Below are 72089 nucleotides of genomic sequence, written 5' to 3' on the forward strand. Positions count from 1 at the left end.
TAAAAATCAAATGACTGTAAGTTATAAATAGACCTAAAATTCCAAAGGATTCGATTATCAAAACGATATTCACCTTATAAATAGTTAACGAACAAATTAAAATAAGCTGAAAGGAAATCATGTGCTTGGATTGAAATTAAACTAAATGTCTACAAATTGAGAAATAAAATTGAAAAGGAAAAACTGAAACTGAGAATTCTAAATTGCCGAAGTCTAGAAATAATTTGCTAGAGTTTTGCTTTGGTGTGTTGAATTGTGTCATTTCCATCGTGAGTTATGCCTTTTATAGATGTTGAACTTCATATTGTTTCCATCATCCACGTTCTCCACCATATCAAATAACTGCTCCACTTTAACTTCCACGATCGCTTTCTATTTTTTCTGCTTTTTAATTGGCTCACAAAACACACGTTAAAAATCATAATGACCTTCTGATTCCCCTTTGACTTAACTTAGGTCTCCCTTGAGATTCACCCTAGAAAGTAGCTTTCCCCTAACAACTTTTGGAAAGTCTATTTAAACGTAATTTAAGCCAATTAATTAATGCATTTAAAAATTATATAAATTCAAAAAATTAATTACGGTACAAACAATATATAATTTATAATTTATTTATTATAATTTATATATATTTCATAATTTAGTATTGTTTATATATAATTCATCATTATTTATTATAATTATAATTATTTAGATATAATTTATTATTATTTATATATAATTTATAATTTAATATAATTTATATATAATTCATCATTATTTATTATAATTATAATTACTTATAATGTATAATTTATTATATATATATATATAATTTATCATTTTTATTAAATTTATAATTATTTATATATCATATATAATTTATCATAATTATAATTATTTATATATAAACTTTATCATTATATATAAAATTTATTATAATTATTTGGTACAGTTTAGTTAAGTTAAGTTCGGTTAAATTAAGTTAAGTTCAGTTCAGTAACATTCAGTTCAGTTTAGTTAATTTGATTTCAGTTAATTTAATTTAATTTCAGTTAAAAAGAACGTGATCTTAATCTTCGAGTTGTGGTACTACTTAGTGCTCTCCTTTTTGCACATCATGCCCCATTGCCTGCTCTTTCCTCCATCTCCAGGCAGTTACATCGTATTTTGCCCTGTTGTTATTGTATTGCACAACAACTGGTTCCTTCCATGGATATGAACCCTCAATGTAGGGCTCTATCAACAGGTCATATATATGCCACAGTAGCTAACAAATGAATATATAAATTATATGGAAACATGGAATTTAGATGGATCAAAGAAATAATCGTGACAGTTGGAAAGAAAGGGCGCATAACAAGTTGGGGAAGAGAGACTAGCCATTGGGGACTAACATTAGGATGATAAATCATAGTCTTGAAACCAATATTACTGAAAAAAATTATATTTATATTTAACAGATGTAATGAAATAACTTACAAAATATCACAATGAAAAAAATAACGATAAAAAATATGTAAGGATCCATTCAAATTCTCTTTATTTAATTTTAATAAATAGCATTAAAACCAATGTAACTGATTTTTTTTATAATGCATTGACAAAAAAAAATATGTAAGATCCATTCAAATTCCATTCATTTAATTTTAATAAATAGCATTAAAATCAACATAATTGAAAAAAATTATATTTATATTTAATAGATATAATAAAAATAACTTACAAAATATCCCTATGAAAACAAATTATATAACGATAAAAAATATGTAAGGATCCATTCAAATTCCATTCATTTAACTTTAACAAATAACATTAAAACCAACATAACTAAAAAAAAATTTATAACACATTTCGTTGTAATAATTAACACAATATTTAAACATCTAAACTACTATATAAACCAAATAAATTTTTTAAAAAAGACATGCTTATTTCAAATTCATGGATTTATCAAAGATTTTTGAAAACACGAGAAAAAGAATTTCGAGGAGAGCTAGAGTTTGATTGAAAAAACATCGCCACAAAGTGTAGTAAATATTTTAAAATTGCAATATTATATAGAATAAGTATTATACAAGAACGGAAAAGAATGACCCTTGAAAACATGTCAACATGGCCAATAGATTATGACTTCAACAACTTCTAAAACCTATTATCAAGCAATTATAAAGATATGTATGTTAATTTATTTACAATTTGTAAATTTAAATTATTTTAAAACAAGCAGATAAAAAAAATATTTTAAAACAAAAAATTAATATCACTACATATAAATGATATAAATTTAAAAAATATTAAAATATTGTATAAAAAAATTATCCATCCGCGCAACGCGCGAGCACAATACTAGTATATATTACTTCAGAGGAATTATGAAAAAAGGTAAAAAATTACGAAAAACACAAAACATGAAAACGCAAAAAGAAAATAAGAAACCGAAATAAAAGGGAAAACAGTGAGAACGCGAAAGACATATAAACGGGTTACACAAAAAAAACATGCAAAACATGAACAAGAAAAAAACAAAAATATGTGTAAAACGGTAAAATGCAAAAAACTGTACAGACGTGAAAAACTATAAAAACACGAAAATAGTAAAAACTTGATAAACGTGAAAAACTATAAAACGCAAAAATAGAAAAAAGTAGGAAAAATCTATGAAAACACGAAAATACAAAAAATACGAAAAAATGCGAAAACATAAAAAAACGTGAAAAAGATATGGAAAACACAAAAGCGTAAAAAAGTTAAAAACTGAAAAATGTGGAAAATAAGAAAACTTGAAAAAAATCAAAACAAAAAAAACGCTAAAAACACGAAAATGTAAAAAATGCGAAAACACGAAAACGTAAAATTTATGGAAAACACGAAAACCATGAAAACTTGAAAAACGTTAAAAATGTTAAAACCACGAACACATGTTTTTGCCGTTTTCACATATTCACGTTTTTTTTGTATTTTCGCATTTTGCCATGTTTTTGTGTTTTTTTTTGCATTTTTACGTTTTCGCGGTTTTCACATTTTGTGTTTTTCATATTTTTTCGTTTTCACGTTTTTGTATTTTTGCATTTTATCATTTTGTGTTATTCACGTTTTTTCGGTTTTTTTTTTGAAAATGAAAGATGATATTGATTAGAAATAGCTATTTCTAGGTTTAATCAAAGAATCCCTATTCCTTAGTTTATAAAATACACATGAAAAAAAGTTGAATTAAATGTTGGATTAAGAATTTGTAAGGAATAACTATTTTATTCCCTCCATATTTCATGAACCAAACAATCCTTTAATGATTTAGAAAGTTACTAAAACATTAAAACTCTGTTTTTTATTACTTAATTTCAATATCAATCAGTAGTTCAGCAGCATTTATCAGTTAATACTTATTACCATTATAATTATTTTTTATAATTAATTTTAACTCTTATCTCCTTCCACTTATCTCCTAAATAATAATAATAAAAAAAAAGTGTCCCCACGTTTGTGTTTAGCCAATGAGAGGAAAGGAGAGAGCTGACTGGACAGTGGACACAGCCACCTCTGCCCTTTTGCTCTACTCTTGTTTTGCTACCTGTTATCTACAATACACCCACCTCTGTGATGTATAACTATAACACCGTAGCCCTCCCTCTATTTCCTTTTTAATTTTCTCCTCCTTAATCTTAATCTTAATTCCTTTTTTGATGTTTAGTATTAATATTTTTATTTATTTTATTCGAGAGAGGAGAGGAGGAACAGCCTGAGCCTTTCTCTTTATTTTTTTTAAATATCTTTCTTCTCAGGCCGTGTCTTCTCATATAAATAAAAAATAATTTCATTTTATAAAAAAAGACAAATTAGTAATTAATTGAAATTAAATTAAATCATAAATAACATCAAAAATACAATTTTTTCTGTTTTTGGGCTCTGCCTTCGGTCCCTTCCTCGTTTTCTTTCTTTTGCTGCTCCTTGGACCTCTTTCTCTCTCGTCTCTTTCTCTCTCTAGAATCTCAGAGCTTCGCCATAACCCATTTAACAAAGCTCAGGTTTGTCTCTCCATTCGATCTGTACGTCGGCGTTTTTGATTCTCCTTCTCCTAATTCCTTCTTGTCTTGTTTTCTTCTTTGGATTCTTTAGGGTTTCGTTTTGATCGGGGGTTTTTCACTTGTTTTATTTGTCAATTCGATCTTAAGTTTTTGGTCTCAGATTGTCCGAGTTTTGGCTAAGCGTGCATCTAATGCGGTTCGGTATATGAGATGGTTTTGGTTTTCTCGGGTTTTAATATCTCTTATAGGTCTGTAATCTATCTGATTTTTTGAGCTCCAGTTTTATTGAAAAATTAGGGTTTATTGCTATTTAGGTTTTGGATGACCGGTTTTTGAATTCGAGGATTGTGTATGTTGGGTGCGCTTGATTGCCGGGAAATCTGAGAGTCGATAATTATGGAGCTGAGATGAATAAGAGCAGTGTTATTTAGCGTTTGGGAATTGAAAATTTCAAGAAAGGTGGTTGGTTAATTTTTTGATAACTGGAGGTTTTGGTTTGAATGATTTGCCAATTGATGGACTATCTGTTTATTTGTTTTCTTTCTTGTTCATATATTTCTCTGCAGCCAAACAGATGTTTATCTATAGTCCAGTGGGTTTTATATCGACACTCTTGATGCAATATTTTTTGATTTTATTAGGCTTTAATTTTTCCCCAAGCACAAGTGAACTTGAATGCTTCTGTGATGTTTTATATATCTCTTTTTTCCCTTCGGAGTCAGATTCAAAGTGCTTATTTTATCTTGTTATGGTTGTAAAATGCATAAAAGCCACTGAGGCACCAGGGTTAAATATGTTTATTATTTTTCTAGGTCTTTTTGTTTTACAGTGAGTGGAGTTGAAGGATTTTGGGGAAAGGAGTTTTGGAGTGGGAAATGGCTGGGGTTGCGAGTGAGGAAGCTGGAGTTGGAAGGTCTACAGAGGGCATTTCGAGTGGGCAGCGCTGTCAATCAGGTGAAGCATTAGCGGAATGGCGGTCTTCTGAACAGGTGGAAAATGGAACCCCATCAACTTCACCACCTTACTGGGATACTGATGATGATGATGATGGAGGTATGCGATTTTAGTTACTAGCATCTCTTATGTCTTGTACTGTGATGAAGACTTTTTCTTCATAATCAGCTGTCACTGTGGGGCTCTTTTGAGTATAATTTTTTTATTCTTTTTTTTTTTTTTTTAAATTTGAAAGGTAAGAGTAGAAGAAAAATATTGGAGATTAGTTGGTTCTGCTGACCTTTCTGGTTGAACACTTTAATTTGCTATTGAGACACCAGGTTGATAATAATAAACCATCTAAAACCTGCAGTGCAGACACCAGGGTGATAAAAATATATCCCCATTTTTATTAAGTTTTCTATGGAGTTCATATATATATATATATTTATTTAATAATAGCACCATCCAAAACCCTAACATAATAATTTTCTCTCTTGCATTGCAAACCGGGGGAGGTTTCATCTATGCCAGATTTGTTGAAATTGGCTGCAGACAATGTTTTCCCTTTCTGCTGGTTTTTGTGTGGAATTTTGGTTGGAAATGGGTAGTATTTTCATTTGTTAGTAAATGGTTGCACATGGATGTTGGAATATGAGTGTGGTTGGAGAGTTCCTCTGTCGAAGTCAGTGTTCAGGTTAATGGTTAGTTTTATTAAACTTAGTATTTTGGAGTATAAATTTAAATGTCTTGCTTTCTATTACTAAAGAGGCACATAACTGATATGGAACATCCGAACATGTGTTCTATTGGTTATTAGACTTAGAGTCTGTTATTATGATATACTCCTTTGTTACATTTCCTTGCTTCGTTATTGAGAATCCAAAGCAGATTTTGCTGGAAGTTGAATTTTTTTTTGTTTCTCTTTTATATTGGAAAAGAGATGGAAACAAATTGGCAGAACAAAGGATCTTACAATTATTGTGAATTTGGTGCTTTGCTCTTAGGATATCATTACCAGGCATATGCGGACTCTTAACAATTTATGATGCTTATGCTTCTGGATTTAGAATAAGTTCAGCTTGAATGTTTTCAGATAATTTAGTGAAGGGTCTTTTGTAAATACAAAGTGGAACCAATGTCAGAGTGATCGTTTTTTCAGTTTACAATTTGTTTTATTTGTATGAATCACTTCATTCAAAATTAGGATCGGGTCGTAATTGAGTTGTACAGACCTACAGGATCACATCTGAAGTTCGCTTTCCTCAGATACAGTAGCACTGAAATCTGTGCTCTTCTGTTTTTTTGCTTTTATCTGCGTAATACGTGGTTGAATTTGTCATCTAATTATGTGATTGCTTCTTCTGTTGCCTAGTTATACAAGCTCATATGTGATTAATTTTCTGAATGTTTCATTGTTTGTAGGGCCAAAACCTTCTGAGTTGTTTGGAAAATATACATGGAAGATAGAGAAATTTTCACAGATTAGCAAACGAGAACTTCGTAGCAATGCTTTTGAAGTTGGTGGCTATAAATGGTATGGACTTTGCATTTGATTGTCCTTTTCATGCTTACTGTCATATTTTGTCTACAGTTGCTCTTATTGTTCTCAAATACAACCCTTTGTCTCTTAAAGTTTATGATTGTTGTATGCGCACAGATGTGCCTGTTCACTTTGACTGACACATAGTGGAATTTACATGCTTATAGTATATGGAACAAATTTTAGTTTTAGCTTATATGAACATATGCCTTTGGCAACGCCTCTTGTTTTGCTTGCATACCCACATTATCAGCAAACTATTTTGAAAGTAAGTATCTTGATCTTCTCAAATTGTTTATTTAAAAAAAAGTATTTGACAGTCATATGGTAGCCAAGAGAATAGAACTAAAATATGCAATTACTTTATTATCGCATGCCAATCGATGGGATAACATTCTGTGTAGCTTCATGGAGAATGGAGTGGATGTATCAGTTTGCCTCTATATAGAGTACTATAAGTTATTCCTTATGTGTGTTTTCTGGTATTTTGTGGAAGTTAACATCACACATTGTATGCTTGTGGCTGCTGAATCAAATGTGAAGTTCCTCTGTTAGTTTGATCTGATCCTTTTCGCTTTGGGTGACAGGTACATATTAATCTATCCACAAGGCTGTGATGTTTGCAATCATCTTTCTTTGTTTCTTTGTGTTGCCAACCATGACAAGCTTCTACCAGGTTTGATATTAATAATGTTTTTGGAAATTTATTTTTCTTTCATGATCACCGTTCTTTATTCTTTTTGGTTATGCATAAATCTTTTATGTTTTGCAATAGGTTGGAGTCATTTTGCACAATTTACAATAGCTGTGGTGAATAAAGATCCAAAAAAATCAAAGTACTCGGGTTAGTTGGTTAGATAATGGCATTCTTTCATAATGGGTACAACAGAGGTCTTGATCTTGTTAGACTAATTGCAAATTGTACAGATACATTGCACCGTTTCTGGAAGAAAGAGCATGACTGGGGTTGGAAAAAATTTATGGAGTTATCAAAAGTGTCAGATGGATTTTTAGACCCTGCCGATACACTAATAATAAAGGCCCAAGTGCAGGTCATCAGGTAATCTTGATGACTGGTATTTCATTTTCTCATGTCTTTTGTGCCATATTTTGCAAGTTTCCAGCTGCTGGATTCTATGTTGTTAGTGTCTATTGCTGCTTAATCCTTCTAATAATTTATTATTCTTAGGAGATTCTTGCATTTGTATTGTCATTTGATTACTACTTTTCTTGGGAATATAAAATGTATAGCTACACCATTCAGAACTCAGTAATCAAGTAACTAGGATTTTAATTATCCAACCAAATCTGTGCATGAGATTAATCTAATTATGCCATAGATTTAAATGAAGTTGTCAACAGAGTTGAAATGTTGAGTCATTTGGAATTCTGTTATTTGAGAGTTTTGATTCTTGGACAATGTGATTTATCATATCTGGTGTTCTAGCATTTTAACATGCTGCCAATGTTTATGTTTTTGGCACATTTTTTTGAAATTTTATTTTTCTTTAGGGAGAAAGCAGATCGACCTTTTCGTTGCCTTGATTGTCAGTATAGGAGGGAACTTGTTAGGGTTTATTTGACAAATGTGGAACAGATTTGTCGCCGTTTTGTGGAAGAGAGGCGAAGCAAGCTTGGGAGATTATTAGAAGACAAAAATAGATGGAAAAGGTTTGTGTATTTGAATTTCTGATTTTGTTCATCGCTGAAAACATTATTATTTCCAATTATAAAAAATGGAGTTTTGAATATTTTGACAATAGCTATACTGAATCAGTAATTATAGTATGATATTATCTTATTTTTTGTGACTGGTTCGGAAACTTGCGTGTAGTTAGGAGCACATTGGATTTTGAACATTGTTTCGGCACATTTGTAATGAATTTGTAGCTTGATAAACAGTTTTCTTCTTTTTTCAGTTCCTTTTGATGCTATAATATGTAAATTCCACTATTCTGTTTTCTTGTTAGTATTTATGATTAGCTAGTGACACAATAAATATGACAGTGGATAGGATGGAGTGGAGGGAGAGAATTTTTGTCGCTGACACGACTTGATTTCACGGTTCCGTATGTTGGTGCATGTTGACCCCGAATCATTTCGGGACTAAGGCTTTTTTGTTGTTGTTGTTGTTGTTGTAGTGACACAATAAATGTGACTTTGCAGCTTTAATGATTTCTGGAAAGGCATGGATCAAAATTCCCGGCGGCGCATGTCTAGGGAGAAAACAGATGTGATTCTGAAAGTAGTAGTTAAACATTTCTTTATAGAGAAGGAAGTCACATCTACTTTGGTAATGGATTCCTTGTATAGTGGATTAAAGGCACTTGAAGGTCAAAATATAAGCATCAAGGAAAGGATGAAATTGTCAGATACTGAACAAATACCAGATCCAATTGTTTGCATAGAGAAAGATGCATTTGTATTGGTGGATGATGTGCTAAAACTACTTGAAAGGGCTGCCTTGGAACCATTGCCTCCAAAAGATGAAAAGGGTCCACAGAATCGTACAAAGGTGGGTAGATATTCTCAAAATTGCTTTACTGTGCTGAACTTTCGTGATATAATTCAGGCTAAAAATTCAGTTTTTTGAATTTGTTAATGATGAATGCAAGTGTCCTGAGTTTTCAACTCTTTTTATATTTTCACTAGAAAGGAGACTTCAAGACTAGCATCACATTCATTAAAACTTTTCACGTGCAAGTAGGGTGGTTCACATGTATTCTTTTAAGTTCAAAATTTTAATAAAGAAAATTTCACTATTTTCTCCTCTCATTAAAGAATGAAAAGCTGTTGTGGATGAAGAGAGAAAAAAGTGGCGAAATCATCATATTGAAATTAATGAATTGTTTTGTCTCCATTTACAGATCGGAATATATCAGATTATGAGGGATATTGTAATGTCATGTTTTTATGAAAATTAAAATATTGCTATTTGTTAGAGACAGATTGAAGTATTATTTTATTGTTGAAGTTGTCGGATGCAGTTCAATCTTTATCACATAATAACTCCATGTATTTGCTTTGCTTGTAACTTTGATTATAGAATGACTCTTGGCTATTTCACAACTTATGTGGGTTGGCATCCCTCTTATAATAAATCATAGTTTTCTCCTGTGTTTGGACAGTAATTTTATTACACGGGACCAAAAATGCATGAATAGAAATGTCAAAGTCTGCTCTGCTCTTGTTTCCAGAACTTAGAGGGTTGCTAAAATGAAAATAAATATTATTTGGAATTGACATCATGCTGATATAGATCTCTCTCTCTCTATATCTATCAATCTATATATAAACACTATTTCTATTTTATTGTCTGGGTATGTGTTTTTATGGATGTTATCATGTTAGTATTACACTGGAGATATGTCTTGTCCGGGTATGTGTTTTTTATGGATGTTACACTGGAGATTTGTCTAAAAATGCATGCCCTTTGCCATGACTTTCTCCTATATTCTATTAGCCGCTGTTTTTGTGAATGTTGCATCTGAAATATCAAGAACTATTGATGAGTGTGTGCAGGATGGAAATTCTGGTGAGGACTTTAACAAGGATTCAATTGAGCGTGATGAAAGGCGTCTTACAGAATTGGGTCGTAGGACTGTGGAAATATTTGTGCTTGCTCATATTTTCAAGTAATACGTCTGATGTATTGTATTTTCCGATGTTCATTATTTTCCCATACTTTTGGAATAAACTGTTACCACCTTCAAATTCTTTTGGTCCTTGTACTCAGATTTACCTAATTGATGCCCTTTGCAGTTTTTCTCCTTTCTTTTGAAATAGGACTAACCTTAGGGAGTGGAGCTCATAAGTTCTAATTGTCTGCTATTTTTGTGATATTTTGCAGTTTTTATCCTTTGTAATCCCGTAATCATCCTGAATTACTAAGAATCTAACATGCAATATGTAAGGGAATGGGATCGAAAGACTGCAAGTACAACTTTGGTTCTTGTGAAAAACTTCCCTAAAGACAAGGCCATCTACAATTTTGATTTTGATATTTATTTTGATTTTTTCATAGTGATAAGCTTTTGGCAAGTTTTTTTCTAAGACATGGATTCTACTTCCGTAGCCAGTATTTGCCCTTTCCTGACAACATAGTTATTAAAGGCGCGCCTCGGCTAAGGCTCCAGCCTTAGCGCCTCTGGAGCCCAAAGGCGGGCGCGGTCAGTCAGGCGCGCGCCTTAGTGCGCCTTGGTGCGCCTTAAGCCAGGCACAAGGCGCGCGCCTTGGCGCGCCTCAGCTACCTTAGGGTATTTTAGGGTTTAGGGTATTTAGGGTTTTGAGGGTATTTTAGGATTAGGGTATTTTAGGGTTTTTTAAGTTCAGAAAATAAAAGAAAAGCATGGATAGACAAAGATCGACAGTTTTTACTCCACATATCGCAACAGTTAACTCATGCCTTAGTAGTTAACTAGAACTTAACTCATGCATTTTATGGTTTTATTATTATTATTTGACTATTTGTGATTATTTGTGACTAGTATTATGAATTTATGATATTTTTTTTTGTGTGCGCCTTGAGTCGCTCGGGCGCGCGCCTTAAGTTGTGCCTTGCGCCAAGGCTCCAGGACCCCCCTTGCGCCTTAGTGCGCCTTGCGCCTTTAATAACTATGTCTGACAATTAAGCTATTAAATCAGTTTCTAACTTCTAAAAATTAGTATTCTTTCCTGTTAGTAAGTTTGAGTATATTTTTTTGATATTGATTATCTGCTCATAATATAACTAGTTAAGTGTACCAATATATTTATTATTTGAATTTGAATGTGCCATTATCATGTGACCGTGGAGAAGCATATGTTTTATGCATTGTTGCTTGATAATTAATCGCATGATCATCCACTCATTAATTAATTTTATCTCTTTTATGTGTAGCCACAAGATTGAAGTTGCTTACCAGGAAGCTGTTGCTTTAAAGAGGCAAGAAGAGCTAATTCGTGAAGAAGAGGCACAATGGCTGGCTGAAAGTGAGCAGAAGGCTAGACGAGGAACGACTGAGAAAGAAAAGAAATCCAAGAAAAAACAGGTAAGCGGTGTCCTTTATTTTTAACTAGAATTTAATTTTAAAGCTCTTCTTGACTTCTGGAATCAAATCACTAATTAAGAAAAAATTGGAATGTGAATGTGAATTATTAAAGGTATGACTTCTGAAATTCATATACTTGGGTAATATAATTGCTTCTAATCCTCTCTCGGTTTTCCTCTGGATTTTGCATGTATCTAGACAGTATTTTGGCAGATTATCAATTAAATTACAATAAGTAGTTTGTAACTGGAGCACTGATGGTTCTTATAAATAACAGGCTAAACAAAAGCGAAATAATCGCAAAGGTAAAGAAAAAGGGAGAGATGAAAGGGCAATGCTGGACAAGTACCAAGATGAAGTTCCAAGTAGCGAGAAAAAAGATTCGATAATGGTAGAAGCACGACCTGTTGTGGAGATGCCTGATATTGTGGAAGATGTGTCTGATGTATCTGATTCAGTGGATGGTGTTACTGACATACTCCAGCCTGACTCAGAAGACAGAGATGCAAGTCCTGTCAACTGGGATACTGATACTTCAGAACCTCATCCTCTGACAGAAGCTAGCAGCAGCGGAATTAGTGGGTTGTCATCTATACCGAATGGGATTTCCGAAAAGAGGAGTACATCAGCAATGGATGATAGTTCCTCAACTTGCTCCACGGATTCAGTCCCATCACTTGTGACCAATGGCTCCTACAAGGGGAACTCTCATTCAAACTACCAGTATGTAAAATCACGTAGCAGGTAAAGTGGTAAACTTATTGCTTACTTGTTGCTGCTTACTACTAGGATGGATTATGTAATCAGTGCTTATTGTATGTAGAGGGAAGCACTCACGAGGTAAGGCTAGTGATGCGAGTTGGTCAGCTGAAATGGATAATCAATTTTCCGGGTCTGCAGCAGATGTTGGAGATCTGAATGATGTTTCTGGAGGTAGTAAGGGTATCGACCGTGATACTGAGGATGTTTCAAGTGCCTCACAAGACAGGATTACTTGGTCTGAGCAGCCACTAGTTAAGAAGGTGATGTTTCTCTATCCTTTTGGCTCACAGCATGGGATAGGCTATATATTTTTTAAGCTTTTCCATAGTTTTTGATCAGTATGGTTGCCTCTATGAACATCAGTTATTTACTTGAACAGGAGTTTTCCTCTGATATTCCTTCTACTTTTGGTTTATTTTTCTACTTCATAATCATTGTTAGTTTACACCCTTCTGCTGGCCAAGTTCTTTTCCATGCAAGAACTCGGTTTGTTGCACAGATGTTCTCTGATATTAGTCATGATTGGTTCTGTTATCTAACATCTCATAAGGCCTGTTAACCATGTGATTTTCTGGCTGGACATTTTTTCTTTATACATTTTTTTTTTGCAATATTTGCTCGTGAGCTGTTCTATGACTTCTAATTTTTCTTATTACATGTTATATAAGTATTATCTTGATAAAAATTATTTTTGACGTGATAGGTTGTGGAAGAAGTTTTACCACAGAAAAAACCGAGCACCAAAGTCTTGGTTGATGTGGAAAGTCCGTCTAAAGAAAGGACAACTCTTCCATCCTCTTCTAGAAGCCCTCCTACCAGTCCTCCTAAATATATCCATTCTGCAGTTCAATTGAAGTTAGAGAACAAGAGTTCAGCCACAATTGATCTGGGTCAAAGTAGAAAAGCGTCCTCTAATGGAACACAGCGTGCTGATAAGCCAGGCCCTTCAATGTTATCCCCGCAAAATACAGGTATGCCCAAACCTGAGACCCAGAATGTGTCAACTTTGAAGTTGGCTGAGCGACCAGCTCTACCACAACTGCCTGTGATGTCAAGGCCATCCAGTGCACCTTTAATCCCTGCCCCCAGACCAACTGCCCCAGTTGTTTCTATGGTTCAAACACCAACATCACTTGCTCGTTCAGTTAGTGCAACTGGTCGGCTGGGTCCTGACCCCTCACCAGCAAATCAAAGTTATGCACCTTTGTCCTATCGAAATGCGATCGTGGGTAATCCCATTAGCTCAAATTCAGCTGGTTTCACTCATGCAAACTCTCCTGGTATGGGTGTTAACTTGCCATCTGCACATACACAGCCACCTACTTTGGCATCCGGATCGATGTTTTTACCACCAAGCTCTGACAGGGTAGATTCAAACTCTGCCCAATCTGGATTTGCTTTTGGGATGTTAAATCGGGATAGCTTGCAGAATGGACCCCATCGGATGGAGAACTCTCAAGGAGTGACAGATGAGTTCCCACATATTGATATAATCAATGATTTGCTTGATGATGAACATGGGAAGGCAGATGTGTCAGGTGGAGTCTTCCAGTCTCTCAGCAATGGACAACAACACTTCTTAAACAGGCAATGCTCATTTCCAGGTGATATGGGTGTTTCTGCTGACAACCTAGTTTCAGGAAGCAGCTCCTGCAGATTTGAGCGCACTAGGAGTTATCACGATGTTGGTTTTCAACGGAGTTATAGCTCTTTTGGCACCCATTTTGATGCACCAAGGGAATATATTCCTCAAGCTAGTCCAATGCCGTATGCAAATGGCCATATGGATGGATTGATTTCGAACCAGTGGCAGATGGCAGCATCAGATTTATCGTTAGTGGGGATGAGGAATGCAGAGGCTGAGGGTTCTCCCTATTTCAGTCCAGACTACTCGCATTTGGGGAATGGGTATGCAGTATATAGGCCTTCAAGTGGGCACTGAAGGAAGGAGCTTTGACAGGGGAAATAACCTGCAAATATGTGGGTGATTGTGCATTGTAATAATATATTTGGGGAAATTGTTGGTCTTAGAATTGGAGTGAGGTTGTAATCTTTTCATAAGCTAACTTTTTGTAGAGTGTTTCTTTCTTCTGCCTTACTTTGCTGTGCAGCTTTTTTAGGTTGTGATGACGCTCCAGGGCTTGCCTTGGTTAATGATTTAAGGGGCCAATTTATGATATCAACCTACACTATTCCGCCTTCATATCTAATTCAAAATCCACGATTACAATCTTGGCTTTTTAATATGCATGTGCTTTTGCTTTACTAATGAATTTGAGTTCCTGCTTTTAGAACTGAAAATTTATGAGTTCATGAACGTTTCCCACCTTATAAAAATATTATACTAGAGGGCCAAATTTTAAGTTTTAAGTTTGCTCTTATCGTTTTTTACCCGAACTAATATAAAATTTGAATAGGTAAATATATATATTTTTTTTTTGGTGAATTGTGATTAATGTATAGAGGTAGATCCATTAAAAAAAACTTATTTGATAGATTTAATTGTTTTCATTTTGGCACGTATTAGTAACTGCGTATGGTATTTTAAAATTTTCTGTCTAGGTAGAAGTGTATGATTGGAAATGTGAATGATAAAAGTTTACCGGACTTACCTTAAAAAGGTTGTGCACTTTCACTCGAAACTTTTGGTCTAGTTCAAAATTGCAGAGTTAACAGGAGAAATAAGTCTTTTGTCAGTCTTCATCACCCATATTTTTAGGTTTAATGCATCATTTGTTCTCTAAACTTGTCTAAAAAATTTGATTAATCCTCTGAACTTTTAAAGTATTCTGAAAGCCTCCTGAACTTGTATAAAATGTTGAGTTAGCTCACCGAACTTGCGTAAAATGTAATCAATTAATCATTTGATTGTAAAAAAGTAAGTTATAACTATTCTCCAACGGGTATGATAAATTTTCACTTAATTTCCCAGAGTGAGAGTGGAGATGTGAAAGAAAAATTCCTTGTAGAGGATCTCTCTTCCCCTACAATAGGAATACACACGAATCAATTAATAACGCATACACGAATCAATTAATAACGCATGTATATTTTTTCTTTATACCAAATATTTCTCATGTAATTATATACAAAACTATTCTCGTTCTTTAACAAAGAAATTTTTTCATACAAACGCAACTAAATTGTTGGAATCCACCCCCGCGTAGAACCTGCACCAGTTAAACTTCCTAATTAGGGTATTATTTCTCCCAAACAATATGATTTTAGTTTGAAGAAATTATTTAAATATTGTTAATAAAAGAGAGAGGATTATATATGTTATATTTAGTCTTTTTTATATTTATTGAATATATAAGGAAATAAAAGAAATTCCACACGTAAATAAAACCCAAATCATTTCATCTAACTATATTTGCCTTTAATGCTTTTAACTACAATTGTATACATATATATACATGTCAGCAATGAAACAGCATAGCAAGAAATTTCCTATCACATGATAATCTCATCTCCAGTAAAACCTCCACAGAGAATTAATCAACACTCTTTTATCCTTTGAATATAATATATATATGTACTTGGGATTCAAGTTCAAATTAACTCCTTGATTTCATGTTTCTGACCAATTCAATTTTTTGAATTTTATTTTTAGGTCAACAGTCAAATAATCTTCCCATTCCAACATTAAAAACCCTATAAATTGCCTTTTTCATGTTCAATATTTCACATTAATTCATTTTTCAGTGTAACAACATTTAAGAAAATGATGAAGTTTTTTCAAGTTGTTTTCGCAGCTTTTTTGCTACTTTCTTCTTTACATGTTCAGGGTACTAGAATACTTTACGATATTAACCTTCAGTCTCTTCAGAAAGGAAGCGTCCCCGGCAGTGGATCTTCAGGTTGTACTAATATTCCCGGCACCGGTGGCCCTAGCTGTCCTAGTGTTAATTCTATGAACGTCGCCGGAAATGCTATGGCTCACGGTGGTGGTCGTGGTGGTGTTTATCCACGTCTTGTGGTTGACTTTGGTGTTGCTACTGATCGGAGATCAATCTGATGATTAGATGAAGAGTCATCATCAGATTTAATTAGCTGATCAGAATTCAGAAGAATTCAAGTTTATATATACGGACCAAATTACAGGTCCATCCTTATACAAAACATTAATTCATACAATTCTTATACATTTTTTTTGTAATTTAATTTAATTACTTGGAATTTGTAAATTAATTAATTTGTTTATGTATTACTTGTAAATTTCTTGAAAGATAAATGATCTAATTATCTTTTGAACAAGTTATTGCTTTAAATCAATCTTATGGTGGTGTTTCTTTTAATTAAATTGGCTGCTATTCAAACTTTCATCTAAACATATAATATTTTTAAGAATGATGTTTAATTATATATTTAAGCATTACAGATTGTGTTTTCCGGCCAAACAAAAGCTGTTCAGATTAAATTAATTAATTAAAATTAAAATTGGGATTGAGATTGAAAATTAGAAAGGGAAGGAAGCTTCAAATGCTAGCTATTTCTTTGACTATTGTGAGTCAAAATCAAATAGAATAAAATATTATTATAGAGTCGTCTACTGCATGCAGAAACTTTTCAGTATTTAATTTATCTGATCGTATTATAAAATCAAAAGTAAACTCTCATATTTCAAAGGGAAATAGAATGGTGGTGGGGGCTTGATTAAATTAAGATTACTTGAGCAAATGTAAAATCCCATCTTACACTTATAAATCAATAGAAATATATTCCCAAATATCAAGTGGATTAGGTAATACTGTATTACTATACTTTAAACTAAGATTAATCAGTTAAGTACTTTGATTAATGATGACAGAGTGGAAAATTTCGCCTTTAAAACATATCCGGATGATGTCATTAATGGATCCGGAGGGATATGTTTGACATGATATGTAGGTAAGTACCTGAAACACAAGAAAAGTTTAGTTGGATCCCCAACGAGAGATATTCAACACTCAAATCAATTCTGATATAAAAGGGATGAAGTAATAAAGAACTTAAAAGAGAAACTCTCAGTAGTGGATGGATGTATGTACCTTTTGTGAAGGGAGTTTGACCCTTATAGGAGTGACGACCCTCTGCCTATTTAGGAGAAAACTCACTCTGTGTTGGATTGAGAAACGAATCAAGAAAGTCAACTTTTATCTTTAGATAAGCGTTATATGCAGCCTAAGGGGTCCTATCTAGGGAAGGAATTCCTGTAGGAGGAAAGTTTCTAGAAACACGTCCCAAGATATCTGGTATGAAGGAAAATAGGCAAACGTTTAGCAGCGAAAATATAAAATTTTTAACCTATTTCCATTAACCCAAGATCCGTTAATCGTTATTTCATATAAAGAGGGATAGAAGGAAATACCTTTTGGATTCTATCTACTGTTGCAATCGAAGTGCCCACAACTCTTACTTCGAGTTCCCGAGCACAAGATAAAAACACAATCCAAAATCAAGTTAGATATCAACCGTATAAAATAATCAAGAATAGATTGTCTCTAATAAATCAACACAAGATCAAGAAATAAGAGAAAGAGATGAAAATCAATTGAACGGAAGGAAGCGGTAGATAATCTCGTCCTCAATACTGTGGGTCGAAATTCTCTCTCTCTGGATGGCTAGGGTTGGCTGAATTCTTATGCAAGGGGGTATAAATATTCTCTTGTATCTAAACCCTAGTTAGATAGAATTAGGTTACTAAATAAGAATTTTAATTCAGAATAAAATTCTTATTAGTTATTATCTATAAATATATCTAAACATAAAGATAATAATAATAATAACCTTATAGGATAATAATAGGAGCAATTTAATCTCATTAAAACTCCTAACTTATTTATCCTTTAATTAATTTAATTCACAATTATAATCTAATTAGAATTGTTAAAAATCGAATTAATTATTTATGTATTTTACTACATAAAATCGCCCCCCCTCATTTACTGGGCCTTAGTGGACTCAGTTGGGCTTCCATCAATTAATTAGCATCTGTTTCTCTTTTGGGCTCCAAGTCTTATGTGTGACCCATTAGGTTCTTATTGCTTCTAACCGTATGCAACTATTAAATTAATTTTCTCAGAATTATATTTAATCTTTGCATAACGGAATGAGTACGCGAAATGTGATTAGCAAATCCGAAACATTCTCCCAGAGCTATAAGAAGACAGGTTGATTCTGTCGTTGACCTTTCCGTATTAGTTACAGTATAATTCGATCCTTTATCAACTACATCCTTGAACTGAATCTTATGACTATGGATAATGTCAAGTCACATATAGCGAGACGTTCGTTTTACTTGTACAGGCCGAGTCAACTCCAATTAGATAGGTTAAGTGAAATCTGTATTTCAAGTCTTAAGCTATCACCTTGCAAGGATTTAGAGTCAAGTCTTCCACAAGCGATCCTTGGATGTATCTCCCATTTATCGGGAGTGACAAATGCTCAATCCAATGTATAATTATCCTGCAATTACTTCCTGTGACACCCAACGTCTGCCGTTCACACCCCAGAGTCATCTCTGTTATGGATCGTGTTACAACAGGATCAAAGCATCACATTCCGTAATCCAGAATCACTAATTAACATTCATTTGAGTCTGAGGATTACTTATACCTATTAATACCAATGAGATGAATAAGTGACAAGGATGAATCTACCCATCCTGTTATCTCAAGGCGGGTCCCCAATCCTAATGAACTCCCTTTCATTGGATCCATGCAACTGTCCAGATTATCTGTATATCTGAAGCTTGTGAGATCAGCTCTCTATCTTGACAGAAGACATTGTTACATGCAAGTCTCAACAGTGATATGTCAATCCTAAACATATTACTTGACTTGGAGTGGTTTTAAGTTTATTAGTTTATTATAAAGTTCCGTCTCACTTAATGCTTGTATGAACACTTTACAATCACTTTAAACAAACTTAGAGATTTCCTTTTATTAGACTTATTTAGTTCTTTAAAAGGGGTTGCCTTTATACAGTTATGAAACCATATCTTATTAAAACAAATGACATAAAGAACACTTCATTTATATTTAGTTTATATCCTAGAACAATTGTCTGTAGGACACTAAACCCCAACATGGTAAGCATGTGAATGAGATCTGGGTCTGCTCAATATCACATCTAATATTCACTTATGTTATCAGAAGCCCCCTATAAACCGATTCTAATCTTTTAAGTTTAGAGTGTTTTGTCCTTTACATGTTGTTCACTTCATTCGAGGTCTAGCTTACTAGTTGAAACATGACACGTGCCCTTGTGAGGGTTCAAGAATATGAAATAGAATATGAAATGCTGCCTTCATCCATTATAAAAAAAGCATGGATTAGGTGGATCTCATCTCACCATTCTTTTTAGAAAAAATCTCGAATAATTTTCTACCATCATCATCCTTCTTGTTTTCTCAAGAAACAAGTAAGCCTCTTCATTTTCATTTTCTTTCATATTTTCATGGCTTTTGAAACTAAGGCCTCTATATCGAAGCCCCAAAAGATTATTTCAAAAATAAGAGAAATGAATTCCTTTGTGACCCAAGAATAAATAGAAGAGTGGAAAGAATCATTCCCTTGGCTCAAAAAGTGTGAGTGCAGGGCTCCGAAAGCTACTGAAAAACAGATGGAGGAATCTAAGGCTAGAAACTCGCACCTCCCAAGTCATAAGATAAAGTCTCAACATCATGAGGAGAGAGATATTAAAAGCGATTCAACAAAAATCGACCATTGGTTATGAACCTAGTGAAAAGGAGTAGGAGAAGCTTGTCGACCCCCAAATCCAACATGAGGAGATAATGAAGTACTAGGAGGAATGCCCCTATTGCATCCAACATAAGATTTTATAGAGGGTCTGGAACATTTTCGACATCACTAGGTAATACACCTAAATCCTTACTTATTCACTGACGAGGAGAAGGAGGTATACAATGAAAGGGGTGATTTTGACTACTGAAAGCGTAACTTTGAACTTGAGAGGGATAATGTAGGATATATAGATCAAAACATCCATAACTATGCTAGGAACTGAAGAGACCCTGAAGGAAGAGGAGTCTCTATAGAGGAGGGTATGGTCATGTCAACCAATCGAGACTTATGCAAGACAAAGATGAAAACTTCATTCATAAAGTAGACCTAGCTCTTAGACTAGTTGTCTGAGGTGGAGAGATTCTTTGGGTATGGAGACATACCAAAATGTAGAAAGGTTAAGTTGGTAGGTTATCGACTAAAACGAGGAGCATTCGTTTGGTGGGATCAATGTGTCTAAGATAGGAGAGATGGAAGGGATCGAATTAGATAATGGCAGCGGATGAGAGCCACATTGAAGGAAAGGTTTTTGCCACCATGTTTTGAGCAATACATATTTCAGTCCTATTAACAATGTTTGAGGAAAGCCAGAGCATCCACGACTTCATTGTGAAGTTCTTAATACTATCCGCCAAATCTTAACTCACTAAGTCAGAGATCTAGAGTGTTAGGGATTCTAGCCGGTTAATCAACTGTAGTGCAGTGGAATTGCGGTTAAAAATTTAATTAGAATCTTTAGAATTTGATCTTTATCCGTTAACATTGATTGAATAAAAAGTTTCATTCCACCGAGGGATAAAACTTACCTGTTCTGTCACTTCTAGACATTGCTAAAGAATCCACAAGGCAGTCGATCTCCAGAGTCAGATGCACGAACAACTATAGAACTAAACCGGTGCTAGCCGAAGAACGGTAAGAAAACGAATCAATATGGGATAGAGAAAGCAAGTGGACTATGCCTAGTTGGGACTAATGCAAGTAGGAGATTGTTAGTGTATGTCTAGTTCTTAGATGTTGTAAAACTGATTATTATTAATAAAGGGCAACATAGTTGAAGCTGAAGTAGAAGATTGAGTTGGGGAGGTTGATATTCTTTTGACGATTTAAACCCTAAAAGGCTCTGATATCCTATAACAATAATATATCTGAAATATTCACATGCTATAGATTAACATTAATGAATCATCTCTTTCTATATATACATTAAGTGGTTGAACGCTTAAGGAGACAAATCCTGGTGTAATTCATGAAACCCAAACTAAGATTAATTAGGAAACCAAATTTAACCTGGACTGTTAGTTCAAAACACAATCTTAGTCTAATACAGACTACAGTCCAAACTATAAAAACTCCTAACACAATCCATCGAGCTATTTGACAAAACCTAATCCAATACAGACTGTTAGTCCAAGTCGGACTTTATTCTCTATTAATGAGCTCCTTGCACACATTTATCTAGGACATTAGATATGCTAAAGGAACATATATTGGAACCTAATTAAGGGTAATAAAGAGTTTGAGTTATAATAATAAAGTAAGATTTTTCATTTTAAGAAGAAGGAATATCAATAAAATGAAGAGAAGGTTACATCATCAAACAACATAGAACTAATGAAAGTAGGATTCTAATATGAAATCAAACTGTCTCAACAAAAACTATGAGTAACTTTATGATAAGCAATAAGCATATATATGCAAACGTTGGACATGTATGTATATGTTTAACATGCATGTTGAAATTAACATTTTCTTTTGGCTTAATACATCATTTGCCCCCTGAACTTGTCCAAAATGGTTGATTGGCCCCCTGAACTTGCATAAAATATTTAGTTAGCCCTCTGAACTTGCGTAAAATGTAATCAATTAATCATTCGGTTGTAAAAAAATAAGTCAAATGCGGAAGATATGTTACACGTGCCTTAGAATGTTATTACACACTTCACAAAATAGATTAAAACATATTAAAAAAGAATTTCTTACTTATTCAACTATAAAATATTTTCTTCTCTAATATTATAATCGCATACCCCGATCTTAGTCGTTTTACTTTTTTAAGATGTGTGCAAAATATCTTCCGCATTTAACTTATTTTTTTACAACCGAGTGATTAATTGATTATATTTTACGCAAGTTCAGAGGGCTAATTGAACATTTTATGCAAGTTCAGGGAGCTATCGAGACCCTTTGAAAATTCATGGGGCCAATCAATCATTTTGGACAAGTTCAGGGGGCAAATGATGTATTAAGCCTTTTCTTTTCTATTACTATTTAAAAAGAAGTTGGTTTTATTTAATTTCAGATCTATCATTTTACGTGTTTTTTCAACCAAACATTTGTTAGAAAAATCTTAATATTCTTTTTTTTTTTGGTAGAATAGGAAGGCTCTAGCCGGAAAGCGAAACAATAAAGATAAAAAAAAAATCAACTGGAGTAAAAACTAACTATAGCAACTATTCTCAATCGAGAGCATCCGCAACAATTTGTATGGAGGATATCCCGGAAGTTTACAGGAGGCACACCACACTCGTGATCACCCAAACTAAGAGCGCCTACGAAATTCGTCATCCAAACAACAGTCTGGTTCCTGTCCCGATAAGTATGAGTGAAGCGGACATCCCATAACCTGTCCCGTAGTTCCTGACATTTGATTATAAGCCACGCAAGCGGATGGTAGACTCACACCTTGTTGTTTATAAAAAGCAAAGCCAAGCTAGAATCCATCTCCACTATCACCTTCCGAAACCCCTTTTCCCAAATGAGAGACAGACCAAAATAGAGACCCCATAGTTCAGCTAGGAAAGCGGTGCAAACACCAAGATTTATGCCAAAACCTCCTAACCATACTCTATTTGCATCCTTTAACCCCGAGTTATCTTTACTTGCTGCATCCTGTTAACTTTCATCCACTCATATTCAGGAGGTGATACAGACGAAGCTGCGACTAACAAGGGGATTCGGCGATCCAAGAGGAGCGTGAAACCATCTCGTTATCTGGGGCCTGATTACATTAAATATGAGTTACTAGTTAGGGTTAATTAGTTTTCATTGTTTGTTTAGGATTAATTATGTTTACTTATATGTTTAGGATTAGACTTTTATTATCTATTTAGGATTAGATTTCCAATTTCTTTACCTAGTTAGATTACAATTATTTTTGCCCTATTTAAACATTTGCTTTGTTAAACTTTAGACATCAAATTATCAATCTAATTTGCTATTATCTAAAAGTTGAGAAAAGTTGGTGTTTAGTTTCCTTCCACCCAAAAGGATTCATCCTGATACTCCCTAGGGCATATCAACTGGTGCTTTCATTATGTCTACTCCACGTACTGCCGAATCCGTATTTCATGAACTACGCCTCACCCTTGAACTATCCATCCAAAACACATTACAACAAAGCCTCAAAGATCTCAAAGCCGAAATTCGACATTCAGAGAAACCACTTGGCTCCTCCTCCTTCCAACATTCGCTCACATCTCGTATGAAACCTGAAGCCCCACGGTTCTCCGGTATCGATCCCACCATGTGGATTTTTAAGATTGATGAATAATTCGAATTCTACGAAACTCCCTCCAATAACTGCGTTAAAATCATCGCACTCCACATGGACGGAATCACCCTAGAATGGTTTCGGTGGATGAAAGCCAATTCCCTTTTCACCGGCTGGGCAGATTTATATGACAAAATACGACGCTGATTTGGCCCTTCTCAATTCGAAGACCCCCAAGACGCCTATTCAAACTCATGCAAACCGGCACCTTAGACGACTTTATAACACAATTCGAGAAATTAATGAACAAAGTTACTGGCATTATCGAAGTATAACTGCTTTCGTGTTTTATCCTCGGCTTGAAACCCACACTGAGCAGAGAAGTCCGCATGGCTAGACTTGCCAATTTACTTGAGGACATTGATCTCGCCAAAGAATACGTCGATCGCTTAGAGGAGCTCCATCAAGAACACCTCAGTACTAACCGAACCAACTGGAAGCCTCAGCTTAACAGTAAACCATGGGTCACCAACACTGATCCCCCTTAGTCCAATCTGGGCAACGACAAAGACATCAAGTCAGTCCATACGAACACTCTAAAGTCATCTTTACCCTTTCGAAAGCTGACATGGAAACAACAACAGGAACGTCGCTCCCAAGGACTTTGTTTTAACTGCGACGAACGTTTTTCACCAACCCATAAATGCAAAGGACGATTCCTAATGTTAATTGGTGACGACGATGATGAGGAACCCACCATCGACTCAAACGAAATTCCATACAACTTGGCCGAAGGCACCCAAGACCTGCTTCTTTCGGGGGATATTTCAAGCCTTCATTCATTGACAGGTCAGACAAATCCACGATCACTTAAAATCCGAGACAAGTACAATGGTATGGAGGTCTCTATCCTCATCGATAGCGGCTCTACCCACAATTTCATTCAACCTCGGATCGTCAATCAGCTACATCTTCAAGGAACATCCATCACACCTTTTTACGTCTATGTGGGGAATGGCGATAGACTGACATGCTCAAAATTATGCCCTCGTGTTCCCTTAAAAATCCAAAGAGTCGAATTTACGGTTGATCTGTACGTGCTACCAATCAAAGGGCCAGATATCGTTTTTGGTGTCCAATGGCTTCAACAATTAGGAGAGGTAACACACGACTATAGCCGTGTGTTGATGCGATTCACTTGGGAGGGAAAAACAGTTCAATTACAAGGGGAAGGTCCAGAGGAGCCACAACACATCAACTTTGCTCATCTTCAAGCATTTATGGGTTTTGATGAGGTGTCCCACATTTACGAGCTACAGCACCTAGACCCTGCCCGAGATACATCCGTTGATAAGGAAATTCTTACACTCTTACCAACCATCCCAACAATAATACACGGACTCCTGCGAGAATTCCAGGGATTATTCGCACCACCAGTCACACTTCCACCTAAACGCCGCAACGATCACCATATCCATCTTCTACCTAACACTAAACCGGTTAATGTCCGACCCTACCGTTACCCCCACTAAGTTTAAATTGTATTTTTACCTTATATTACATCATAAACTAAGAAATTAAGTAAATAAACAAAAACCCATATAGTATCACCATCATTTGCTATGTCAATATTAAATCAAATAAAAGTCAATAATTTTTATTATTTTATGTCAACAATTAAAATTATCTAATTGACGTGTCACGTGACTCGTTATTGAAATTTAACATTAATTGTTAGTTTAAATAAATGAAAATTAAATTCAACTGAATTTATCATGTCTTTTTATTTAGGGAACTGAATTTATCATGTCTTGAATATTAGTAATGCGAGACTTTGAATAGGTAATATATTTGACTAGACTAAACTAAACTAAACTGGTTAATTAAAAATCAAACTTAAACAAAAACGTTGCCGTGTCCAAGCACATGTGACATGACCAAATATGAAAACTGTGCTTGCTCCTCAAGCACCGGCATTCACAAATCCCCTTTCTAATTTATAAAAATTAATCCAAAATTCTAATTTTATCATTTTAATATACATGCCAATCAATATAGGGGACCATTCTTTTCAATTAAGTAATATAAAAATGCAACCAAATATATAATCTACTAGCGAATCTAATATTTTCTAGAATATGTAATTTCATGTTCTGCTTACCCTTCGACTTCTGGTATTCAGACTACTCAAAAAAGCTTGAAATTGTACAACTTATATTTATGAAAAGAAAACTCATCTTGCATTAATGCGACTTGGAATTGCATTGTCTGATAAATGTTTGACTTAAGATTTTACTGTTTTGTACATGAATGCTAAACCAGCTCTCCACGAATAATCATAGAGATAAATTTGTAACTTAGCTCGATTGTTAAGAGAGAAGATGTGGAATAAAGTTGAAGGTCTTTTTGTGTTATTGTTATTAAGAGGTAATGATTGAAAAAAAAGACAATATGAGCTATATATTTATCGATTTTCGATTTCATTTTATCCGATTGTATTCTCATTTATATATGATTACTATTAAATTCAGATATAAATATACGTTATTTTTATGGATAATTTTTAAAAATTTAGATCTCAATAATGATTACATTTTAATTTCAATAAGTTATATATTTTATAAAACAAATGGATGTAGAGGAAAATTTTACTATAATTTCGGTTCAATGGAACTTACCAATAAAAAGATAATATTTTACAACTTTATTTTTGTCATATATTAATATGAATTGAGATAGCTTAAACTGTTAGTTCAATTGTTTCCATAACATGATATTAGAGCTTCTTAGATTAAGTGATTAATGGTTCGAAACCTAGCAATCCCATTTATGGTAAGACGTGTTTGTGTTGTATACGTTTTATAAATCCAATGGACATTTGCGTGTGAGGTTGTATTAGATATTAATATGAATTGAGGCTTTAACTGTTAGTTTAATCTTTTAGTTTAATTAGTTTCTTGACAATTATTTAAAGGGTTATTTACATGAAAATCATATCTGATTATGAAATTACAATTAAATCATATTACAAAACTTAATTCTTAATATGTTATTATTTTCTATATATCACACATAAAATATGATTTTATATCCTAATTTATAAATTTTGGATCTCAATCATAAATCCTAAACCCTAAAAAATATATCTTAGGTCCCTAATTTATAAAACATAGTTTTTAAAATATATGAAAAACAATGATTTTTTTAGTTTGACATTAGTTAAATTAGTACTTGACATAGTTGTAAATAATTTTTCAAATCTGTATTTCTGTTTAAATTTCCCTTCTTTGGGTTACGTACAAATTTGGGCATTTTTGAAAGGTTATTTACATATTAAGCCTAATTCTCTCACTTCTTATAAATCTAGACACTTTCACTTCATTTGGATAAAAAATACCCTCATCTTTCTCATTCTCATTTCCCCCCCTCAGACACATCAAAGCAACAACTCCTTTCCTTCTTCCTCTCATTTTATTATTTTCATTTTTTACAACAATTTAGACAACAATCAAGTGAACAATACAACCCAAGAGCTAAAACTTTGTTCATCCAACAATCCAATCCAAATTCATAGAAGTCTTGTGTTGGGTTTTACCTACATTTCAATCTCAATTTCAATACAATATCAGATGTAGATGTGTAATATGATATATATATAAGATGCATATATCAAATTCAAATGAAAATAGTTTAGTGTTATGTATTTCGAAATCATACAACCCATTGAAACTCTGCATTTTGTTGAAAATCTCGTAATACAACACTTTTATGCAATTTCCGACATTCGTCGCATCTGTCACATTTTCAAAAAACGCGACAGATAACAGAAACTATACTTTATCGCATCTGTCGCACTTTCAAAAAACGCGACAGAGAACAGCAACTATACTCTATCGCGTTTATCACATCATATGAACTCTGTCGCATTTGTTGAAAACGCGACTGAGTATAACTTCTGCTATCTGTCTCGTTTTTTGAAAGTGCGGCAAATGCGACAAAGTAAAGTTTCTGTTATTTGTTACGTTTTTTAAAAATGCGACAGATGTCGGAAATTGCAGAAAAGTGTTGTATTGCGAGATTTTCAACAAAATGCAGAGTTTCAGTGGATTCTATGGTTTCAAAAGGTATAAAATTAAACTATTTTCATTTTCATTTGATATATATATACATCTTATATACATCATATGATATTGTATTAAAATTGAGTTTAAAATGTAGATAAAACACAACACAAGACTTCCATGAATTTGGATTGGATTGTTGGATGAATTAAACTTTAGCTCTTGGATTGTATTGTTCACTTGATTGGAAAGAAGTTGCTGCTTTGATGTGTCTGAGGGGGAAAAGGAGAATGAGAGAGATGAAAGTATTTTTGTCTCAATAAAGTGAAAATGTCTAGATCTGTAAGTAGTGAGAGAACTAGATCTATAATTAACCCATTCTTTAAACCAATATTTCCTAATGAGGCCGTGTAGGTATCTCATTTTTCAAAATCAACCACATGAAAAGGTGTTTGTAGATGTTTTAGCTTTTATCATTCCAGCAGCAAAACATTGATGTATTTGGTTTGTGAAATGATGAGACCCTCTCTAATTTCAGTGCCAATAAAGAATTTTACCTCACCAATCTCCTTAATGGTAAAACACTCATCTAACTTCTACTTAACTTGTTGAATTAACTCAACTCAAATATCAGTGAGCAAGATTGTAAAAAACGCGAGACACTAGTTGGGAGGACACATTCGACAAGATTGTGGCATGCGACAAGGATTTAACACATTCCAAAAATCAAAATCGATGTTAACTAGAACTGCATGATTAAACAGTATAAAGAATTGATACATTTAATATTTTTATCCAACAGGAACAATAAATAAACAAAGGGGTCGAGCACTTATGCTTTGAGGCTCAATTAATTAAAATCATATTATCAGAAAGAATCAAATAACTATTGAATGCCATACTAAGACGAAGCCGGAAAAGCTGGGAATGGCGGCAGAGGCGGTGCTTGGCCAGCAAAGTTCATGGTGTTCAAAGCAGGACATTTGCCGGTACCACCACCAACATTAGTACAGGGAGAAGGTGAGGAGGGTGGAACTGGACCTTTGGGGAGCATATTTAACAAATGTTTCTCTCCTTTACAAGCTCTTATGCCTGCTCCTAGTTGTAACAGTGTGCTCATAATCAAAATAATTGTAACCAATTTCATCCAAATGTTGAAACCCATTTGATCAATATGTTGCAGGTTTATTTGTGTATATATGGGAATGGAAATGAAATTAGAGGAAGATGGTTTCATATAAATATACAAATTTTAAAATACGTGCATACAGATAATACTATAGGTATTATTATTAATTTTAATTGGGTTTATTTTGTTTTCAACATAATACAAACATAATACAAATACATAGACTATGATTTTTGGTTTGACTAGACTACACCGCAATGCACATTTTTCATGTTCCACAAGTTACAGTTTGACATAGTCTGTCTGCTAAAGGCTTGAGTTAAGTTTTTGCTAAATTCTGATTAATTAAATTAAACATGCCTTAATTAAGAAGAAGATGAATGATCAATATCGATCCATTCTTTACCATATTAGGTAATACTAAAGACCATTATTATAACCCTTTTCACACCACAATCAATAAAATAATTCACATGCTGAGGTAATCGTGCAATCGATTGGAGGACCAACTTTAAAGAATTTATGTCTTTTGGGTGAGAAATTATACTATGTGCCTGGCATACCACATCAAATTCTGATGTGGTATGCCATGGCCAATAAAAACATGATACCTGTTAAAATATAATTTTTTTTTTTTTATGAAAGTTAAAAACATAATAATTAAGATATATATTCTATTTATTCCCTTCCAAAAACTGCTCTTCTTCTTCCTCCTGCGGATCATCATGAATCCATTCTTCCTTCCATATTTTCCTTATATCTGTTATTGAATTTTTGTGATAAAAAAAGAAATTAATTTTATCAACAAATTAAAGAAATTATAAGAATTTATCTAATCCTGTGTTCTAATTTCCAAGTTTTAAATCTGAGAATAATCATCTTCAACATTAACAATATAAAACATCTTCCCCTTCAGTTTTATTGCTCCGGCCACCACTATCTCTGTTCATTATCCTTCGTCGGTGACCCTACTCTGTTCATTCACCTCCACCGCCATCTCCGGGCACAACGATTTCAACAATGAATTCTTCAACATTAACAAAATCAAAGATCTGTCCCTTCTTTTTTTACTCCGCCAGCCACCATGCCTCTGTTCGTTATCATCCGTCCCACAATCTCCGGCCACATCGATTTCAAAAACTAATTTTTTTTTTTGGATTCTCGAAATGCTCATGTTCTTAAATTCTAGCTAGCTAGAAATTCTGTTCAATTTTTTCTTGTATCATCAGAACGTAAGAGAAAAAGAAAGGAATAATGACGACAGAGGGTGGTAGATGGCGGAGGAGATGAACACAATTGAGTTGGTGAGGTTGCCGGCACTAGAAAAGAGAGTTTGAGTTTTAATAGACTTGAAAAATAAAAGCATTTAATAATATAATTACTAATTATATTTTTCTATTAACAGGTATTATGTTTTTATTGGCCATGGCATACCACATCCGAATTTGATGTGGTATGCCAGGCACATAGTATAATTTCTCCTTTTGGGTTATTATGAGTATGGATTGCTCTTACGGACATCAAACATATTCTACGAGACAACCGCTATAGCGTTTTTTTTAATAGAAGTGTTCGTGTTTAATTTGTGCATTTCGTCTATTATTTGAACTTTAAACCTTCTCACTCTGCCAAAAAAAAAAAAAAATTTTGATGTAGCATATGCATACCATAGATTTTTTTAAGGGAAAACCAATCAATGAAAATTTGTTGATTCAGTGTTAAATAAGGCTTTAATTGTGAGATTAATAACCTTGAGGTGTTGATTAACATTGTAAAGAATTTAAGTTGATAGATAAAACTCAAGAATAACTTTTTATTATTATCTCTAATAAACTCACACATGTGAGTGCCTTTTAGGCTTGAAGCATGTACAACATAAATACATTTTGTTGGTTTGTTGGATTCGAACCCATAATCATTTGCTTTATGATAGTATGTCAAGAAATCATATAACTTAAAAGCTTAAGTTGATAAGGTCCATTGATTGGCAATCTCAAAGGAAAGAATGTGAGCTTTCAGAAATTGATTCAACGAGGTTATTATTATATTATCCTTAACAAACGGGTTGTTTACCTCGATTGAAATGCAAAATGTACTTGTTAAAGAATAAAGGGCAACTTGAGAATAGTATTCACAATATGTGAGCATATATACAATAAAAGAAAAACCCTAATACAAAGCTTCCTATACAAGTAGCTACATAATACTCCATCTGTTTCATATTACATGCCGTTTTAGAGAGTAGTATAGAAATTAAGGATATTAGAGAAAAGACATTATTGCCCCTTATTTATTTATTCCACTATTTATTTATACTATAATAAGTTAATTATTCTAATTAATTTTCATAAACTCACTTTTTATAGCAGAAAAAAATATAACTTAACGTGTAATGATCATATAAAATGACATGTATAATGAAACAAAAAAGAATTTCTAAAAAACCATGTAATATGAAACAGAGGTAGTAATATATAATATTTCTATCAACCTCTCACAAGTTGAACAAGGAGTAGAGCAACTGCCGAACTTGAAACATAGAGTCTGAAAGTGATTTTTAGATAATGGTTTAATCATGATGTCAGCAACTTGTACTAAAGTAGGAATGTACTGAACACGAAGAAGCTTTTTGGACACACAGTCACGTATAAAAGAGAAATATTATTCATGGGTGGAGCCGACAGCGAGGAGAGTCCTGAGCTGGATCCGTCCTGCATACCATATGTCTTAACAATTTTGAAGAGCGCAACTATCTACATCATGATAGCAGTTATATTCCTTTATAGAAAATGATAGAGGATGAATCTTTTTTTTAATCGTATCATGTGCTTTAAAAAAATTTAAAAATGTAATTGTTCATATTTTTTTTTTTGCGATAACTCTTTAGGAATCAATCATAAAGACATTTTGTTTTGAAGGATCTTACTCTTTTTTTTTTTTATCAAAATGTAAAAATGAATTACATATTCTCAAACAACTCTAAACCTACGACTTAAAATTTTATTCTCAATAAAATTGAAAAGATTCAAATGTTAAAATTCTTTGTGAATTATTAAAAGATTACAACGATTTGATAGTATGAACCTTAATGATCATATAGTATTTAATAAACTTATTAAAAATCTAAAATGTACATTCAAAATATTTTAAGATCTAAATTTAATAAATCTGAAAAATTCATTTAGTTATTAAAATTTATATAAAATGTTATGCATAGTTATAATATATATATATTGATATATGTGTTGAATGTCATGATGATAATTAATGAAATAAGACCTAAAATTGACAACATTTTAAATTGACTGCTTCTAAATGTCATTTTTGAATTTTTATCCCCATATTTCTTATATACTAAGTATAATATTTTTGTTCATATATTAAATCGAATATTTTAAGGTTGAATTGAGACTTAAAATTGGTCATACGGATGAGGTATCATGGAAAAAGAGAAAGAGAACCGGAGTTGACTTTTGATTTATTACGAGAGAATAATCAGGCTCTGCTTTAGACTTTGATTTCAATCCCAGCAGATGCACACTAAAATTCAGCCCCAGTCGTCCTATCCGTTTTGCAGCCACCACGTGTCCACACGTAATAAAAGAAAAACAATTAGACATATCAATTTAGACTCCACCCTATAAATCAATCTACAGTATCACAAATTAATTAGGTTTATTAGTCATTATTTTTTCGGTTTTTAAAAGTTATAGGGTTAAGGTACTACCCTAACGTTTTGGATCAGGAACAATTTTACTTTTAACGTCTAAAATTATGCAATTTTATCCCTAACGTTTATAGCCAAGAGCAATTTTACATATAAGTTGATAATTTGGATCAATTTCAGACACTATTATAAAACACATATATTTTTGTTCCTTATTTTGCAACAATTCATTTTTAAAAAATGATTTCATATTTTTTTGTAATTTAATAATAGAATTTAAAATTAATATTTATAAATTCGGTGATTTTTTTTTGTCTAATTCGTACAAAACATAATATATTTTTTTCACATCCCAACATATGTTTGTGATTTGTTACTGATAAAATGACGCACATTTAAAATGTAGATGACAAGATTCATGATCGATAAGACAATTTGATACATTATTTCTCAAATTGATCCAATTTATCAACATTAGTGGTAAAATTGCTCTTGGCTTCCAACATTATGGGGTAAAATTGCACCATTTTAGACGTTAGGGATAGAATTGCTCCTAACCTAAAATGTTAGGAGTATATTTGCACCTTAATCCAAAGTTATATAACTGTTACCATATACCGCCCCCTTTTTACAGCCCCGCCCCCCTACATACCCATTATGCCCTTTTTATTATTTTTAAAAAAAATTTGAAATCACCCTCCTCTCTCTCTCTCTCTCCCGAACAAAGCACATAACCAAAAATTATGGATCCGAGAACGTCGGAACACGAAAACTCCGAAGACGATGTAATAATCTAATGTATTTTTAAATTTTTTAAATTTAATGTACTTTAATTTCTGTTTTTTTTTTAAATTTTGTCAGGGGCGGGTCACGGACCCGCCCCGTTTCAGACGAGGGCGGGTCCAGGACCCGCCCTGTTACATGTGAAGACGGGTCCAGTGACCCGTCTATACTACAACAAGGCGGGTCCTTGACCCGCCCCTGTCTAAAGGGAGGCGGGTTCTGGACCCGCCTCCCTTTACATGTTGGCGGGTCCTGGACCCGCCTGCCTATGTGCAGGAGGTCCGAGGACCCATTTTGCGACTAATCTAAATGTAATCCTTTTTTGCATGTATTTTCAGGAGGCAGCTCGAGTTTGGGTTGGAGACGGAATCGATTATAGTCCTTATTTCATAATGAGCACGGTATTTCAAACAAGTATGGAAGCAATGCAATGGGCGAAAAATGTTGCAATAAAAAATGGTTTCGAGCTCGTTATTTCTTCGCATAAACACGGAGGTAAACAAACTCTTATGAGATGTTCACGTGGCGAACGGTATAGAGGATTGCCTATTCCTTTAGAAGATGGTTTAAGTAGGAAAACAAAAACTAAAGCGTGCGACTGTCCATTTCGGCTAAAAGTCAGGCAGTTGCAAGATTATTCGGGTTGGCAGATCGTTGCTAATACTGGGGAGCAGAGTACGCATAATCATGAAATGATGGTTTATGCGGAGGGACACCGACAGATAAGCGGGCTTAGTCCCGCACCGAAGCTAATTGTGCGTGACAAGAGTTCGTATCAAGCAAAGCCGTGTGCTATTATGACGACACTTCGTAAGAAACATCCAGAAGATAACCCAACAATTAAGCATGTATAAAATTATAGAGACCGGTTGAGGAAGGATGGGTTTGAGGGTAGAGATATGGTTAGTCAGTTTTTCCATCTTGCCGTCACGAACAAGTATTATCATGCTTCGCTTGCTGATTCAGAAACTAATGTATTAACACATGTATTTATGGCACATCCAGCTTCTGTTGAATTACTACGGATGTACCACTGGTATATTGGCATGGATTCAACCTACAAGACCAACAAGTATAGAATGCCATTTTTTGAAATTGTTGGGATGACTCCATGCAACAACAATTTCAAGATCGCTTATGCGATTATGCAGGATGAGACCGAAGCAAGCCATCGTTGGGTTATGGAGTGTTTGAGGAATTTGATTGGGTTTGACATGAACCCGACAGTTATTTTGACTGATAGAGAGTTGGGATTGATGAGGCCTATTCGAGAGGTTTTTCCAGATTCTGCACACATGTTATAAACAAGGTGGAACCGAACATCAAAAACATCCACCCGATAGCCTCAAACTCAGACATCTGACCTAAAGAGCATAAAGAGACAACTGAATTGCAGAATACCCCGCCACCTTTCCAATGGGAAGCCAACAGCACATCTCTAGTGACCCCAAACAACTCCATCACTACCGACTGAAGCTGTTCCCCACCAATGCTATCAGACACCAGTCACCCCTCCACTGGGATGCGTAGAATCTTCCAGACGTCATGTAGCATAATCGTCATCTCCCCAAATGGCATGTGAAATGATGACGTATCTAGCTGCCACCGCTCCACAAAAGCACATACAAGGGGCATATCAATGTGTGTGTACATGGTAGATGGGAGGTGTGCTAGTTGTGATCCCCGTATAAGCGCCATGACCTCTGGACGAGCGCTCTTATACCACTCATTCAATCTCCGGCAGAATGTCCCTTTAGTGTGGCCCCTGAGCTCCGGCCTCAGCTGTCCGATCCATATGGTAGAAGCGACATGTCCCAAGAAGCTGGGAATCACAGTACCATCAATTGGTCCACTGGGGACCGGATCCGTCACAATCCAGTCATCGTCTACAACATTCCTCGAGCGCTTACTACTCCCTACAATAGTATTAGACTTATAGCATTTAAATAATTTTTCTATAGTAAAGTAAATTAATAAAAAAAAATTATGAGAAAAATGTAAATTATTTACCAGATGACTCGGCACGACCACCCTTCCCCTTCGCCGCTCGACGAACTGGGCTAGGGTCGCTCTCGGGAAAATCCTCACCATCATCCATGGTAACATAGTCATCATCGTCACTCATGGGCCGCTGCACTGTCACGTGCGCCCTTTGAGCATCCGCCATGAGCCTCTCTGCTCCTCGTTCCCTCCGTCGAGAGGCTGTGACGCCACGTAAGGAAGGATGGCGATGTCCGGAACCCTCTCCATTGTCACGCTGGAAAATAAACATTCAATAGCAAGCTAATTTTATAAATATAATCCGCTAAATATTTCTAAAAACAACACGCTAAAGTTCTACGAAAAATTACGCTAAATATTTCTACAAACAACATGCTAAAATTCAAAAAACAATATGCTAACTATTAATTTTTTTTTTAAGTTTTTAGTTGTCTGTCCCGAAAATCGGGACAGAACACCAAGTTTCATAGCGGGGCGGGTCCAGGACCCGCCGTCATTCAGACCATGGCGGGTCCAGGACCCGCCGACCATTAGAGCATAGCGGGTCCAGATACCCGCCAGTATTAGTAGGACGGCGGGTACTGGACCCGCCATGCTTTTACCCATGGCGGGTCCTGGACCCGCCATGCTCTTACTCATGGCGTGTCCTGGACCCGCCATGAGTAAATTCATCCAAATAATCTGTCCCGATTTTCGGGACAGAAAACTAAAAAAATAATAATTTAAAAACACATTTAAGTTAATTCACATACCGGAATGAGCCCTACTGCTTTTCCTTTACCTCCACGTCCAGCCATAATTAGTTCGGGTTCTTTTTCGGGTTTGAATGTGTTTGGGTGTTAGAATGTGAATTTGAACTTAATTTTTCAAATATAAAGGGGAAGGGTAAAAATGTAATTTGAGGGCGGTATGTGGAAAATAAGGGGCGGTATGAAGCAAATCACCTAATTAATCTTTTAAAAAAAAAATTATATAACTAAAACATATCAGACAAGTTTTGAACCGAACTATATATTTAGGGTTTGCTTAGTTTAACGGTTAGATGTTGCAGTTTTTTTACCTATTAGTTAATTATTGATGAACGTTTTAGGGTTTAGGGATTAATCACATGGTGGGAGAAAAGGCTTGAAATTATTTGATGATAAATATTATGTACGAACCCAGAGTTTTATGCAAACTAGAGTGTGAAGGGTTCACAACATAATCATATAATGCGTCAATTGCTATTATCGAGGAATTTAATTGCACTATTTTATAACGTTGGAACTGAAATTATATTGTTTTATACGTAGAGTGTAAATTAGCTCTTTTTTCAAAAACTTTGAAACTATTTTAGTATTTTATCTCTAAAAAATTTAAGGGCAAAGTACGAAAAAATCTTTATGGTTTACCTAATTTGCAAACATAGAGATATGTGCTATATTTTTTTTTTTACAAAATTACATTGTTAGATTTTGATAACAATCAAAAGCATTTTAATTTTAAATTAATTTACATATTGACAAAACATATATCCTAAAATTGAACTGAAGTGGTGTAAAATGAACTTAAATATCAATTTAGTTCATAAAAGTGTCAAATTAGTAAAAAACATAGAACTTTCACCCTATGATTTTATGGTTTCGATTGAAGGGAGTTGTGTTTGTCGATATGTAAAAATAATATTTTTTAAGATAAAAATCAATAATCATGAGCTTATGTGATCAAATAATTAATCAATGGCTTTATGAAAAAAATCAGTGAGAGTTAAATGGGCTCAAGATATGTCTTGCCAAAACCTAACCAAAATCCAAATTAAATTTAACAAGGCAAACAATATATATAATAATGTCAAACTTGATATTAGACCTGGTAATTGTCGTGTTTCGTGTTAAAATCGTGTTATCTCATATTTATGTTCCATATGGTTTTATATGTTATAAATGTTAGAAAAACAACTTTCGTGTCAATCGTGTCGTGTCAGTCGGGTTGGCTCTGTTTTCGTGTTTATGTTATAAATGTTAGAAAAACAACTTTCGTGTCAATCGTGTCGTGTCAGTCGGGTTGGCTGTTTTCGTGTTTTTGTGTCGTAAATTGCCACTTCTACTTGATATTGAGTCCATGAGTTGAAGAAAAGCTCATTAGATATATGACTTAATAACATTATTTAATATGAAGTAGATTTCACATTGATATAAAATAAAGTAGTACAATTTGGTAGATATTCATATGCTAACCAACCATTAACCAATATGAGGCACCTGAGTCACAGTGTGTTGGTCATCAATGAAAACCCGAACCCTATCGCACCGGAAGTCACACCAGTGACCCTTCTTTGACGGTGTGGGCATTCACCTTTGGGTTTTCCTTCATGATAATAACAGTTGCTGCTTCACCATTCAAGTCAACTAGCTCCGGCCATGAACTCTTTCCTAACAGTTTCCATGAATAAATTGTACTCCACAAAATGTCAATTATATGTATACATATTATAAAAAACTCATCATATTGGTTGAAGTTGTAAAATAGAGGACTTACCTTCACAAGAAGTAGACATATTTGTATTTCCCTCTCTAGTTGAGTGATGAGGCTTAGGAATTAGGGGTATATATAGGAGTAACTGTGGAAGAGAGAGAGTCATATTAGGACAAAGAATCTTCTCTAATATGAGACAGTCCATAGTAGAAGATGATAATTTTTGGCTTTGGGGCCTATTAATTAGCTCAGCAATTGCATTTGATATTATTTTAGATAGCTTCCATGGAAAAGAAGACAACCTATTATAATATACATACACACAGAGGTTCTGTTTGCCATATATGTACACGGAAGAAAAAAACGAAGACCAGATCAAACTATAATCCAAACAGATACTATATATGTATTCATGGCATTATACTAGAGCTTTCTTTTTTCTTTTCAATAATCTCTAATAAGCTATAGATCTAGTCTACCTTGGGGCAAATATCGAGTTCAAGCAGGAAAACTGAGGTTCAGTTTACTAAACTGGCTCAAGTTATATATACTCTAACAAGGAATACAAAGAAGCTATAAAGTAAATCATCTGCTCTTTATGGATTTAGTAACTTCATAAGGCTTAAAATATTATTTGATCCGTGATCTATCTAAAATGTTTGTGTTTTCCCTCTCACCTATTATTTTGTGACATTGAGTCCTGATTTATAGCAATCAATCACATTTGGTCTAATTTAGACGGAAGTTAGCACATATGTAAGGAGACTCATTAAATTGCGCACGAAATGGTTGCTATAATTGGGTGGAGAAGAACTGATGATCTCCAAAGTTGTAGAATTGGAGAAATAAGTGGTTTTTGGGTGTGAAAGATCATATGAAATCTGAGACAACTAGACAGACTGGCGAATATTATAGCATTTATGTTGCAATTAGCAATCATCAAATGCAAACATTTTATGGGTCTCCTTATATATGTGCTAATGGGTCAGTGGGCAAACACAAATATTTTTTATAGGTCGGGAGGTTAATGTCACAAAATTAATAGATCAGGGGACATCCGCAAATATTTTTTATACTTCAAGGGTTAAATTGTAGAGGGCGAGCCTTGGCGCAACGGTAAAACGTTGTTGTCGTGTGACCAAGAGGTCACGGGTTCAAGTCTTAGAAGCAGCCTCTTGCCAAATAAATTGGCAGGGGAAGGCTTGCCCCCAGTACACCCTTGTGGTGGGACCCCTCCCAAGACCCTCGCTCAGCGGGGACGCGTAGTACAACCGGGCTGCCCTTTTTAAGGGTTAAATTGTGCTTTAGGCCACCTCAGAAATATGAAGTGGTGCTGCAAATAAGAGATAAGAAACTTACTAATGTTATTTGTCACCTTTCGACCAGTTCCTAGCTTCCTGCTGCCTTCACAAGGGAGATCCAATAATGCCTCATGACTTTGTGCATTTTCAGTTGGAGCTATTGCTCTGTTGGTATTGATTAAGTAGTATCATCTAATTTTTCTCTGGGATTTTAGATCTGCTGTAACTCCTGCATATATATGTTCTGGTTCCAATCTATGTCATGTATCATCAATGTAAAAAAACTTCAAAGCAAGTGTAAACACTAAAATTTAAACTTCAGTTTCTTCCATTCTTTATAGTAATGCATTTTCAACAGTTTCTAAGACAATACAACCTACAATTTCCCAATGGAACACTACTTTTTTGATGTCTTCTTTCTACCGCGACCCCTACTTGACGGTACACCCTTTGAAGTGCCTGTAAGTTTTGCTGGATATTCTTCCTCACTCTTCTCTTCACCACTAACTTCATCGAAGCTCTCGGTTTTGTCTGTGGACTCTTCTTCCTCTTCTTGTGGAAATTTTCCCAAGTTTTCCTTTTTAGAGAGCTGGTCTCGAAGTTCTCTAAGTTTTCGTTTCTTTGAATTCAAGACCCCAACAAACTAGAAGCAGAAAATGGCTAGGTTAGTCCTAAAAAATGTGAGAAGATGCAACATGACTCCATTAGCTACAGTATACAGATTGAACAACATATCAGATATTACTTGTAAGTCCTGTTACAATACATTTAAAAACAATCAGGACAGGACTGAAAACAACATAAAAAAAAAAAGGGCGGTCCGGTGCACTACGCGTCCCCGCTGAGCGAGGGTCCGGGGAGGGGTCCCACCACAAGGGTGTACTGGGGGCAAGCCTTCCCCTACCAATTTATTTGGCAAGAGGCCGCTCCTAAGACTCGAACCCGTGACCTCTTGGTCACACGACAACAACGTTTACCGTTGCGCCAAGGCTCGCCCTCGACTGAAAACAACATAAAGCAGAAAAATTAACAATATCAGCCCTCTGAAATTTAGCTTCTCCATATGCAAGGCTCCTCACTTCCGATCCTTCATACCATTAGAAGAAGAAAAGAAAAAATCCAAAATACGATTCCTTGCCTTAATTTGCTTAGTAAAACTAAACTAGTATCTCTTTTTGGAAGAAACAAGCAATAGTCATTGCCTTAATCGTCTGTAATTTGACAGGTAGATGCAAACTCAAACAAATAATGAGGCAATGGAAATGTGAATTTCAACATGACATCCTCAAGTCAAAGTGTTTCTCCTCCTAAAGTGAATTAATCAAGCGCGGAATCAGAAATAAATCTGGGAGTTTCTCAAACTCATTTAAGAAAAAATGTTTTACCACCAAAAGATGTTTCCTTTTATCAAACAAAATTGCTAATGTAGACTCAACAACACCAAATAATCTTACCCAAGAATGAACAACTTGAAAAGCAGCAGACTATTGATATAAAGGGCAAACATCTCAACTCTCAAGGAACACACCTTAGCATATACAGCAGATTCAAATTCAGCCTTCTCAGTGCTAAATCTCTCACTTTGTGCCAAACACTTCTCAGCTTCTTCCTTCAGCTGCTCGGATGATCGAGTCTTTCTGACAACCTCTTCCTGCACAGGCATGTTATAACTGGAGCAACAGGTAGATCTGATTGGCCTTTAAACTACATAACTAAGGAATATAGTTCAACATGTACCTACAGAACAGACAACAACGGAAACTTAAAGCATAAGCTCACCCTAAGCTTTACATTCGCGTCCATCAGGAAGTCCAAGATTTCTGCAGTTGTCTTTCTATCATCAGGTGATGGCTGGCATTTCCAACGCCATTCTAGCTTAGTTCCTTCTTTTTCAAATGTCCATGACAACTGCTAGGGCAAGTATACAGTTTTGAGAAAGTACTAACTATTTTCTAACTTGCTACACATAGAATGTCTGTTGATTCATAAATTGTAACTAAATTCTTGACCTCTGTAAGTGACAGTGTAGTTCAATTCGTTAGACTAGAGTAGAAGTACAATAGAAGTTGTATTTTTTTATATATATAAGAAAGCCAAACTTGTAAGTTTTGAAATAACATGGGTAAAATCATCCAAGGCCCCTGAATCATATGCTACTAACATTATGGGTCTTAAATTTTATCTTTGATATAAAAAAGTCATTAAACTTAAGTTATTGTAATGTCAAAATCCGTACAAAATCCAAATCAAAAAATTCTTCAAAAAAAATTAACCAAGCGATGACGTGGAAATAAGTATTTTACCATAATTTTTTTGTGATGGGGATAAAAAAAAAGGCTTAATACATCCTTTGCCCCCTGAAGTTGTCCAAAATGGTTGATTGGCCCCCTGAACTTTCAAAGTGTATCGATAGCCCCCTGAACTTGCATAAAATGTTCAGTTAGCCCCTGAACTTGCGTAAAATGTAATGAATTAATCATTCGGTTATAAAAAAGTAAGTCAAATGCAGAATATATGTTACACGTGTCTTAGAATGTTATTACATACTTCACAAAATAGATTAAAACATGTTAAAAAAGAATTTCTTACTTATTCAACTATAAAACATTTTCTTCTCTAATATTATAATCGCATACCCCGACCTTGATCGTTTTACTTTTTTAAGATGTGTGCAACATATCTTCCGTATTTAACTTACTTTTTTACAACCGAGTGATTAATTGATTACATTTTATGAAAGTTCAGGGGGCTAACTGGACATTTTATGCAAGTTCAGGGGGCTATCGAGACATTTTGAAAGTTCAGGGAGCCAATCAACCATTTTGGACAAGTTCAGAGGGCAAATAATGTATTAGGCCAAAAAAAAATCAATAATATAGTCATCAAGATAATAATTTCGGGGATTTTCTCTTATTTGTATATAATATAATATGACAATACTTTTAAAGTTCAACCATTTTTATGTCACAAAATAAAATTTAGTGGTGATAATACAGTAAGGCTGCAGTTGAAGGGTCATAGATGTATTTTAGTCAAATAAGACTAGGGTATTTGCCCACAAAATAAAGAAGAAAATAACTAACTCGTTTCTGGCCATCGCCGGCGTCGGCGAAGCGATATACAGAACCAGGCTGTTGAAATCCCAAGTATTCCTCGGCTAAATTGATGTATTCGGACACCGGCTGATCCCACTGTGAAGCTCTCTCTCTGACCTCCTCTTCCGTCGCTGTCAATTTTCAATGTAAAAATACATAAAACAAAAACAAAAATCGTCCTTAACAAATAGCTCTATAAGATTAAAAATAGTGGAATACAGAATCAAACAAGGGGAGAGGGAGAGAAATATCGAGATATTTCCATACCATTACAGAGCCAAGTGTTGAGGCCATCAGTGACTGAGAGATGGAAGTGGGAATCGAACCATGTGCCTTTGACGAAAATCGGTTCAGCTCCGGCGGTGCTGATTTCTAGCTTTAGGCAGGTATCCCTAGCCGCTCCCCCTGGTTCCATTTCTGGTTCTTCAATTTCTTCTTTCGAAAGCTGCAATCTCCGAAGAGCATAGAAGTGAAGGTTGTTTTACCTGGTTCTTCCCGCCCTCTATGCGTTACTCCCCAATTCATACAGGTTAAAAAGTTTTTTCTTTTTCGCTGGACAGAATTTTGGGATGAAGTACCAATATGGACTCAATCTTGTTGCGGAAGTATCAATTTAGGGTACTATTTTAGCTATAGGTAATCAAACTTGGAGTTAGATTATTACTACGTTTTTTTTTTTTAAATCAAAATGCATTAATGAGCCACAATCGGGTAAGGAGTCAACAAACTAGGGGAAATAATACCCGGAATAACATCATAAATAAAAGGATAGCATGTAAACAGCTAAACCGTTAGCTAATCTCCTCAAAAAATGGACCGAGAAGCTGTTGTTAAGGTTAAGAAGAGAATTGCAATGTTGTATAATGTCACCGAACTCACTATCATCGACAAGAGGGGAGTTGATAGCTTGCAAGACCGTTAGTGAATCCGATTCCAGAACCACCTGATCGTAGCCTTCATCAATAATCCATCGAATAGCATCCAGCAGCGCAGAAGCTTCCCCTTCATGAACAAGCTGCCGACCGTCCCCAAGGCTGACCCGAGCGGAAAGAAATAAGCCCGTATTAGAGCGAAGAACAACAGCCGTCCCCGTCTGTCCAGTATCAGCAAAAAACGCAGCATCAGTATTATAGCAGACCGAGCCAAGAGGGGGGCGGTGCCATTTCGGACAACCAGCATCAGTGGGAATGTTGGGACGGACATCACGCTTGAGGTTGCGGGCTGCAAGCCAATTATACAGACAATCCATTCCACGAATAACCACCTGACGGGCGCTTGTAATCTCATTTTTCCAAAGTTTGTCATTGCAAGCTTTCCACCAACTCCATAGGACCATAATAAATTTGCCACTGATTTCTTTGGATTGAGTCGAAATGATAGTGCAGAACAAGGAATTGAAACCTTCAGCAAACAAAGATAATGAGTCAATCAGAATCATCAGGTTGCATTCAGTCCAAACATCTCTCACCCTAGGACACACCACACTTAAATGCCAAAGGTCCTCATATCCCTCATTACACAGCACACATGTGGACGGAACAGCCAAACCCCGAGCGAGCAGATTAGCTCTTAGGGGCAGACAATTACGAGCCACCCTCCAGCTGAAGTACCGATCTTTGGCAGGAACCTCCATCCCCCATAGTTTTCGCCAATTCCCTGCAGCCCTTAAATGATTGTTCTGAGACACAACTTCGGTACCTAATCTGTATGCCCTTAAATGATAATGAGTATTTTCCATTGCGAGTTTCATGCCAAATCACCTTATCGTCCGCATTTAATCTGTTCATAGGGATATTTAAAATGGCTTTAACATCTCTAGGGAGGAAAAGTTCTTGTAACATCTCAACATCCCAATCCCGCGATCCTGGGATAAATAAATCGCACACTCTCAAGCTTTCTAATCCTTCCATCATCGGTGTAATGATCTTCTTCCCATTCTCTTCTTTCAACCATTGATCCGTCCAAACATTAATCGATCTTCCATCGCTGATCTTCCACCTTAGGCCTTCCTGTATAATGAGTTGAGAGCTCTAGAAGCTTTTCCAAATGAAACTAGGTGAGTGACCAAGTCTGGCCCTCAGGAAATCCGCTCTACAGTAATATTTAGCTTTGTAAATGCGACTAGTTAAAGAATTTGGAGAGGATTAAATGATTTTATTTTGTAATCTCCATATTATTACGACGTTAAGTTCCATTATTCAAATTAAATTGATAAAATGATTTTATTTTGTAATTTGAGATTAAATTGACATATTTCTAAAAACAATTTAGGGTTAAGGTGCAAAAATACCCCTAATGTTTTGGGTCAGGAGCAATTTTACCCCTAATGTCTAAAATGGTGCAATTTTACCCCTAACGTTGGAAGTCAAAAGCAATTTTACCCCTAACGTTGATAAATTGGGTCAATTTAAGAAATAATTCATCAAACTGTCTTCTCGGTCATGAATCTTGTCATCTACACTTCACACATGCATTATTTTATCAGTAACAAATCGCAAACATATTGAAAAAAATAAAAAATATATACTATCTATTGTACGAATTAGACAAAAAAATTCAAAAAATTCACCGAATTTATAAATATTAATGTCCAATTTTATTATTAAATTACAAAAAACATGATATCATTTTTTTAGAACAAGTTGATGTGCAATTGGTGCAAAATAAAGAAAAAATGACTGTATTTTATAATAGTGTCTGAAATTGACCCAATTTATCAACGTTAGGGGTAAAATTGCTCTTGGCTACAAACGTTGGGGGTAAAATTGCACCATTTTAAACATTAGGAGTGAAATTGCTCATGATCTAAAACGTTAGGGGTATTTTTGCACCTTAATCCAAAAATTTAAAATCATTTTGGTATCTTATTTGTGGAATTTTCACTCTCAAAATTTCTGACTGAGTTTTTAATTTAAAATAAATAATGATTTTTTTTAAAGAGAATAAGATTAATGTTAAGCCCAAAATATACCTAAAATATCATATATAAATACGTTAAATTTACATTGAAATCGTGCTAATTATATTCATTTAGAGTACTTTTACGTCTTTATATACTTCTTTGATGCAAGGTACTTAATTATTTGGTTAAAACCAAATAGGAGCTAAAACGGAGCTAAAACGAGGGAAAAACCTAAGTTACGTACCAAAAATACGTATTAATCAGAAGACCAACTCAAGGAGACGAGAAACAGCCGAGAGATGGGGGAAAACATCTCTGTCGCGACTGAGATTCTCAAAATCTCAGTCGCGACACGCTAATCTCAGTCACCAAAAAAATCGACTTTCGTCAGCTTCTTCCGTGCCCCCTATCGCGACTGAGATTTTCAGAATCTCAGTTGAGACATCGAAGAATTCTGCACAGCTTTCACGTGTCAGAAATCCACAAAACGCGTCTGTTCGTTTGGATAAAAGTGACCCTTCACCAGCGGACACGACCCTTCAATTACAACCATTCACCAACTATAAATAAGTGATTCATTTCAGAATTCAAGAGGGGATTAAGTTGGTTAAGTGTGTTAGGAGAGTTGTTATTATGTTGAAGAAACTCTGACTCAGAAATGAGTCAGATTAGTTTACATTTCTATAAAAGCAAACTTGTTGTACACAAGTTGTTCTTAGATTAGTTATAAACACAGTAGTGATTAGTTTAGTTTTAAAGATTGTTCAGAGACAAGTTTTCATTCTGGTAGTGGACCTAGCGGTCCCTATTCCGAAGATTCAGCGAGAAGAACTAACAGCTGAAGCGCAAAGGGGTCTGACAAACCTACGGAGTTTGAAGGAAAGATTGACAACCCGGATCTCAAAGATTTCGTCAAAATGCTATCCATGTTTCTTCCTCTCTGTTAACTTGTGAAGATTCACAATTCACTAATAATTCATTTATTTTATTCAATATATTCTTCTTGTTGTTATTTTGATGTTATTCTGACAAAATGATTTTCAAAGTAATAAACTGGTGTTTTCATTAAACGTTTTACACAATTATATTTACAAGGAAACTTTGTTGAACACTTGAAAGAATTAGTTTTTATGGATGATATGATCGTGAACGCGGCTTATCGGATATAAAATACTAATTTGATTAAGGTAGAAATCTGCTCCGATCCAGAGAGATTTCTATGGTTCAAATCCATTTAATTGCGTAAATTCATGAATTGTTACATGTTTATAATCTTACCAAAGTTATAGTTGCTTTCTTTGCTTAATGCGAATAAGTTTTATACACTTTTTATTCTAAACACGAAAGTTTCTGTCTTGTAATCAAATCTCAAGACAGAATTGTTCTCTAAAGTTCAACATATAATTCTCCTCTAATCCTAACCAATACAAACCAATACAATTAATTAAACGATTTTCTAAAGTTAAACCTAAAGTCGAGAATAAAACTGAATTAAAATAAGTTTTAGTTAAAAAGCGTTCCCTGTGGGTTCGATATCTTTTATTACTACAAGCGTATACCGTGCACTTGCGGAAATCGCTCAACAAGTTTTTGGCGCCGTTGCTGGGGAACGCCAAATTTTTAACAAAAATTTATGTTTTTCGTGTTTTATTTCGAACCTTGGTTTATAATATATGTATTTATTTATTTTATAGTTTTTTTTTTAATTTTTGAGGATGGTCGCTAGGACTAAATCCTCGTTGTTATTTAACGTTTGCAATTAGATGTTTGCAGATAAAGAGAAAAAAAAAATCAAAGTTTCTCAAAAGATAACCTGGAGATTTGATTATCAATAAAATTCAAAGGAGTCTACAGAAAAGAAATTAAGCATGCAGATACATCAGAAGGAAAAGAAAATTTTATGAAACATGATGTCAGACGTGACAGCTGATTTTTTTCAGAAAATTTACCTCTTCCCAAACACATTTATCTCTTTTCTATACACTTAACCCTTCACCAAAACATCATTTCTCTTTGTAAAAAAATTTATTCAATTCCTACATTACACCCACGTAATTTCTTCTTTTATCATATCATTTCCTTAACACCTACATTTATCTCTCTAAGAAACAACTGATCAACTTTTCTCCGACAGATATATTAGAAAGTAGGAATAAGGAGTACAGTCCTTGAGATTATCTTATCCTCCAGGAAGGAATTGTCGATTTTTACCATAGTTTCAACAGTTTCAGTTCATGCACGTAGTTCTTGTTCATGCGCGAAACCAGAAGTTCGGGCATTTAACCGAAATCATTAGATCCTTAAATTGAGAAACGCTAAAAAAGAAAGCGCTTAAAAAATGCTAAAAAAAGAAGAAAAAAAAAGAGACAAAAAAATATAATAATAATTTCAAAATGTGGGATACAGTTCTACTTTCTTTTATTCCCACTTGAAATTATTCTCAGGTAAGTTAAATGGACATGACAATTATTTAAAACCGGTCTAGGTAATTGACTTTGTCCATAATTTTGATTTTCCTTTTCCTTGAGAATTCTTAAGGATTATCACATTTTTAGTTTTTAATATTTCATATTCTAAATTTTACATTTTATTTTAGTTTAATTTTTATATTCATCTTTAGTTTAGCAATAATGATTAGATTAGAAATAAATTTTTTTTATTGAAAGATATTGAAAATATGCTATGTATCTTAAATATTTGTACTTAATGAGGAAAGTGTCTTTAGATTTAAAGAAATCTCAATTGAATTAAAATCACACATAATTTAAGTTTCTGATTGTATAGAGATTTTTAAACAAATCTCTACAGTGATTTTTATTTGACGTTTTATAAATTTCTGAACTTGCTGAGAATTTTTAATTCTCAACTGAGATTTGAAAATTCTCTATAGAACTAGGGAGGACCAATGCAAAGCATTCCTTGCCAATGGGCAAGACGAGTCGCGATCGATATTCCAATTTCTCGACCATGACACGCATAATTTTCAATAAGATATCTTTTGTTCTATGAAAATTAATTTATTTAGTTTTCATATTTTTAATTTTTATTTTTTCTTATCTTTTGTTCATAACTTTTATTTCTATTTCTATTTTTATTTATTTTTAGTTTATTTTATTTTATTTTATTTTTTTTCTAGTTTTGTGTACAAATAAGTTTTGTAAATAAAAATCAAATTTAGTCATGTTTTGAAATTTATTTCATAAAGAATAAAGTGTTTTTGAGAAAAAAATATATATTTAGAAATCTCTGTGGAGATTCTAGAAATCTCAGATGAGATTCTCCATGTTTTAGAGTTAGGGAATTCTCAGTAGAGATTCCTGAAATCTCAGTTGAGATTTTCAGTATTTTAACACTTCGAAATAACTATAGAGATTCCAGAAATCTCAGTTGAGATTTTCAGTCAGTTTTATCCAAAAGGTATCAGTCAGACATAACTTTTAATTTTCAACAGACACAATTTTTCACTTAAGTAACCTATATATTCCTATAGATTCAGAATTCTTTTATTTCACTTCATCTCTTTCAGAATTCTGAATTTCTTTCTTTATTTCTAAAGGTTACAGACACAATTTTATTCACAAACATGACTACCTCTCTGAAAAATTCTAAAAAAAATACTTCTGCTTGTAGCAAGTGTGTTGATATCTCTTCACGCTATGGAGCATGGTTTCCCATCTACAATCATGATGAGGGACGATGATATTTGAGGTTTAGATATACACAGTTTTGTGGAATGCTGTATAAGGACGAGTTCCTGAATAAAGAACTCGGGATCAGCGATGATATGAATCGCTATCTAACAAACTTAGGATGGACCAAGTTTGCATCCATGAAGTTTCCTATTATTGGAAACTGGGTACTAGAGTTTCTGTCTACAGTTCGTTTCGTCAACAAGAGGCGTGTTCATCTCAGTTTTCGTTGTGAGGGTAAGATATTCACTTTTGGATATCCTGAACTTCATTCTTGGTTTGGTTTTCCACCACGGGACACCACTCCGCACCATCCTGGCAGAGATATGACTTCTACAGATATATGGAGAATGTTGACGGGATTTTGGAGATTCAATCCAAGTCTTGCCTACAACAAATCAATAAATTCTAACTCCATGCTGTATCTTCACAAATTTCTCTATCATAGTTTGTTTGGTCGAGTCAGAAGCAGTGTCGTCCAAGATACAGATTTGTATGTTTTAGGAGATATTTTCCAAGGCAACACAGTTAATTCCTCAAAGATTTTAATGGAGGGATTAGTTACCGCTTCACGTTCGAAGAATCGGAAAATAGGGCTTGGGAATATCATATGTGGAATAATTCTGGGTACCAAGGGATCAGTTTCTGTTCCTTGGACTGATAAGGAACCATTTCCTATTCTTAATTACGAGTTTTTGGAAAATGAGGGACTTGTAAAAGGAGTTTTTCGTCCTGGTCCACAATTTCTTTCTCCTGGAGAAAGACAAATCTTCATACAACCGAAGATTAACAGGGCCAATGCACGCCGTATTCCAATTCATAGGGATGCTGTTTAAATTTATATTGTTTGATTGTACATAGTGTACATATGTTTGATGTTTATATACATAGATGTTTTGTTTTTATGTATATATCTAATGAGGTATTCATTGTAATTATCTTCATTATGACTAATAAATTTCCATTTTCTTTTCATCATTAATGTTTCTTTTAATTAAGGCAAAACCTTTGGTTTTCCTTCAATTTAATGTTTCAGTTTTGTTTGTTTCAGTTTCAGGAATTAAAACTTAGCATTATCTTCATTAATTACAAAAGGAGTTGAATTAATCATGTTGATATTGTCAAATTTATCAACTTTTAGCCAGCAGTTCCGGAATCTCGGTTGAGATTCTGAAATCTTAGTTGCACAAGCAAAACGAACCAATTTTCAGGAGCAATCAGTCCCCTGTCAGGCTTGCTGTCGCGACTGAGATTTTGAGAATCTCAGACGCGACACGCGAAGTGTATGACGGGATTGGGGCAGTTTTTTAGGTTAATTCCTATTTCTACTCTAATTACATACCTATTAATATATCCTATTTAATACCTATAACTTACACCTATATACATCACCTCTATTTTACACCAATCAATCAACTTTTACTCTTCCCAAAACCAAGATTCACTCACCTTCCCAACATATTTTTACCCTAGTAGTAAATCGCATATTATGGAGTTTTTGGTCACTCTAACTTATGATAAGAACAGAGGTATTATTTCTTTTCGAAATAATGGTATTCGTTTTGAGGTCGGGTATGCGGCGATGGGAGCATGGTTTGGTTTTCCTACTCAAGCTTTTTATTCAAAACCAAAGACTTTTAATGCACACATGGTTTGACAATCTTTAACCGGGTTAGATGTTTTTCATCCGAAGAACACGTCTAGCAAATTAATTAAGGATAATTGTATCTTTTTCTTTCACAAATTTTTATCCTTTTCTTTATTTGGTCGGGTTGAAAGTTCAAAGGTGCAAATCCGTGACTTGTTTGTGTTAGATTGTATTTTTAAGAATTTGACCATTGATAGTATTGGAATGATATTTACTAATTTGGTCCGAGCTTCCGCTTCACGTAATAAGCAAGTGCCAATGGGTAATTTAATTGCCGACATTGTTTTGGGTGCTCGGGGTAAATTAGCGGATTATCAAAATTTGCCTCATGTTGGTTTGCCTTCCTTGGATATCACGGCACTTCAAAGAGCCAATTTGTTGAAAAAATTAGGACCACCCGCATTTATATCCTATGAGGATCGTACAAGACGTATTTTTGCTACTTTGGGTGGTGGCGCTTCAAGTTCACAAGGATTAGGTGCCCAAGAGGATGATGAAGAGCATGATGAGGAATATGAAGAGGAGAAGGAGGAGAATGTTGATGCAAATGCCCAAGAGCAAGCAAATGAGGAACCAAATATTGAAGAACAAGTTGGATGGCAACGTGTGTTGACACAAATGAATGAGAATAACCGTCAAATGAATTTGCGGTTAGATGAAGTCGTTGCCAACAATACCGAAATGAGTTTGAGGATAAACACGGTGGATGCCAATATCACTACTTTGAGACGTGAGCACAAATCTACTCGTCGTCGGTTGCTATCTTTCTTCCGACGCCAAGGGGTTGAGACTACGCCTTCACCACCGAGTTCACCTTGATAGGTTTTATCCTTTCTTTATTTAAACTCATTATCGTTATTATTATTATGTTGTGTTCCGTTTGGTACACTATTTCTACTTATGTTTGGTACAATTTTATTTATGTTTGGTACAATTTATTATTTTGTTTGAATTTTTCTTACCATATTTTTCATTCCCATTCGTATGATTTACTTTTGTACTATTTTTCGTGTTATATCAATTTTTGCACCAATGAGGACATGGTTCAAATTAAGTGTGGGAGGAGATATTTCATATTTATTTTAATTTTAAGTACGAATGAATGCAACAAATGAGAATGAATGCTATATATTTAAGTATAAATGCATGTTGTTATTAATGTTTAAGTAATGTATATAATGCAACATTTTTATAAACAGAAATGCAAAGTTTTTTGTGCAACATTTTTCATAAACATAAATTTTTATTACGTATATATTTCATATGTTTCAACAATTCAATTTTCAAAATAATGTTTAACATATTTTAAGGTTATCATTATTGTTAGAAATAATATTTCTATACGGGCAATATTTTTACAAATATTTTTACAAATCTCCGAAACGTTTTTTATCAAAACGTCTTGAGTAAATGTATATAAGTAAAATTTCTTTAGTTTCAAATCTCTATTTTATATCATGAGTACATGATAGATATAAATCTTATTTTCAATTTTCAATTAGGTTTATAGGCATAAATCGAACTAACAACTTTAGCTTTTTAGCTCGGTATGATTTTCGTCTTACATTAAAAACCAATTGAAGTTTTTAAGGAAACTTTAGCCATAATACGTGTTGAATTTCAAGTCAATATAGGATGAATGTGCTATTTTTCTTTCCCAATTTTATTTACATGTTAATTAAATCAAGTAGTCGTATTCTTAACTTTTGGCCACGATTGAGACCAACCTTATCACAATCGAGGTATGAAAGGGAAGAACATTAAGTACCATTTACTTTTGGCCACGATTGCGACCACCCTTATCACAATCGAGGTATGAAAGGAACGTTAGAAATTAAAGCAAAATTAAACGTGTTTAAAGTTTTAAGTAACGATTGCATCCACCCATGGCATGGTCGGTACCTCTTAAACGAACACAAAAGCAAATTAATTCATATAAAGTCACGGACGAGACCACCCTTATCACGGGCGTGACTAAGTAAATATATTAAACCTAAGTCCTTAATAAATCTATATTTGTAATAGTTTAGGTTTGGGAAAGGAAATTTTGTACTTTGAAATGCCTTGAGATGAAAGATTCAAAAACATGCGTGCTTACACCGTCCCGAATACTTCAATATAAAAATTGAGATACAAGACGAATGATATATCTCTTTTACACTAGCTAGTTTGATACTTTGTGTATAAATTTACCATGAAAAGTTTTTCTTTCGGTTTAACTAACAATGGGGCCTATTCGTGTAAATCTGCTTTTCAGGCATTCTATCAGGGTTTGGATTCTTCTTCCCCAGGGGTGTGGAAGACGATTTGGGGCTTGAAAGTACCATACCGCATTAGGAGCTTCCTGTGGCTTGGGGCTAGGAATAGGTTGCTTACTAACTCGGATAGAAAAAGGAGGCACCTGGTGGATTCTGGAGCCTGTGGCAGATGCAGAGGGTTTGAGGAGACGTTGTGCCATGCTCTCAGGGATTGTGAGAAAAAGTTTAGAGGTTTGGAGAAGAATTCTCCTTAGGGATGTGCTTCCTTCCTTTTTAGCCCATTCTGAAAATAATTGGTTTGTTGATGGTATTAATGGGATTCTTCTGCCTGGGAATCAAGGTGTTCTTCATTTTGTGGCGGTGTGCCATCAGATTTGGAGGTGGCGGAACGAGGAGATCTTTGGAGGAGGAGTGGTTGCTATGCCAAATGTCCTTGATTTCTTTTCTAAGAAGATTAGTACCTGGGTTGAGAGTTTTGGTGAGGACCCCTTAGCTAGGGTGGTTCAGAGGAAGGAGGTTAATCTTTTAGGCTGGTGTAGGCCGAGTGAAGGTGTGGTTAAGCTCAACACTGATGGTTCTTGTCTGAGAGATGGGAGAATTGCTGCAGGAGGGGTACTTAGAGACGATGGAGGCAGGTGGGTTTCTAGCTTCTCTCAGAATTTGGGTATTGGTTCTTCCTTTTCTGCAGAGCTTTGGGGGATTCTCTCTGGCCTGAAGCTGGCTAAGGATCTAGGGGTGAAGAAGCTTCTGGTTGAGTCAGATAACCAAGAAGCGGTTAAAATGATTTCTGAGGGCAAGTCTGTTTGCCGGAATAGCTTGAATATTATTAAAGGCATTAAAAGGATTGGGTCCTCCTTTGAGTCTATTAAGTTTGTTCATATTTATAGGGAGCAGAACCGCGTCGCGGACCGTCTTGCAATGGAAGGGCATTCTGGTTTGTTGGGTCTTTCTACCTTTTCTTCTCCACCGGGCTTCATTTCTTCTTTGATCTTGGAGGATGTGGTGGGGGTCAGTTTTCCTAGGCTGATCCCGGGTTGAGTTGTTTTGTTTGTTTGTTTTTTTTTCTTTCCTTTCCTACCAAAAAAAAGAGAGGAATATATGGATATATGTTTGATAACATTAGGATATTATCATGAGGACCAAAAGAGATAATTATCTTAAGATATGCCACGTAGCAAAGGAAGCCGTCTGGCGGATCACCCTAGATCAGCTCTAAGAGATCCGCTGGCGGATCTCTTAGGCGAATCTCTCCATTTACCTAGATAACGGCTGGCCACCATCTCGACCATAAATGATTATTAAATGAATCATTAATAGTCTCAAACCGCCAAATTAAGAGTAACTTATAACCGCCATTAAATGAGCATTAATGGAGGCTTTCTAGTTACCTAGGGGTTACGAATTCCTCAACTATATATAGCCTACCTTTCTAGGCTATCAAGGTACACTTACTTTTACATTCACTAAGCTTTGTCAATACGATTTACTCTCCATATATTCTACTGACTTTGGCATCGGAGTGTCCCCGGCCGATCCCAGCGGTGCCTCACAGGGACGGGATCCGATCAAGAAGTTTCTCCAGTGTTATCAATGTTCTATTTATAAAGAGATTGATTAAAGAATAAATTCAGTGAAATTTTGCTCGGGACTAGCAAAAGCTTAAGTGTGGGAGTTTGTTAAGCCCAAAATATACCTAAAATATCATATATAAATACGTTAAATTTACATTGAAATCGTGCTAATTATATTTATTTAGAGTACTTTTACATCTTTATATACTTCTTTGATGCAAGGTACTTAATTATTTGGTTAAAACCAAATAGGAGCTAAAACGGAGCTAAAACAAGGGAAAAACCTAAGTTACGTACCAAAAATACGTATTAATCAGAAGACCAACTCAAGAAGACGAGAAGCAGCCGAGAGACGGGGGAAAACATCTCTGTCGCGACTGAGATTCTCAAAATCTCTGTCGCGACACGCTAATCTCAGTCACCAAAAAAATCGACTTTCGTCAGCTTCTTTCGTGCCCCCTGTCGTGACTGAGATTTTCAGAATCTCAGTTGAGACATCGAAGAATTCTGCACAGCTTTCACATGTCAGAAATCCAAAAAACACATCTGTTCGTTTGGATAAAAGCGACCCTTCACCAGCGGACACGACTCTTCAATTACAACCATTCACCAACTATAAATAAGTGATTCATTTCATAATTCAAGAGGGGATTAAGTTGGTTAAGTGTGTTAGGAGAGTTGTTATTATGTTGAAGAAACTCTGACTCAGAAATGAGTCAGATTAGTTTACATTTCTATAAAAGCAAACTTGTTGTACACAAGTTGTTCTTAGATTAGTTATAAACACAGTAGTGATTAGTTTAGTTTTAAAGATTGTTCAGAGACAAGTTTTCATTCTGGTAGTGGACCTAGCGGTCCCTATTCCGAAGATTCAGCGAGAAGAACTAACGGCCGAAGCGCAAAAGTGTCTGACAAACCTACGGAGTTTGAGGAAAAGATTGACAACCCGGATCTCAAAGATTTCGTCAAAATGCTATCTCAAAGTTTCTTCCTCTCTGTTAACTTGTGAAGATTCACAATTCACTAATAATTCATTTATCTTATTCAATATATTCTTCCTGTTGTTATTTTGATGTTATTCTGACAAAATGATTTTCAAAGTAATAAACTGGTGTTTTCATTAAAACGTTTTACACAATTATATTTACAAGGAAACTTTGTTGAACACTTGAAAAAATTAGTTTTTATAGATGATATGATCGTGAGCGTGGCTTATCGGATATAAAATACTAATTTGATTAAGGTAGAAATCTGCTCCGATACAGAGAGATTTCTATGGTTCAAAGCCATTTAATTGCGTAAATTCATGAATTGTTACATGTTTATAATCTTACCAAAGTTATAGTTGCTTTCTTTGCTTAATGCCAATAAGTTTTATATACTTTTTATTCTAAACACGAAAGTTTCTGTCTTGTAATCAAATCTCAAGACAGAATTGTTCTCTAAAGTTCAACATATAATTCTCATCTAATCCTAACCAATACAAACCAATGCAATTAATTAAACGATTTTCTTAAGTTAAACCTAAAGTCGAGAATAAAACTGAATTAAAATAAGTTTTAGTTAAAAAGTGTTCCCTGTGGGTTCGATATCTTTTATTACTACAAGCGTATACCGTGCACTTGCGGAAATCGCTCAACAATTAATCACCCTAAAAGAAAAGCAAACACTACTTATAAACTGCAATAAAAATATAGGATAAGTAGAAAAACAGAGAAGACTTGATAAATGTTTGGATTTTTTTTTAGAAAAATATAGAAGAAACACTACACCATAGATGGTCTGTTGCAACACAAAACAAGTGTTGGCTAAAGTCATTATTGTGTTGCTATAAACATTTAGGCAACATTTTTTGCCAAAAAAAAATGAGTTGCATTTTTGCACGTTGCCAAAGATGTCATTTGCAACATTTTTTCACATGTTTAGCAACATCGATACAAGTGTTGTTGTTTATCTGTGGCAACATTTTCCTACCCTTTGGCAACTAAAATGAAATTGTTGCCTATATCATAGATCAAATAACACTATTATCGAATAAAATTATAAGCAACACTTTTAAACTTACTTGCAACATGTTTTTCTGCAACATTATTTTTTAGATGCAACCCTTTTTATATAGAATTGCAACACTTTTTAAATAACATTTTTTCATTTAATACTTTTTAATTTTACATTTTTGTTTTCAAACAATTCTTTCATATTATGTTCATATCATTACTTTTTCTTTGACAATTTAACAGTTTTTTAATATAACACCATAATATAATAGCAATTTTTGAATTTAAATAATAACATAAAAGAAATCCTTAATTTCAATTAAGAAACCATAATAGGTCAATATGTTAACTGAAATTTAAAATTCTCACATGATCCAAAAATACATAATAAAAAATATAATAAAGTCATAATATAATATATCCTTCAAACTCCTTAGAAAAGACCGTAGCATTCTCATATTCACTTGAAATGCCACCATAGTCACCATATATATGTTGAGATTGGAATTAACTTCTACCAAACGTCAAGCTCTTCCTCACTTTTTGATCCACTTATTTCATTTTCTCCTCCATTTCTCTTTGCAATTGGTTTTCTTTCTCTTTGTTAATCCCTCTAGATTGGCATAAAAAACATTAGGCATGTCATTTGCAACATTTAGTGAAGAAAAATGATTTTATATAAAAAGTGTTTCAATTTTGGCACATCTCTTGCAACACTTCATAATTAGTGTTCCAAAATATCAGAGCTATGTAAGTTTGACATGTCATTTGCAACATTTAATAAACCGTGTTGCAAAAGATCCAAAAAAATCATAAAAAGTGCAACACATTGGAGGCAACACATATGTTTTACGTTGCAACAGACCATTTATGGTGTAGTGAAATAAGAAAAATGGTGCAAGCAATTTTATTTAATCTGTTAATGTTTTGCACAAAATGAAAGATACAGATTTATGACTTTTTTATAGGCTTATAATGCAGCAAAGAAAGCAGATTTTTAAGGAACAATAAAATTCTCACTATTTATCCCACTAACAAATTAAAGACCCAGTAAAACTAGACTTAGTTAAAAAAACAAACTTTGAATAAAAGAATCAAAATTTCAACATTCCCTCTTGATTCAAAGTTTTTTTACATATGATGTACTTCCCATTACCGTCTTCTAATCGGAGCACTTCTCCCCGCAAATTGCTTCTCGGTGCACTTCTCACCCACCTTCAATTATTGGAGCACTTCTCTCCAATATTAAAATGATAATTCTTTATCAAAATCATATGCCAAATTGACATGTTCTTCTGTTTTATTATTTCTGCAATTCCTTTGAATATGCCCAAATTTCTTGCATTTGAAACACTGAGGCTTGCCCTTGTGCCAACAGTCGTTTTCTTCATGACCATGTTTCTCACAATGACCGCATTGAGGAATTTTCATTTTTCCTTTTGAAGTTTTAGCAAAAAAAAAAAGCTTCTTCAACCACTTTTTCATTTTCTCCATTTCTCATTGTCCTTCTTTGTTCTTGACTGCAAAGAATTAATTAATTTGGATAAAGATAATTTACTTATATCTCTTGAATCTTCAAGAGATGATAGTTTTGCCTCAAACTTTTCAGGCAAGCTCACAAACAATTTTTTTACAATTCTACTGTCTAGTAGATCTTCTCCCATCAGCCGAAATCTTGTTCACCACCGTCATCAATTTGTCATAATACTCATGAATCAGCTCTTTTTCTTTCATACTTAGAGTCTCGAAATCCCTTTTGAGATTCAAAACTTGCATCCTCCTTGTTCTTTCATTGCCTTGGTAGAGTTCTTTTAACTTATCCCAAGCCTTTTTCCTGTTTCACAAATCATGATTCTTGTGAAAATTGATTCTGAAACAGCAGTATGAATTATTGATAAAGCTCTTGGAGCCTTTGTTAATTCATCTTCATGGGCTTTGATTTCGTTTAGTGTTGGATTGTTTCCAAGGGGTGGTATGTCCCTCTCATATTCAACCCACTGCCATAAACCCAACCCTCTCAGATGAGCTTTCATTTTGACACCCCAAATTTGGTAATTTTCGCCATTAAAAATTGGAGGAGAAAGAATTGATGGGTGGTTGGAAGCCATGGTTGGGTTTTCTTTCAAAGAAAAAAACAAACAAACTCACAGATCCCTTAAAGATCACTAAGGCTCTGATACTAATTGTTGGGATTTTTTTGAGAAAAATACAGAAGAAAATAAGAAAAATGGTGCAAGCAATTTTATTCAATCTGTCAATGTTTTGCAATGAAAGATACAAATTTATGTCTTTTTATAGGCTTATAATGCAGCAAAGAACGCAGATTTTTAAGGAACAATAAAATCTCAACTATTTATCCCACTAACAAATTAAAGACCGAGTAAAACTAGACTTAGTAAAAAAAACTTTGAATCAAAGAATCAAAATCTCAACAACAAAAACCTGAGCAAAAACATTAGCTTGTCGTCTGACAAAACGAATTGGGTAAAATTCGTTCTGAATAAAATAGTTAGATAACTACAAACAATATTCCCGAACTCAGAAACATTTTGTGAAGAGGGTTGAATGACATCGACAACTATTTTAGTATCGGTTTCAAAAATCACACGAGAAGCTCAAACAAGCGTCTTCAAAATGGTAAACGCTTCACACTCCTTAACCAAAGGCCGGCCAAAAACCGTTGAAGTTCTACCCCTAAAAACTCCTCGAAGAATCACATAAAATTGCCCCAATCCCAACTTTTTGTGAATCTGAGAACAAATTCGCATTTGTGTTACATTTGAGAAAACCACTAGGAGGCTTGTGTCACAGATTGCACGTCGCAACAGTCGGGGAAGAAATAAAAATCATTTTTGAGTTCCTTTGTCCTTAACCAATCACACAAAGCCTCCATAGCAGCAAACACAATATGCTGAGGCTGCAAAATAAATTCTGACAATTATTAGTTGTTGAATTTGTACCTATTACACTATATTTTTAATAAATAAATTACAAAATTTGGGAGTTTTGTTAAAATTCACTATAAAGTTGATTCATCTATAAATTATAATTATAAAGGTATATGTCAAAGAGATCCATTATATTCCTATTTGTTCCTCGTTTGTGGAGAAAGGCTTTCAATATTAATTAGGAAGGCTGAAGTTAAACACCTTATTCATGGTATTCGGGTTAGCAAACTTAGTCTAATTGTTTCACACTTTTTTTTTTTCACTGATGACTCTCTTATTTTTTTTATCAAGCAACACTTATAGAATGCAATAACCTTAAGTGAATTCTCAATGCTCATGAAGCAGCCTCGGGTCAGAGAATCAACTATGACAAAACGTAATTGAGTTTTAGTAAAGAGGCGATGAGCTAGTAAAAGCAGACTAATTGATATTGTTCAAGTAGGCTTGCTAATTTCTAAAATATTTGGGGTTTTTTTTACTATAGTAGGTAGATCAAATAAAGCGGTGTTTGGCTTTGTGTGGAAAAGATTAAGGAAACAAGTGAGTGGGTGGCACGAAAAGCCGCTTTCTTGGTGAGGTAAAGAAGTTTATCAAGTTTATTGCTTAGTCCACCCCTCAATTATATAATGAGTTGTTTTTTATTACCAAAATCTTTTTGTGATGAGTATATCAACAAGTTAGTGCTAGATTTTGGTGAATTTATATTGGCTGAGATGAGAGAAATTATGTCTTGCAAAATCGGAGGAGGGTTTAGGTTTCATAAACATTTATGCTTTTAATTTGGCCCTTTTAATTAAATAAGTTTGGAGGATGATAATGCATTTTGATTTTTTATGTGCTCAAATGTCTAAGTATAAATATTTTCCAAACAAAGATATTTTGAAAGCTAAATGTGGTTTATGTTCTATTTTTGTTTAGAGGAACCTTCTATAGGCAAAGAAAGTTATTCAAGAGGGTAGTTGCTTGCGTGTTGGATTAGGCGGGGATTGATATTTTTCAGCATAAATGGGCTCTTGAATTCCTTGTAATCATTCCTTTATCTTCATTAATCCTCCTCCATCTAGATGGGTTTCAGGTTTAATCAATCATGACATTTTTACTTGGAAAGAAGACTTGATCAAGTTTTGTTGCCTTAGAGAGGATGTTGATTCGATTTAGGCCCCTATTAGTTGTAGGTGAGTATTCAAGGTAAGGGACCTTACCTATTGGTAAAGGGGTCAAAGTCCAAGTTTTAATCATATCTAAAGCCTTAAGTTCAGTGTCCATTGCTTGTTGCCAATAGGCATGCATGTTTCACTATTAATGCCTCTTTATAACTCTTTGGTTCTGGTATGATAGTAGAATTTAGCAAATAATTCCTATGTGAAGGTGATAACTTATCATACCCTATGACATTAGTAAAAGGATATTTAGCCTTAGATATATCAAGAGGAAGGTGGGCATGAGAAAAAAGATTGTTAACAAGAATTGAACTGATTACAATGATAATCAATTAAGTGGGATGACTTAACTCTAACTCTGCCAGACCTTCTAACCTCTAACTCAGGTTGATCAACTACTAGATCAGTAACATTATGATCAATATCAATATCATTTTCTACACTCATAGCATAAGTAACATCATAAAGGTCACTCATATTATCAACAACTTCATGAGCAACATCAAGAGTTATGTCATTATTCATGTTGGTGTCCACAACATCATTATGCAAAATCACATGCATGAGAAGTATAAAGAGAATCAATAGGAACCAATGAAGGCACAATCTCTTCGATAGGAAAAAGACTAGCTAGCAATCCAGTACTAAGTAATTGTGATTCTGTAGCTATACCGAATTTATCTACATTCTGATAGGGAAAAACATGCTCCACAAATAACATCTCGAGAGATAGTATAAGTATGTGCCTCTAAATTAAAAACTCTATACCCTTTCACTTGAGATTTGAAACCAACAAAAACACAAGGAATTTCTCTAGGATCAAACTTAGCATCGAATACTTTGGTGTCTCTCCATATGTCTCTCCATAGAGATCTTCATGAGCAATTTTTTCGCTCAAAACAGGAGCAGGAAAAACATTAATAAGGTGTGCAGCGTATATAATGCAATCTACCCAAAAGGTGAGAGGTAAACATGACTAAAACCTTAAAGAGTATACATGATAAAAAGAAAAACGTACTATCAGTCAAAATATATATTAATAACTGCAAATTAAATAACAACCGTAAAAAATGGAATAAATGTATATCTGATCTTAGTTAATTGCGATTCAATTTTCCTGTGAACCTTCATCCAGACTGTATCCAGGGCTCCAGTGGGGGAATTAAGTCATTGCTTTAATTGCGCATGTTCGCTCTCCACTCTACAAGTAGTTCTGTTGCCAAAATATAGGACATTCTTCGTCTATGCAACAACGAACTTCTCCTTGTGTACTAACCATGTCTCCTCACGTAAGAGAGATGTTGCCTTCACATCGTATCCCTCATCTTGCTCAGATTCTTCTCATATTCAACTATGGTTGGGGATTCTATTATCATTCTCCATTTTCCATTCTTGAATCTACGGGCATATTTCTTATTTTTACCCATTAGTATGTAGGCCTTATCTTCTACATCCTTGTTTATATGCCAAGTACATAGCAAGTGTGCTGTATCTGGAAAAACCTCTCTGATCGGCCTCATCAACCCCAACTCCCGATTAGTCACAATAGCCGCCAGGTTCACATCAAACCCGATCAAATTTCACAACCTCTCCATGACCCAACAATAGCTCCACTCAGTCTCATCTTTCATAATCGCACAAGCTATCTTGAAGTAATTGTTACATGGAGTCATCCCAACTATTTCGACAAATAGCATTTTGTACTTGTTAGTTTTGTACGTTGAATCAATGCCAATGTACCAGTGGTAGGTACGCAATAATTCCATTGAATCTGGATGTCCCATAAACACATACGCCAACACACCAGACTCCGGATCAGCAAGCGTTGAATGAACATACATGTTCTGGATAGCTAGATGGAAGAATTGACTAATCATGTCTCTACCCTCAAACTCATCCTTCCTCAACTGATCCCTATAATTGTACACATGTTTAATTGTTGGGATGTCTGCTGGATTCTTTTCTTGAATTGATGCCAGCATAGCACATGACTTTTCTTGAGCCGAACTCATATCACGTATAATTTTTTTAGCTGCGGGACTGAGTCCGCTTGTCTGTCGGTATCCCTATGGATAATAAGCCATTACATGATTGTGCATACCATTTATCCCTTCCTTAATCGGTATCCCCCACCCGGAAAAGTCTTGAAATTGTATAGCTTTAAGCTGGAATTTACAACGACACGCTTTAGTCTTACTTTTCCTTCTTAAAGCCTATTCAACAATTTTCATAATTCCTCTATAGCGTTCACCACGTGAATATCTCAAAAGCTTCTGCTTTTCTTTCGTGTTTGTGCGAAGAAATTATAAGCTCGAAACCATTTTGAACTGCAACGTTTTTAGTCATGCAATAGCTTCGGAACTTGTCGGGAAAAGGGTGTCCGTAATGAAATGGCTACTGTAATCGATCCCGTCGGGAACCTAATCTTTTAATGGCTTCTGAAAATAAATGAAATTCATAAGACTTGTTAAAATTGCACCTCAAACGAAAGAAAAACGTGCTAAAATTTAGATTTCGGCCTCCTGTAAAGGGGGGAGGATGATCCACTCGCCTGCCTACCCGTCTGCCCTAAGGGCATGTGGGATCTTCACTCTCTCAGTGCATATTCATTCGGAAAAAATCGAATTTTGCGAAAAAAAAATCGGTAATTTCAATATCTCGGGTCGATTTGTTACCTTATGTTCGAAATCATCATCAGATCATTTTTTTATTTAGAATTTCAATTTCTTTTGTGGGGAAGAGAATTTTCAGTTTTTATTTAAAATTATAAGGAGTATGAAAATGTCACGGTGATAAGCAATTTGAGAGCTGTACACCCAAAAATAAAAAGGTAGACCATACCCAAAAACACAAACGTCAGATTTGCTGATTTGTACGCAGCCACTCACTCCCACTTCCAAAGTAAATTGTTGTACACTCACTCATTGTTTCATGATCCAAAAGCTTCAATCTTGAATTATCATGTCTCTAATTATATCTCTTTCTCTCCTCTTCATCTGTTTAATCTCCGCAATTTTAGCCTATCCTAATGGGGACTCAACTACCAAAACCATGGAGGATTTCTCGGGTTATCCGATTCATGAACCATCTCTCTCATTTAGCTCAACCTCTTCACCTTCTTCACTATCAGTAGATGTTCAAAGTCTGCAGAAACAGGTGATTCTTTTTGTCATCTGTTTCAAACTTTGGCTCACTCTTTAAGTGTGAGTATCTAACATTTGTTTGTTAAACTTCTTTTGTAGATTGATGAACTATCCACTTTTTCTGATACGCCTGCCCCATCAGTTACTAGGGTTTTGTACACTGAGAAGGATGTAGTAGCCCGCAGGTAAATTTTTAAAGATTTTCGTTCATGGGTTGTGATCTAATTAAATTAATCTCGTGATCATTTTGATTGATTCTTTTTGCACTCATCAATTATTAGTTTCCTTTTTCCTCTGTGTTCTTCTATTTAATAATGTGGGTAAAGAGATATTAATTTATAGATTGATGAAGAGATATTAATTAATCAATAAATTATTAATTTATAGAGAGATGAGATGATTCGGTACCTTTGGAACCAGTCACAAGATAGGAAACAATTGTAGCATCAACCACTCTTTACAATTTGATAAGGGAACTTTTGAATAGACTGAGAATAGTTAGAGATGAAAGTCAATTAGATTTAAATTTCAAGAAAAAATAAAGTATTATAGAGTCATATTTTGCTAAATTATTCTAAATATATATCTATATATACTTGGCGTATGTGTTTGAGAAATTAGTAATTTATAGAGATAATAAAACAATGTATTATTTACAAAGGGTTGTTCCAAAAAATTATTATCTTATTAATTTATTAAAGGTGATCATTTTTTGAACTGGTCCAAGTCGGGACCAGAAGAAATTATTATTTTAAAAAGATTATTAATTTATCGAGTATTAATTTATGAATGTTTTAATCTAAATAACAGATAGTATCATTGAAGTATAAGGAATAAGAATGCATAGATTCCTGTTTTTCTGTTTTAGTATTTGTGAATTCCTTATAGAAAGCATTTGCCTTTTTTCCTAAGAAGAACCTTTCAGTGTATATTTTTTTTATACATGGTTGCCATATTTCTGAACTGAAGGTTGGAAAGGCTCCAATAGCTGAAATTTGCTTTTTTCCACTTGTGCTTCCTTTTTTGCATAATTGTCTCTTGAGTATATACATAAATTCATTTTGATATGTGTAATTTTTCTACTTTTGTTCTCCAAAACATGTCAAGTTCAATCACTTTTAAAGATTTGTCTGAGTACTCTCTGCGCCTTTTTCATACTTCTCATTTTGTTCATGAAGCTACTTTCACTAATTGCAAATTGTTCAGTATAGGTACATCAAAAACTTGATGGGACTTTCTGGATTATCCGTTAGAGAAGATGCAGTTGGGAATATATTTGGTCGATGGTGAGTTTTCCTTTACCATATTTTCATCACCGTTTTTTCTCTCAATTCCGAAAATAGAATAAAATGACCCTTCTGAAACTCCTATAAACTCGTTGAAACTATTTATTTGAGTTGTATGCACAAGTAAGCTAATTTTGGCAGTGATCTCCTTTTGCAGGGATGGCTCTGAGCCAGAGCTTGCTGCAGTTGCAACTGGTTCTCACATGGATGCCATTCCGTATTCTGGGAAATATGATGGAGTTGTTGGTGTTTTGGGTGCAATTGAAGCCATAAATGTACTAAAAAGGTTTTTGTTGTTCAATTTATTTAAACTTGATTAGTATGTTGTTACCTATCATACTGATCCTGCTGTTCAGTTAGGCAGACCCAGGATTATTGCATTGCAATATTATAATTCTATAAATCAATTGATGATTCTTCTTAGGCCTTTTCTGCAAGATATTGTAAGATTATTCTCTTTGAGCAACTCTATTGTGTAATCATACGACAATAAGGTTAGGCTAGAAGACACCTTCAAAGTCCTTCTGTTGAACCTACTCTCAAATTGATTACAGCACAATCACTAATTTCAAACTAGTCAGAATGTGATTAGAAACTTAAGTTGTCCTTGATGAAACATTGGTTGGTCACTTTTGGTTGTTCCAATATATGACGTGACTTCATTTATCCATTCTGAAATAATTTTATAGTATTAATTTTCTTTTATGTTTTCTTTTCATTTTTTTAATGAGACAATACCTGTTTGTCAGTGTGGATGGATACTGAAAGTTTTTGGCTTAAACGAATGGTTATTCTTTTTCATGATAGTACTAATTAATCCTTTTGTCTCAAGTTCTGGTCCATGATTTGCTGATCGGGAAAATCGCAGGTCTGGGTTCAAACCAAAAAGGTCACTTGAGGTCATCTTGTTCACTTCTGAAGAGCCAACTCGCTTTGGCATCAGCTGTTTGGGAAGGTTGGTATCAGCAGAGTTTACTGTTTTAGTTAAATGAATCAGTTAATGCACTCATTTATCCGTTTCTGTTTCGATGTCCAATTTTTCTTTGCAAATCTAAATGCTGTTACTATAAAGTTCTCACTTAGTTGGGTTCTTACTTTTGTGTTGTGCTCAATTTGCAGCCGCTTATTGGCAGGGAGTGAGGCGCTTAAAGAAGCTTTGAAGACGGCAGTTGATGGTCAAAATGTAACCTTCCTAGAGGCTGCTCAATCTGCTGGGTATGCAAAAAATGGAGATGATTTGTCAAGTGTTTTCTTAAGGAAGGGAACATACTCTGCTTTTTTGGAGCTGCATATTGAACAAGGGCCCATTCTGGAGGCAGAAGGTAAGCTGCTTTTAATGGCATTACAATCCCTACATATATTAGTTGTATGCATTCATTAATGATTTTTAACTTGAAACAGGTATATCCATTGGAATAGTGACTGCAATTGCAGCCCCCGCAAGCATAAAAGTAGATTTTGAGGGCAATGGGGGCCATGCAGGTGCTGTCTTGATGCCAAATAGGTGATCCTCCTTAAACTTAGTTACTAAAGGCGCACTAAGGTGCAACGCTCAGGCGCGCGCCTGAGTGATACTAGGCGCACTAAAGAAAAATAATATATAAAATCATGAATAACAACAATTTACATTTCTAAAATGCAACAAATAGGCAAATACTAAATCATATCCAATTATCCATACTCTTAACCATAAAATGCATGATAAATTTCAAATTAACTACTAACTCTTCCATAATCATAATTCATGATAAAAGTTCTAAATCTAAAAACTAAAGTTCAACCAAATCCTAAATTGATTAACTAATAGTCTAATAACTATTTTTTATCATGACTAAATTCTCCATTTACTATATTTTTGTACTTTTTGAAATGGAGCAGCGTTTTTTTGTGTTGTTCTTTGCGACATTTTAGTATATATTTGTTTCAGTACTTTGTATTGACTGAAATTTCTAGTTTCTCATTTGGAAATTGCACATTCTGCTATATATAAATTAATTTCCATTTGCTGGTAACTTGAAGATATAATGGTGGCAAATCACAAGCTACTCCTTTTGTTATTCCATTATCCATTTTCTAATATTTATTTGGAGCTGGGATATATACTATGCTTTCTTTTTTCTGTATAGTCAAGATACCATTCTTAGCTTATACATGGAATATTTTGATCAGAAATGATGCTGGACTCGCAGCCGCAGAGTTGGCACTAGCAGTAGAGAAACATGTCCTAGACTCTGGTTCAATTGATACTGTTGGCACCGTTGGTATGTCGTGTTTTCTTCATTCCCAAGTCTATAAAATTCTTGTTTTCTATTGCATTAAATGTCCATTTACATTATTGAAATTGTCATCTTATTTTCGGACTGCCTTCCTTTTTTATAAATCTATTGTTGAAATTTAACACTTGATGTTTCTCAAGGTATTTTGGAGTTGCATCCCGGAGCAATCAACAGCATCCCTAGCAAATCACACCTCGAAATTGGTATGCTTTATTTATATTATGGCTAAGATTTCTAAAAAGCATAGTATTTGTGCCCACAGATGTTTAATAAGTTTGTCACTAACTTTTAGTAGTGTGAGGAAGTTGATGTTTCTCAAGCTCATTTAAATTGATGGTTCTCTTGATTGTGCTCTGGCAGACACACGAGATATTGATGAAAAGCGAAGAAATAAGGTGATTGAGAAGATTCAGCAATCAGCATCTACAATAGCCAAAACTCGCAAGGTCAAGCTATCAGAATTCAAGATCATAAATCAGGATCCACCAGCTCTCTCTGATAAATCAGTAATTGAGGCAATGGAAGCTGCATCAAAGGAATTAAACTTGACACATAAATTGATGATAAGCAGAGCTTACCATGATTCACTGTTTATGGCAAGGTGAGACAAATATCGATGAATGGCTTAGATGGTGAATTTTTCCTTAACAAAACTGATACTCATTCAAATGCTGCCATTGCTCTTTCCCTAAACCCCTACACAAACATGAGAAAGAGGATATTGTAATTCGTTGAACGTGTATTTCTATAAATTCTGCCTGAACTTCTACATAGTTTAAAGATTTTCGAGAAAGCTAAGCCAATGCTCTTGTTGTTTATGTATATATTTATTGTACCACAAGCGCAACTGATTATGCTACATTACATTTTCGCAGGATATCGCCTATGGGCATGTTATTCATTCCATGTTACAAAGGTTTGAAAATTCCTTTACTTTGTTTGACATCTGTATTCCTTAGTCATTCGGCTATAGTTTAATTTTTTCACTAAGGTCCATGATTGATTATAATCCTCATAATTTGGAAGTGAATTGAGGTAATAATAGAAGATATATGATTGATTATGCAGGATATAGCCATAAACCAGAAGAATATGCCTCCAGAGAGGATATAGCAAATGGGGTCAAAGTGTTGGCGCTGTCCCTTGCTAAGTTGTCCTCTTGAATCTGATGTAAGCATCTTAGCTTTAACACCTCCTCTTTCTTATTTACAATGGCACTTGATTTGAAATGTTGATATTGAATATGGACCTGAGCTTGGAACTGCTATATGATTAAAACTCAGGCAACATATTTGCAATGGCAACGGGACGGGTATTTTTGTGTATCTACTCAAACTAAGACCCTAATAATAATACAATCTGAATCCTATATAATAGGGTTTGAGACGAGATTGAAACTAAAAAAAAAAAGAAAAATACTTGAGGCGGGTTAGGGTAGGTTACGGGTAATACCCTCTACCTGAACCCGGTTATGTAGTATGGATTTTCAAGTGCTGTGTTAAAGTATTTTAAGTTCTACCAGTGATTAAATAGTCTATTGTGTTTATTTAGAACTTAAAAAAGTATTTGGTATTAGATATGGATATTTCTGCTGTAATTTAGGAATATAATTGATTTGTAATTATCATGTTCACACATATATCTTGTGTATATATATCACATTATCAATGAATGGAAAGGCAAGGATTCTACATTATCATGGTATCATGAGCCTAATTTCTTTCCTAAAAACTCTCTCCTAAAATTTCTCTCCCTAATCCCACCCAAATCTCTTCTTTCTCTCTTCCTCATTCTGCCGTTCTTCATCCCTAAAAACTCTACTGCCACCATGCCAAACAATGAACAAAACAATGGTGCCGCCGCCGCACCAACTCATCCGGCCCTCTCCATTATCAACATTACCTCCTTTATTCGTGATCCTCTCGAATCCGGCAAAGGCCTCTATACCACTTGGGCTGAACTTTTTAAAACACATGCCCGTGCTTTTCAAGTTCTTGATCATATCCTTCCTGAAACCGACGATAAATCGGAAACCTCTTCTTCGGTTATGAAAGCAAAGAATCCAGGTTTATGGTCTCGTGTTGATGCCATCGTGTTGCAATGGATTTATGGAACCATATCTTCAGACCTTCTCAACAGTATCATCGGACCAAATTTAACAGCCGCCGACGCTTGGAAACTCCTAGAACAACAATTCTCCGATAATAAAAATTCAAGAGCCCTTTATTTACAACAAGAACTGTCCAATGCTAGACTTGAAAATTTTGATGATATCTCTGCCTACTGCCAACATTTGAAGTCCCTCTCGGACCAATTAAGCAACGTCGGGGCTGCCGTATCCAACGATCGTCTCGTTCTTCAATTAATTTCGGGGCTCACTGACGCCTACGAGACAATCGGAACACAAATTCGCCACAATGACATTCTGCCCAATTTCACAAAGGCAAGGTCCATGTTATTATTGGAAGAATCTGCCCGTAAAAAACGCACAGCCGCCACCGTCGGATCTGAAATTGCCGCCGTTACTATCGCCCAACAGTCCCCGTCGAATCAAGCTCCTCCATATTCAAATCACGTTCGGCCTTCTTTCCCTCAAAATTCTGGCGCTGCTCGCGGTGGCCGGGGTTATTATCGCCGTGGCAGAGGCGGACGGGGCAGAGGCGGACGATGGCAGCAAAATAGCGGTCCTCGCTGGTCAGGGGCTGTTTCTTTACAACAGCCATGGGGGTACGGGCCATGGACTGGACAGGCGCCCCAATGGGCCTATCCCCCATGTCCTTATCCTTCTTGGCCCAATTCTTCACATGGTGCAACTCATGGTGCAACTCGCGGGCCTGTTTTTAATAACAATTCTTCTGCAGTCCAGCCAGGCATATTGGGAGCCCATCCGCAGGCCCATCTGGCCCAGTATTACACTCCAACAAACATTGAGGCGGCTATGCACACCTTGACAATCACACCACCTGCAGAACCTTGGCATATGGACACCGGCGCCACTTCTCACATGAGCGGGGATGGAGGTAAACTCACATCTTATTTAAATAAGAGTCCTAACACGAGTATCGTAGTAGGTAATGGCACTTGTATTCCTGTTATCGGTCTTGGTAATGCATCCTTAAAAACAAACAACAAAACCCTAGAATTGAACAATGTTTTACATGCCCCTAGATTAATCAAAAACCTTATATCTGTGCGGAAATTTGCTATTGATAATAATGTGTCCGTTGAATTTGATCCTGTTGGTTTCTCTGTGAAGGACTTGCGCACGGGGATCCCTATTATGAGATGTAATAGCACCGGTGATTTATATCCAGTCACATCCTCCTCTTCAGAGTCTTCTTATGCTTTAAATGCTTCTGTTTTATCTCCTTCAGTTTGGCACAATAGATTGGGCCATCCTGGTCCTCAAATTTTAGACAATCTTCGAACTAATAATTTTATTTCTTGTCCTAAAAATGTTGATTTTTCTATTTGCAATTCTTGTGTGCTTGGGAAACATATTAAATTGCCTTTTTATGCTTCTAAAAATATGTCATCAATGCCGTTTGATATTATTCATAGTGATATATGGACATCTCCTGTTCTAAGTTCTAGTGGCTATAGATATTATGTTCTTTTCCTAGATGATTATTCTAATTTTCTGTGGACTTTTCCCTTAGCAAATAAATCTCAAGTTTTTTCTGTGTTCCTCACATTCCGAAATTACGTACGTACTCAATTTGAAAAAGATATCAAAACTTTTCAGTGTGATAATGGTGGTGAGTATAACAATAGTCATTTTCATGATTTTTTTAACAATAATGGTATGCAATTCCGTTTTTCATGTCCACATACTTCCTCCCAAAACGGTAAATCTGAACGAACGATTCGAACAATCAATAATATAATTCGCACTCTTCTAACACATGCTTCTTGCTCTCATTCTTTCTGGCCTCATGCTCTTGCTCATGCGACCTATCTTTTAAATATTCTCCCTCACAAAAATCTTAGTCTTCTTTCACCGACTCAAATTCTCTACAATCGTACTCCTTCTTATACTCACTTACGCACTTTCGGTTGTCTTTGTTACCCACTTGTCCCTTCTTCCTCTAGAAATAAACTTCAACCTAGGTCCTCTCCATGTGTGTTTCTTGGATATCCATCCAATCATCGAGGCTATAAGTGTTACGACATCTCCGCGCGGAAAATAATTATATCTCGTCACGTTATTTTCAATGAAAGCAAATTTCCATTTTCCACTCAACATGTCTCGGCCTCCCCTCCCATTTCTTCTATTTCCAACTCACCTACACAAACAACCCAACCCATTATTCCCTTCCCCACTAATGCGTCCACTCCTAACCAAAGCCCAGTTTCACCACGGCCCAACAGTCCCAACCCATCTTCCCAAAACAGCCCAGCACTTCCCCCTTCTCCTCTCGACAGTCCCTTTCCTTCTCCAATTCAACACGGCCCAAACACAAATTCCCCACAACAGCTCACCTCCCCACAACAGCCCACTTCCCCGCCTTCTCCCGATCCTATACACGCCAACCCAACCCAACCGACTCACCCTATGACAACCCGAGCTAAACTTGGAATTTTCAAACCCCAAAGAAAGCTCAACTTACACACCACCACTATTTCTCCTATTCCTTCTAATCCCTCACTTGCTTTACAAGACCCTAATTGGAAACAAGCCATGACTGAAGAATATAAGGCTCTTATTGAAAATAAGACGTGGGTCCTCGTACCCCGTCCTTCTAATGCTAATGTTCTTCGTAGTTGGTGGATTCTCAGGCACAAATTTAATGCAGATGGATCTTTTGAAAGATACAAAGCAAGACTTGTTGGAAATGGGGCGAATCAACTTGTTGGGGTAGACTGTGGTGATACTTTCAGTCCAGTTGTTAAGCCAGCAACAATTCGAGCTGTATTAAGTATTGCACTTTCTAAAGGTTGGCCACTACATCAGCTGGATGTAAAAAATGCTTTTCTTCATGGGGATCTTCATGAGACTGTTTATATGCATCAACCACTGGGATTTCGGGATCCCAACTATCCAGATCATGTATGCCTTCTTCAAAAGTCTCTTTATGGTCTCAAACAGGCACCACGGGCGTGGTACCAACGGTTTGCCTCTTTCTTGTCTACCATGGGTTTTTCTCACAGTAAATCTGATCATTCACTGT

At 34.9% G+C, this 72089-nt stretch overlaps 4 protein-coding genes across 10 annotated transcripts in view; 2 read left to right on the plus strand and 2 right to left on the minus strand.

Annotated features, from left to right (window-relative positions):
* The first annotated feature begins 3783 nt into the window (after positions 1-3783).
* On the plus strand, positions 3784-14475 carry LOC136219603 (TNF receptor-associated factor homolog 1a). Of its 4 annotated transcripts, none has more exons than XM_066007066.1 (13): positions 3784-4004; positions 4834-5057; positions 6363-6474; positions 7068-7156; positions 7256-7324; positions 7408-7540; positions 7993-8151; positions 8647-8995; positions 10003-10115; positions 11360-11510; positions 11788-12254; positions 12334-12532; positions 12976-14475. In XM_066007066.1, exons 2-13 carry the CDS (start codon positions 4880-4882, stop codon positions 14212-14214), a joined length of 3258 nt encoding a protein of 1085 aa, XP_065863138.1. In that variant the 5' UTR covers positions 3784-4004; positions 4834-4879; the 3' UTR covers positions 14215-14475. The 4 variants fall into 4 exon arrangements, with proteins under 4 accessions (XP_065863138.1, XP_065863137.1, XP_065863140.1 ...); XM_066007065.1 differs by having other exon boundaries at positions 3786-4004; positions 4817-5057; XM_066007068.1 differs by lacking the exon at positions 3784-4004 and adding an exon at positions 4061-4252 and having other exon boundaries at positions 4817-5057.
* A 22833-nt stretch (positions 14476-37308) lies between these two features.
* LOC136219605 (proteinase inhibitor) lies at positions 37309-39142 on the minus strand. The gene is given in 4 exon segments (XM_066007070.1): positions 37309-37488; positions 37490-37601; positions 37708-37789; positions 39004-39142. Coding segments are annotated over 3 exon segments (207 nt in total). The 5' UTR covers positions 37727-37789; positions 39004-39142; the 3' UTR covers positions 37309-37412.
* Positions 39143-39250: 108 nt separating this feature from the next.
* On the minus strand, positions 39251-42653 carry LOC136219604 (DNA repair protein XRCC4). The gene is made up of 5 exons (XM_066007069.1): positions 42308-42653; positions 42029-42171; positions 40725-40853; positions 40474-40596; positions 39251-39588 (listed from the first exon to the last, which is right to left on the minus strand). Exons 1-5 carry the CDS (start codon positions 42453-42455, stop codon positions 39343-39345), a joined length of 789 nt encoding a protein of 262 aa, XP_065863141.1. The 5' UTR covers positions 42456-42653; the 3' UTR covers positions 39251-39342.
* A 20367-nt stretch (positions 42654-63020) lies between these two features.
* Positions 63021-72089, plus strand: part of LOC136219606 (ureidoglycolate hydrolase) — a 13287-nt gene continuing 4218 nt past the window's right edge. Inside the window, exons 1-13 of one of the 4 annotated variants that reach the window (XM_066007072.1) lie at positions 63021-63369; positions 63456-63541; positions 64568-64642; positions 64800-64928; positions 65511-65597; positions 65762-65964; positions 66044-66146; positions 66812-66903; positions 67059-67121; positions 67279-67519; positions 67794-67834; positions 67987-68088; positions 70175-70341. In XM_066007072.1, the coding sequence (XP_065863144.1) occupies positions 63175-63369; positions 63456-63541; positions 64568-64642; positions 64800-64928; positions 65511-65597; positions 65762-65964; positions 66044-66146; positions 66812-66903; positions 67059-67121; positions 67279-67519; positions 67794-67834; positions 67987-68081 (1410 nt within the window). In that variant the 5' untranslated portion in view covers positions 63021-63174 and the 3' untranslated portion in view covers positions 68082-68088; positions 70175-70341. Of the gene's footprint in view, positions 63370-63455; positions 63542-64567; positions 64643-64799; positions 64929-65510; positions 65598-65761; positions 65965-66043; positions 66147-66811; positions 66904-67058; positions 67122-67278; positions 67520-67793; positions 67835-67986; positions 68409-70174; positions 70342-72089 lie in introns of those variants that run through there. The other 3 variants (XM_066007073.1, XM_066007074.1, XM_066007071.1) reach the window with 3 other exon arrangements.

The sequence above is a fragment of the Euphorbia lathyris genome, chromosome 2, assembly GCF_963576675.1.
Source record: "Euphorbia lathyris chromosome 2, ddEupLath1.1, whole genome shotgun sequence".
In the NCBI taxonomy this organism is placed as follows: Eukaryota; Viridiplantae; Streptophyta; class Magnoliopsida; order Malpighiales; family Euphorbiaceae; genus Euphorbia; species Euphorbia lathyris.

Bases quoted from the DNA above. Each gene is read 5' to 3' on its own strand.
- LOC136219603 (XM_066007066.1), top strand. From the start codon at position 4,880: ATGGCTGGGGTTGCGAGTGAGGAAGCTGGAGTTGGAAGGTCTACAGAG. The intron at 7,325-7,407 runs GTTAGTTGGTTA...CAAATTGTACAG, and splicing joins AAAAAAATCAAAGTACTCGG to ATACATTGCACCGTTTCTGG. The intron at 10,116-11,359 runs GTAATACGTCTG...TTTTATGTGTAG, and splicing joins GTGCTTGCTCATATTTTCAA to CCACAAGATTGAAGTTGCTT.
- LOC136219604 (XM_066007069.1), bottom strand. From the start codon at position 42,455: ATGGAACCAGGGGGAGCGGCTAGGGATACCTGCCTAAAGCTAGAAATC. The intron at 40,854-42,028 runs GTTAGTTATTTT...TTGCCCTAGCAG, and splicing joins CCGGCGATGGCCAGAAACGA to TTGTCATGGACATTTGAAAA. The intron at 40,597-40,724 runs GTGAGCTTATGC...ATGCCTGTGCAG, and splicing joins ACGCGAATGTAAAGCTTAGG to GAAGAGGTTGTCAGAAAGAC.